This window comes from Diceros bicornis, chromosome 5, assembly GCF_020826845.1.
Source record: "Diceros bicornis minor isolate mBicDic1 chromosome 5, mDicBic1.mat.cur, whole genome shotgun sequence".
In the NCBI taxonomy this organism is placed as follows: Eukaryota; Metazoa; Chordata; class Mammalia; order Perissodactyla; family Rhinocerotidae; genus Diceros; species Diceros bicornis.
The window spans coordinates 20,920,059-20,992,147 of NC_080744.1; positions in this window are offsets into that span (position 1 = coordinate 20,920,059).

The following is a 72,089-nucleotide window of genomic DNA, read 5'->3' on the forward strand; positions in this document are numbered from 1 at the left end:
AAAAGATATTCTGTGCAAATAGAAACCAAAAGAAAGCTGGAGTAGCTATACTTAGACAAAATAGACTTTAAAACAAAGACTGTAATATGAAACAAAGATGGCATTACACAATAAAAAAGGGGTCAATTCAACAACAGGATATGATATTTGTAGATATTTATGCACCCAACATAGGAGTACCTAGATACATAAAGCAAATATTAATAGACCTAAAGGGACAAATAGACAACAATACAATAATAGTAGGGGACTTTAATACCCCACTTACCTCAATGAATGGATCATCCAGACAGAAAAATCAATAAGGAAACGTCAGTCTTAAAAGACACATTAGACCAGATGGACTTAACAGCTATATACAGAAAATTCCATCCAAAAGCAACAGAATACACATTCTTCTCAAGTGCACATAGATCATATATTAGGCCAAAAAACAAGTCTTAATAAATTTAAGAGGATTGAAATCACATCAAGCATATCTGCCAGCCACAATGGTATGAAACTAGAAATCAATTACAAGAAGAAAACTGGAAAATTCACAAATATGTAGAGATTAAACAACATGCTACTGAACAAACAATGGGTCAAAGAGAAATCAAAAGATAAATCAAAAAATATCTTGAGACAAACAAAAACAAAAATATAACATACCAAAATTTGTAGGATGCAGCAAAAGCAGTTCCAAGAGGGAAGTACATAGTGATAAATGCCTACCTCAAGAAATAAGAAAAGACTCAAATAAATAACTTAACTTTACACCTCAAAGAAGTAGAAAAAGGGAATAAAGCCCAAAGTTATTAGAAGGAAGGAAATAACAAAGATTAAAGCAGAAATAAATGAAATAGAGACTAAAAAGACAATAGAGATGATCAATGAAACTAACAACTGGTTCTTTGAAAAGATAAACAAAATTGATAAGCCTTTAGCTAGACTCACCAAGAAAAAGTGAGAGGAGACTTAAATAAATAAAATCAGAAATGAAAGAGGAGATATTACAACTGATCTCACAGAAATACAAAGGATCATAACAATTAAATGCCTTGACCTGAATTTTAATAAGCACCCAAGAAAACTAAACAAGGAAATTTGTCACCTAGACACCATTCCAGGGATTATCTAACCAGAAAAGATAAAATGTACTATTAACTACAAGAGGAAAATAGTGACCAGCCAGGATAGGAAAATTACTAGTTCACCGAATTGAAAGGCTCAAGTCAATAGGTTGTTGGATAAACAGAGCAAGAATACAATGGAGCAGTTGAGACTGGTTTTGAAGTGCATTTGGATTAAAGGTAAATGCAGGATAACATGAACGCAGGCTGTCTGCAGTTGTTTTTTGCTATGTGTGGCTTGGTTTGAATGCAGTTGCAACATGTTCTTACAGATGTCAAATCTTTGGCACACAAAACCAAACCTTACTCTTAAGGAGTGTGAATTCTCAAAGGAAAAGATATGATCTTTGTAATTCAGGGATCATTTAATGCCATAGCTCTCAAAATTCTGTAAGCCTTTTTAAAATAAAGAAATCTCATCCTATCCCCAAATTTCCGAATTAGAATGTCCCGAGGGTGGGAACCAGTCATACATACTTTCCAAAAGTTTCACAGATGGCCCAGAGGACTTCAAGTTTAGAAGAAAAATGTTATTAAGAAAAAATGCTGATCATGTCAAATCTATCTTTATTAGAGTATTTGCCTTGGGATTTTGTGTCAATGTCACTAATTGAAAAGAGTTATGAGAAAGAAATGTATATATTTAGGAAAGTCAATTCAAGTAACACTGGTTACTGTGCCTGGGGATATAAAAATCCAACCCACCACCCTTGCTCCAGGAGCTCTCAGTCTAGAATTTGCCCAAAGGAAAAGTGTAGTGTTCACCTTTGATTACTCTCCATTTTGAGGTCATATTCCCAGCTTTCCTTCATAGATTTTTCTATAGGAAGAATAATATTTTCTCCATATTTAAATGTTTCCATTTTTCCCATTCTTTGAAATTTCCTGCAATTGGTAACCAAAATTCTTATTTGATTTGACTAGGAGTTTTTTTTTTAGTTTCTGGAGTGTTATCAGCATGACCTCAGCATCTTAATATTTTATGGAAGGTCATTAACTCTCCTTCTCAGAGATGAAGTGTAATTTCACGTAGCCTCCAGATTTTCTGATTTGATGCTGATGTCTCCTAATGGTTTCCTAGTTTTCAGATTTGATTATACTAATGTATACAAAATATTTCATGCACTAATGATGTTATCTTTGAGAGTTGCGTTTAGATCACATAAATGAGAACTCCCCCCAAACTTGGTTGTTTGTAAAGGCATTTTGTGAAAATGCCACCCCTGTTTTCACTTGTGATGTTCTCTTCCTCATCGCCATCTTAAATCCTTAAGGAAACATTTAACAAAACTTCTCATAGGAAAGACTTTTGTCATGAACAAATAGTTAAATAGATGAGAACTCTTACAAAGCCAATGCTTGCTGATGCTTGCTCCCTGGCTGGCAAAAGAACCTCTTGCACAAATGCTAAGAGGTTTCTTGGCTCCACTATGTACTATAATTCACCCCATTATGGAGGAAAACAGCTGTTTTGTGATCATCGTCTGGACATTTGCCATATTGGCATACTGAGTTAAAATCCCAACTTGCTTCTCAGCACTACAGTTCAGTCTCAAGGCTATTGGATAGTGAATGGAGGTGAGAATCCTTGGACTTTTTCTTTTAATTCATTGACTTTGATTGTCCTCTCTAACTTACAGTATGTTTTTTTTAATCTATCATTAGCCAAATTTGAAGCAGTATATTGCAATAAAAATATCCCTTGAAATTTCATGTTTCCAAAGCAAGATATTCAAAGATAATCACAGCCATTGTAAGTGAACCCCCTTGACTGCTGTTCCTGGTGACATATAACTTCACTGTCTCATGATGACATCTTATTCCCAAACCATGTACATAGCTCTGTGGCTGGTGTCAGCACTTGGTTTATATGCAATTTGAAGTCCATAAATGGCCCTCAATACTAGTTATCATGTATTTGTAAAGTGCCCAAATACAGATTGCTGCAGGAGAAACATTATTGAGAATTCCCTCACCTCCACAAATGTAAAAGCCCATAAAATGAAACTACATTTTAAAATTTTAATCTTAAGGGGTTTTAACATCAAGTACACAAGACACTAGAGAATTTTGTATAATTATTCTCTAGAATTACATAAACACATATCCTGAGACAATTCACATGGAGCAGTCCATTTGAAATTCAGATAATAGGCTCATATCTTCTTATTAATGGTAGATACATTTAAAAAGAAAAGAACATAATGATATACATGGGGGAGAAATCATTTCCTTTTGTAGAGATGCATCAATTTCCAGATTCCTTTGGATACAGTTACTACACTGTTGTGAGATTTCACTAATCTAACCATTACACCATGGAACAATCCACTGATAACTCACTAAGGATCATTAAACTTCATTTAAGGCAGTTAGTGGTTTATCAAAGGGATAAAAACGTTAATTCCATCTCCAAATGGACTCACATGGCATGGAGATTCTCAAATCTGTAATCCACATGAGGAAGACATGTTTATGCATATGCATTTCCATCATTGAGCATAAGCAATAGCCATTGCATTTAAACAGCACAATTTACGTTCTGCCCTTGTTTCTTTAGTACTCCAAGCCTGGGTTTGTTTGTAGGAAGATAATATTACCAAACCTTTATCAATAAATCGTGATTCACTTAAGAATATCTAAAAATTTTAAGAATGTGAAATACTCCCCAAACTCTAGGATTACTTTCAGATAAGGACAAAGAAAGACTCTACATATTTCTTGCAACTTATGAATCATCATTTTTCCACATGAAATTGAAGCACAAGTCATAATACTAAATATTAGTAAAGAAAGAGTGGTAAAAGGACCTTTATCGAGTTTCCTGGAGATAACAGTCATCACAAAAGACTGGAGCAGATCACAGCTAACCTGGAACCAGAGTGGGTTCCATAGATGCCCTACAGTTGTAGGGACACAAGTATTTCCTTGTGTATGTGCACAACAGCCAATTCCAGGCACACACTCTAACTCCAATTTCCGGCACTTGGAAAAGAGGATTATCAATGAAGAGATGGGCATAAATCTGTAATAATGCCACTGATCCTTGAAGAAGGCATAGATGAGACACAGTTCATTAGATATTCATTTTTACATAATTTTCAGAAAATTTATTTTGTTAATATTTATTTTATGATAGAAGACTTTTCCTTTCTTTAAAAGTTTGCTGCATGTAAATATAATAAATATTAAAAGGATCATTATTTCATGAGAAATATTTATAAAATACTTCATATTTATTAATAAAACACTTTACAACAAGATAAATATTTTGTGTCATGGCAATGACAGCAGGAATAGGTCCACTAATTATATTATGTACAGTGGAAATTTTTTGTTTGTTTGTTTACTATGCTTTTGTTCTCCCAAATTCTCTATCTTTGCTAGAAAGGTCTGTGTGCCCTGTACCTGAAAACACATCATTCTAAAAGAAGAACTGAAAATGAGTTCATGTCTAATATCAAGTATTTACTGCTAAGGCAAAAAAAAAAAAAGGTACTTATACTTCTTCAGCTCCCAACATGAGCCAATGTTTGAGAAAAGAAATGTGTTTGCTTTATATAATACTATTCACAATCAAATTATCCCAAAGTGCTTTACAAAGTAATTAGTTGGAGACTAGTATGAGAGTATGTAGGCAAACATAGGAGCCATTAAGACACTCAGCAATAGCTCACACACTGCTTTGGACATTAGAACCTGTTTTATTGAGAGTGGAGATGTTAGTTCAATTACAGAGTAATTTAATAGAATAATTGGAATTCCTCTGGGTCTGGTAAGTTTTACAGATCATCAAAAATGATAAGCTAATTCCATATTTTTTGAATATCTAAAAATATCCAAGTGTGAATTAAAACATATATTTTCCCTCAGGTAATTTACTTACACAAATTATTGCTATGAGGTTGAATTACAACAGAAAACACTTATGTGATTCTTTTGAAAGATACTTTATGGATCTGATAAAGACGTATCATTTCACAAATTCTTTTACCTTCCTCATTTGACAAAGGTTTTACTTGTTTTACCCTGAGCTTTGTTTATGCAAAGATTCAACTAGAAATCCTTCTGTCTCTTCTCAGTGTATTTAATCCTTACCCTTCCTTTAAGTGACAGTTAGATCTAACCTCTTTCATGAAAAAAATACCCAAATGAAACACCTACTTTCCTGATTTTATATCACGTTTCTTATATTTCTCACTTGGCCTTGGCTCAGGTTATTTTTGATTATTTATATTTCTAGAACAAGACCCATGAGGACAGCAATAATGTCCATCGTTTCATTTATTCCCAATACTTTAAGGTGGGAAGTGACGTGATCAGATACGTGGTTTCCAAAGCTCATGCAGACAGCAGTCTGGAGGATGTACTGGCAGGAGCTTCGCTAAGAAAGCACTGCACCGTGATGGAGCAGTTAACAAACAGCCAAGCTTCTGGCTTCTACTCCTTCACTAGCCTGAGAATTCTTCCTTATCCACCCATGCTCTGAATTCCTTTGATCAAGCGTCCCTCTTTAGACACCATTTCACACAAAAATAACTACTTATAGGCAGATACGGTAACATAACTGCTGTCTTGAAGTTTTCACCATTTTGAATGTCAAAGGCAACTGGCTAGGATTAGCTTAACAGCTATCAAACCATTTCTTACCTTCCGCTGGTCCTCATGTCACAGTACTGACTGCCCCTAGCTGGCCCCTCTTTCTCTACAGAAGCAAGGAAAATTCAATAGGTGAAATAATAAAAGGAAAAATGAATTCGAAAATAAAAAGGGTAGTTGGATTTTTACCTAAAATACATCATAAAAAGCTAGTGTTTTGATCTAAAGCCTGTCTCTGTTTCTCACACAATTGTTGAATGTGCAGAGGGACGCTAGTTTGAGTATTCACTCAACAAAGGTCATAAAATCTATGGTTTCTGTTAAGCAGAATTATGCTTCATCAGTTTGAATTTTTCTGTCACTTTTTTTGTCTTGGGCAGGTGCTCACTTTGGAAGTTTCTTCGACCATGAGACATTTCTTAGGAACAGGTGCAGCCTATCAGCCAAACCTGACAAGTGCCACTGCATAGTCTGTAAGGCAGAGGCTAGCTGCATTTCTGTGGTTAAAGCCTATACTTCTTTAGCCTATCTGACTCATTAAGAAACTAGGCCAGAAGACAATCTATCACATTTCAAGGCTGAAGCCATTTGCCTGGGATGAACTGTTCCATCCCAGCCACCCAGGGAACATGGAAGCTACATGATACTCTAAGTATCAGTTTGGGCTCTCTTGTTTACTGGTGGCAGAAAACCAACTCAAACAAATTTATTCAAAAATGCCTTTACTACCTCACATTCAGACAGTCCTGGTACAGGCTTGCCTTGATCCTGGGGCTCACATAACGCCACCAGGACCTGATCTCTCTCAAACACTGAGCTCTGCATTCTTTATGTTGGCTCCATTCTTTGATAGGAATTCCCTTCATGGTGCCAAAATGGATGCAATGGCTTCAGCTTTATATCTTCTGCATTCAAGTTCTATAGTCCCAGTAGATATCTGATTACAATTCATTAGCTCTGACTGTGTTAGGTGCCCCTTTCTGAAATAATTACTCTGGCCAAAAGAATGCAATGCCTATTTCCAGAAATTGGAAAGGAGTCAACAACTATCAAATCGGCAAGGGCTGAAAGAAACAGAAGAGTGATTCACTGAGGGAAGTCAGGGTGCTAATGGGGAGAGAAAAGGAAAATATAACAAATGGCCAAAACTATAAATGACTGCTACACTATCGACAGGACTCCTTTCTTGTTTCACTAGAAACAGTGCCAATGACATTATTTGTGACATAATTTTCATCTATTTCCCTTTAGGTGGACTTTGGATAAAAATTTGCTTAAATATTTATGTAGAAAATATTGTCCTCAGAAACTTATCTATAAATTCACATATTTATCAAATAAGTGTATATGCTTAGGACACATTATGAGTTATTAATAGTATTTTATCAGGTAAGTTCTGGAAGCTTCTTTGTGTGATCAACACGCTCTAAAATGGGCAGAATAGTCTCTCTTAGTTGGATTAAAGTTTCAAGATATTTGAGAACTATTCCATCAAAATATTTCCCTCAACTTTACAATTCATTTATTTATTCATTGAAATTATTTATTGAGCATCTACTTTGTGTCTGACACAACAACAGCTGCTAGGGATATAATGAACTGCAGAGACAGAAACTCTGCCCTTGTGAAGTTTATGCAGAGTGATGATATGACCAGATTTGTGTTTTGAAAAGATCATTCTCAGTGAAGCATACGTAGGGAGACTAGTTAGGTGGCTACTACAATAGCGTAGGTGAGAGATGAACCTAATTTGAACTTGAATAGAAACACATGAGGTGACGTAAAGTCATAAGAATAGAAAGAAATTTTAAATATGAATTATGGACAACTTACCAATGGCTAGGAATTGAGGTTGAGGTGCAGTGGGACATTAATGTTCCTTCCTATATATCTGACATATGAAACTGAATGGATGGTTCCCATTCTCTCTAATAAGGAACACTGAAAGAGGACCAAGTTTGAGAGATGCTGAATATTTTTACCTCTCCTATGGCACTAATAATATATCTTGCATTTTACTTAGTTCTGGGCCTATATTATTCCCAGTCACAATATTATTGCTCCATTCAGTGAGAGATCAAATCCTAAGAGTTTCTTTTTTACCCTAGAGCCATCATCATGCCTAGCTCATACTGGTACTTATTTATTGTGCTCAACCCACTTTTGTAGACTGATTGAATAAATGAATAAGCAAAGAGCCATGTACTGCAGTCCTGTAAATATACTATCACACTATATTCCTTTCTATTCACCATTATCTTCTCTAGGAATCCTCCTTAAAAGACAAAATTATGAAACTTTTAAATAATAGATACCTTTTAAAATATGACCAAATTTATAATTGCAACGATTTATCCCCCTATTAGAGGTAGTTTTTGTTTGCTTGTTTTTTCCAGTTTTATTGAGATACAATTGACATACATCACTGTATGTTTGAGGTGCAGAGCATAATGATGAGACTTACATATATTGTGAAATGATTACCGCAATAAGTTCAGGTAGCATCTATCGTGTCATATAGATAGAGGAAGTTTTTAATCAAACAAGAAGGGGCAAAGAAATTGTGTTAGTAAATATAATAAATAGAGAGGCAACCATGCACATCTTTTCTCTTGTCTAAAGCCAGGGAAGGCTAGGTCAGAAAGGCCAGTTTCAACACTGAATGTCCTTTCTTTTCCCCACCTCCAGCATTAAGAGCCACATCAAGTGGGAAGGGCTGGATAATAAGACTGAAAAAGCGGGCAAGGGAAAGATAAATACGGACCTATATTCTCCATGTTAAGGTATTTAGATTTTATCTGAAAAATAGTCATTTGGGAACCTTTGTGCTCTTTGCCTCTGAATCCCCAAAAGTATTTATTTTCTAACCATTCATTTGACTATATAAGTGCCTTATAATTAACCATTTATTATTGCATTTGTTTGTAAATTATCTCTTCTCCTGGTATTTAACTTTTCAAACATTTGTCATATTTGTGTCGTATCTAAGCCTTTGAGTTCTGGGACTACCTTGATCTCTTTGTAGTGTGATCCCATCCCTTACACCGTCTTGATTATAGTAGGCACTTGCTCGATTGCTAGGCTTCCCATTAGTTGTATTAATTTATAAGTGGTTCCTATTCTTTCAGTGGTAAATGGTTAAGCCTTTAGAATGTGAATAAAGAATGTATTCTCTCTGACAATGTTCCTCCCGCCATATCTACTGAACTCTAATGTTCTTCCTGGGTTGGAGGTATTTCCAATCAAAAATGATTTCAACTCGGGGCCGGCCGGGTGGCGCAAGCAGTTAAGTGCGCGCGCTCCGCTGCGGCGGCCCGGGGTTTGCTGGTTCGGATCCCGGGCGTGCACCGAGGCACTGCTTGGTAAGCCATGCTGTGGCGGCGTCCCATATAAAGTGGAGGAAGATAGGCACAGATGTTAGCCCAGGGCCGTCTTCCTCAGCAAAAAAAGAGGAGAATTGGCGGATGTTAGCTCAGGGCTGATCTCCTCACACAAAAAAAAAACAAAACAAAACAAAACAAAAAAAAAAAAAAATGATTTCAACTCAATCATAAATCTCCCCTATGTCTTCAGAGGGAATGGTTCCTAAAGCACACCCTCTGGGTTATTTTTTAATCTTCTGATCTTGTAATCACTAGAGCTCAAATAGTTCCCAGGTTACTCTATAACCTTTAGACAAGCATTGATTTATTTTCTGAGTTTCATCTTGCCAGACCTCTCATTTTAAAGATTGCTTCAAAAATGAGGTCTACGTTACTTTACACTGGATTTTTCCTGGATACACATCCTGCTGTTAACTGAATACATCTCAGAAACACTGGAGGCATACACAGGGCACTTTCTATGCTAATCATTAAATGGACCCTGGTATGTTTTTCCTCTCAAAATTACCTTTGGGTAAAAAATCAGCTCTCTAGTTTTGAGCTGAGGGAACTGCAACATTTTCTAGTGGAATCTCCAAATGGCCCAGTGTTTCTCATTCTGTGCTCTGTGTTACATCACAGGAGAAGAGTTATAAAAATATGCATAGTGCCCCTCACCCCCAGAGATTCCGAATTTAATTGGCCTGAAGTAATGCCTAGACGTTAATAACACCAACAACCAGCCAGGCTTGAGAAGCATGCTACACTAGTCAATAAAATAAATCATTTTCGGTTTTGTTTTTAACAAACCAAGAATCTAAAAACCTAGGTTCAAGTCCTTTATAACTCTGCCAGTAATTACCGTGTGAATTTCAGCAAGTCATATCTTTCCAAGTCTCAAATTTTATACCTGTAAAATAAAAAATTTAGATGAGAGGATTTAATCCTTTATTGTACCAACAAATTTTATCTGCCAAATTTCAAACACATGAAGTCCCAGGTTGGATACAACCAATACGAACTGGTCTCTGATTCTGGTCCATGGACTTTTAAGACGTGGCTATCATAACCACCAGTATGTTTTCATTTACAATTAAATTCTGACCAAAATAAATTTTTAATTCAAGAAAAATTTTATTAACTACTACTTCAAACACTCTTTCTTTCACCTTTCTGCTTATAGTTAATTGCTTAATTAGGTAATTAAATTGTTTCATTACTCTGAAGGATTTTTGTAGATGGAGGCCAGGGTTGGTTTCTTACGTTTTAATCTCCCTATACTCTCACCATGTCTTGGCAGAATGAAGTGGATTGCAAGCTTTAATTTAGTTGCAGAAATGAATAATAAGGCAGAAACCATGGCCCAGGAAATAGGAGGTTAGGCAAGTGGGTGGATAATATTTAGGGCAAGATGTGGAACTACATTAGCGTGTCTGTTTCTAGTCCATGAAAAGCTACAAGTATGGTTACCCAAATCTTGAAAGTCAGGTCATTGGTCCCTTAATGGTCCATCATGGAAGATGATATCCTGCCCAAGATCTGATCATCCAGATCCAGTGGGCCTTCTTCATACACGTTACCCATCCTATCTCATTAAATGTACTCAGAAAAGGAATAGAAGCATTCACACTCCCATTGCCCCACTTTTCAAGAACTTTACTATCATTTTATCTCTAGCTCATCTCTCTTTCTCTTGATAGCATTCCCAGCAACCACTCAACCTTCTCTTATGTTTTAATGTCATCCAAAATAGACAATGTTTTACTATCCTCTTTCCTTTGCCTTTCTCTTCTATAGTATTTCTCCCAAACAGATAATGTGGAGTTCTGAGGTTTATTGCATAAAACGTTCCAAATGGCCTGACTTATGAGTAGGTTGTATATATGTACAGATATTTGGACACTATTGATTTGGATTGATTGCCCACTATGAGCCTCAGTAATCCTCCTCCACCCTGTCTTTTTTATTATTTAACTCTTTGGATTCAGTTTGGGGTCTGAGTACAATTTGAAGTAAAAGAAAATTAGCAATTTGGGGCAATCCTATATTTCACTTATTCTGCAGAGCAGACTGAATATATTTTTAGGCAGTGCATGTTTATAACCTAATTTTCTCTCATTACTTTACAGAGGTGACCTTGTTCTAATACCTTCAGCACCTGATGTTATAAAAGTGAAATTCTTTTCGAACTAGCTCTGTTAATGTGTTCCCGCTCAGAAACAAATGCAAGATAACATTAACACTCCTGCCACGAAATACCTGCTAATTTGCTTGCAGTGAAGATAGAAAGCTTTTCATTACATATCACAAACTTCATTTATGTAGAATGAGTCTCCAGGCTTGCTGAAAAGCCAATGAGCTTCTAATCTCCAGTGTTGCCTTCAGCTCTAACATCAATCCTCCTGGTTCAACTCATCTTTTATCAGCTATTCAGTCTTTCCTTTTTTTTCTTTTTTTAATTTCTATCCTCTTACAAAATTGTGTTGTTCATCTGTCAAAACAGCTTTGATTTATACTTTTTTTATATTACAGCTTCAGAGAAGAAAACACACACACAGAGGAATATGCTATTTTCTTATTAAGGTCAGAATAAAATCTATGCTACAGAAAATGAACAACTTGGTTTCAAACAAATGATGACATTATTAAGTTCATAAAAGTTGCATTCCTGATCCTAAATTCTGCTTGATATGGGTCCCTCCATGTTGAATTTCTCTTGAAAATGATCTGCAGAGACTTGTGCAGATTTATATGCCATCTCTAGGCACAAGTGAAAAATAAAAAGAAACAAGATTTCAATGTGTTGTTTTGTTCTAAACTTATTAAGACAATGACATTTCAATTATGGTTATTCTATTAAAGTTATATCCTATGGCGTACTATCATTGATGGAGTCCTCTGTTAGTCTCAGAACTTTCCTGAAGACTAACCCTGGAGAGCTACTTTGTGTCAATCTTGGATCATTTCCTTAGAAATGAAAAAAAAAATGTGCTTTATATATCATACTTAACTATAGACTTTAATTAAACATATTTAATGGATATTCTTACTTATTAGATATAAAATTCCCCAAGAGTTTTAGGGACTCAGAAAGCCTCACTAAGAATAAACTATTTTGTCGATGGTTTCCTTTGCTGTGCAGAAGCTTTTTAGTCTGCTATAGTCCCATTTGTTTATTATTTTTTTCTTTTGTTTCCTTTTCCTGAGTAGACATGATATTTGAAAAGATACTGCTAAGATAGATGTCAAAGAGTGTACCGCCTATATTTCCTTCTAAGAGTTTTATACTTTCAGGTCTTACATTCAAGTCTTTAAGCCATTTTGAGTTAATTTTTGTGTGTGGTGTGAGATAGTGGTCTACTTTCATTCTTTTGTGCATGGCTGTCCAGTTTTTCCAAAATCATTTATTGAAGAGACTTTCCTTTCTCCTTTGTGTGTTGTTGGCTCCTTTGTTAAATATTAGCTTTCCATAGATGTGTAGTTTTACTTCTGGGCTTTCAATTCTGTTCCATTGATCTATGTGTCTGTCTTTAAGAAGATATGGTGTATACACACACACACACACACACACACACACACACACACAATGGAATAGTACTCAGCCATAAAAAAGACAAAATTGTTCCATTTTCGACAACATGGATAGACTTTGAGGGTATTATGCTAAGCAAAATAAGTCAGACAGAAAAAGACAAACACTGAATGATTTCACTAAATGTGGAAGGTAAACAAACCCATGGATAAAGAGAAAAGATTAGTGGTTACCAGAGGAGGAGGGGGTGGGGGCGGGTGAAAGGGGTGAAGGGGCACTTATGCATGGTGATGGACAAAAAGTGGACTGTTGGTGGTGAATACAATGCAGTCTATACAGAAACTGAAATATAGTGACGTACAACTGAAATTTACACAATGTTGTAAGCCAATATGACCTTAATAAAATAATTAAAGAAAAAAAAATGAACTCTTTTGCACCGCAAGAATTACATAACAAGTTAAATTGAATTTAATAATCTTGAAGGTAAAAGTCAATAAAAGTCAGGCAAAGAACATGTATATAGAAGATTAGAGATATTCTATCACTTTGTGTTGGTGGCATATTATGCAAAATTAAAAGATTTTTTCTTTTCTTCTTTCTTTCTTTTCTTTTAAACGCCAAAGACATTTTATCCTTCCCAACAGGCTAACATAGAGGCATTTCCTTGCTGTAGGCAGCAGAGTCTGAGGTCATTACGTCCCATTTCTTGTACGGTAGGCCCTAACAGGTCTTCATATCATCCTGATGAAAAACACAAGGTTAAATGAAGCTCCAGAGAGAATTCTTCCTAGAACAAAGGCTAGTCTTATTTGTCTGCAGAAAAAGCACACACCTCTACATAGTGTGACTGTTCCATGTGATTAAAAGTGAGAGTTACTAGCTGGTTCCACCAAGTGAGGCAATACCAAAGGTTTTGAGATTTTAATCTAGACTTCTCCAGAAGTTTCACACCTCAAATTATGCCTTCTTTAACCCAGAATTCATGGATGTGTATGCACAAAGATTATAGGCAAATAATAACCTTAATGTAAAGGCTTCCTTCTTCTTAGCTGTCAGCTCCAGTAAGTGTATGGAAACCATCCTATCCTAATTTTTTCCAAATCTACGTTCTCCCTTAAGACCCCAAGTTTCCCCAACACTAAATTATGCATTTCTTCAACGTCACCAAGTTATTAGATAGAACAGAAAAAAACTTCTGAATCCTCAATTTTCTTGATTACTCGTTTACCTACATCAGATATTTTTATGCCTAAATGAATACTACTTCAGTACATTTGATGCTGACAAAAATAAGATTTATTCTTAAATAATCTACAAATGATTTTTGTGTTGAGTATTTTGCTATACCTTTCCTTATCAAACGCTTTCATTTCTTTCTGGAAAATTTTTCAACCCTAAGAAATTTACATTAATTAAAATTACCGTAATAATGGTATGCAACCTATATCACTAGATATTTAACAGTGTGTTTGTAAACATGCCTTTTATGATCCCTATAACAACGCTACGAAGAAGATATGTGGTCAATTGGTACATTGTCAGCACTGGGGTAAATTGGGAAGAATTTTGGCTCATAATTCAGAAAACCCGAGTACTAGCTGTAGCTGCAACAGTTTTAAACCTTAGTTTGGATAAGTCACATAACCCCTTTGAAGCTCAGTTTCCTTAGTCATTAATTTGACTAACTAATGAAAATAAACTATGAGCTATGGGTTGTCTGGAAATGAAGAAAACATAATCTATACCTTCAAGTTATGACATAATGGAGACTCAGATATATATTTAAGACTACCTGCATGATACTAGATATGTCAATTAAAGTCTGTAGTATCAGTATGAGGAAAATCATATGAGAAATACTCTTGCCAAATACTGTTTAGATCAAATAAAATAAGAAGTAAGAAAAGAATTTGAAAACATTGCGTATATTATGCAAACGTAAAGTATTAGCATCAACAGCATTCTAGTAAATCGTCCCAGGTGCAGTAGGCAGAATAATGGCCCCCAAAGATATCCACGTCCTAACCACTGGCACCTGTGCATATGTTACCTACATTACAAAAGGCGCTTTGCAGGTGTGTTTAAATTAAGGCGTTTGGGATGGGAAGAGTATCCTGGATTATCTGGGTGGGCCCAATGTAATCATAAGTATCCTTCATAGTAGAAGAGGGAGGCAGAAGAGGAGATCAGAGTGATGAGATATGAGAAGGATTCACCCATCAATGCTGGCTTTCAAGATGGAGAAAAGGAGCCATACGCCAAGGAGTGTGGAAGGCCTCTAGAAGCTACAAAAGGTACAGAAACAGACTCTTCCCTAGATCCTTCATGAGGGAATGTAGCCTTTCTGACACCTTCATTTTAGCCGACTGAGATCTGTGCTGGGCTTTTAGCCTACAGAACTATAAGATAATAAATTGTGTTGTTTTAAGTCACTAAGCTTGTAGTACTCTGTCACAGTAGCCATAGAAAACGAATACACCAGGCACCAAGCTTTTAACGTCAGACTGAAGTAGTTCCTAGGGAACTCAGCCTCCAAGAATGAAAGGTAGACCAGGTAGGTTACTAGTCTGGGAAGGCATTTTGTGGCTGGAAAACACAAGGGAGGGTATGGGGCAGGAAAAAGAGACAGGGTGGCTCTTGTCCTAAGTGAGGAAAGAACAGAAAACAGACAGAGCATAACTGATCTACTGTTCACATATTATTAAGGATCTTTTATGTACATAATTGTATGCTAGAACTTTTAAGGAATACAAGAAAGGTAAACCCAGTGCATATTCTTAAGTACAGAGTCCAGTTAAAGAAAGACAGCAGCGATACAGGACGGTAATGAGTAAATGTCATAAAATAGTAGAAATGTGAGCATAATTTAAATAGTATAAATTATACATAGAACTATGAGTTCTATGAGTCCACAGATGAGAATATTTGACAAAAGGAGAGTAGTGAGGATGGGGATGTGAAGAGGTACAAAGATCACAAGGCCTGAAGGCCAAGTATAAGGCCAAGAGGAGGTAAAATGTAGAGTAAATGGGAAGATTCCTACCCCACCCCCCACTGCAACTAGGGGATTTCAGTGTTTATAGTTTTGTATATTTTGGACTCCTGTGAAAGATTTCCTTTGTACAAAGATGTAAAGCTTTTTCAAATAATTTGACAACCACTGCAGCAATCAACAGGAAACCAGTGAACAGATGTAAGCCTGGAAATTCCATCAATACTTTGCCAGGAATGTAAAAGATGGAACAGAGACATCAACTGCAATTGCCCAAGTTCCAGATTAACGCGGGAAGAAGTGAAAAAGACAAATCTGATAGGTTAAAAATTGAAAAGCAAAAAGGAAAGGAAAAAAACCAGTACAACGTGATCATGATTAGATAACGGAGGGAGATACAATGACCCTGAGATTCCTGGTTTGAGGGACAAGGTGGATAGTGCTGCCTTTATTCACTGAGTAGCAACACTGGTTTGAATATGTAAACTAATTGAATCCTCATAACAACGCTAGGAGGTGGCTTGTGTTGTGATTCCGGGTTTATTGATGAGGAAACTGAGGTTGCAAGAAGCTAAGTCATTCGCCCAAGGTCACCTGGTTAGCTACTAGCAGGGCCAGGGTTCAAATTCAGGCAGAGTGGCTCTGGAGTCATGTTCTCAGCCACTGTGCTATAGAGGATGGAGTAGTTATTTAGAGAAAGAGAGCAACATTCACTTTGGACATGTGAGAATTGAGGCAAATGAAATAGAATAACTCTGCGGTACATTTTGCTATCATTATAGAAAGATCTTAGAGCACTGCTGCTATGTAGCGCAAAGTTGACCCTGACAAATGATAAATCTAGATACCACTAAATTATTGTTTGAGTCAATAGGACATCTTGACTTTGCTGAATGTGCTGAGAAGTGTAATATTATTTCATTATCACTAAACTATAGCTATTCATAAAGAAATTAGAGAGAGAAATACTTCCCTGGGGACAGTCATGCCATATGGTTGTTATAAAAATATAGTTTTAAACAACATCAAATCTAAGCAGTGTTGTTGAAATCTCTTCATATCACACTAAGTATAATTCCTAGGGGCTCAATGGAACACTAAATGAACCCCTGGAACAAGGAAATTAGCTGATTATACATTACTTGGCCTTTATAAATACAAAGAAAAATACTTTAACAATTGTATTTCATTGTTTTAAGTGTAGGTAAATTCCTCCTTAAGGGTTAGTTACCAAACAATCGCAGATAACAAGTACAATATCAGAAATTAGTTCCAATTTGGGTATGGAATTTGTGGCATATAATTAGAGATCTGCAAACTCACACGAAGTCAAGAGAAGCCTCATTACCCACAGGTAGTTGACAAAATGCTTTTGCCACCTGCATATTGCCTGTTAAATTTAGATCAAGATTGACAAAATACTTTTTCCTGTGGTGCTTATAACTCAAAAACCAAAACTTCTAAGACTCCCCTGCCCTAGATTCACTTTTTATTTATTTTTTTTTTTGAGAAATCTTTCTTCATAGAAGCCTTTAGAACTCTTGTGAAACTTTTTTTTCTATCCCTTTGCTGTTTGGAATTTCACTCCTGAGTTACAACTAGTGAAAGCTTTAAGATAACCACCACAACAAAAACAAAAGTGTGACACCAAATTGAATCTGACCTTCTGGCAAGCAGAAGGGAACAAAATCTCTCCTTTAAATCCCTCCAGTATTTGGTGAATCTTCTAATCCTAAAGAGCTGACTCTTATTGATTCCTTTTGTGTTATGAAAGAAATATCATATCTGAAGGACATGTTTTTTAAAATCTGGAGATTCTCAGCTACTTTGTTGAGAAGAATTCTAATGTTCAATAAAGAGTCAATAATAAGTACTAGAAGAAGGACTCTGACCATTTGGAGAAAAACATGAAGAGGAATCTTTCATTTCCTCCGAGTATTAAGTTGAAGCAACTTATGGCATTCTGACTTATGCTATATTTGGTTGTAGAATCTGAATATATATCATAAACAGATTGAGAGAATTCTCAAATATTGAGAATACACTGAGATTAATTAACTCAAAGGTAAATTGATATGGACACATTAGGACATATATATGGTTATATATATATGTTTGCTTTTCTTACTATACATTAATTTGTTTTAAATTTAAATTTTCAAACATATATATAAGTACATTCAGTATGCATATATTCCTTATGTGATTTGCCAACATTTCAGCATTTTCTGCACATATAAACTATGATTTTCTGAGTTTGAAGTCCCAGCTGCCATTCACTCAGGAAGTTAGAGAATTGTTTCAGGAGCTCTTAGGTCACTCTGCTGCATCTGGGTCACTGAGCTCAGATCCAGGCAGAACAGAATGTTGCTCTTCTCCCAATGGGCTTCTTTTTTAGTGCATGCTTTTAATATTCACTCTCTCCCTAGGGTCTAAACGGGTTACACTCAAAGTCCAGTTCAGCACAGTGGCCAGATTTCTGACACTCTTGAGGATATTATGGGCTACATTAATGTTTAACATATGGGTAAATTAACGAGCCACATATAGATCAAGGGAATAAATCCTGGACGTTCACAATAAAAAAAAGCCTTTCTATAGATATGTCCTCTAAGTAAACTATTAAAATAATCTGAGATAATTCAAGTGACTTAATTATTAGAATGTAGTTATTATTTTCCAGTCTTACCTACAAGGTAGCCAATGGCAGGGATCTCAAGGGTAGTGCAATAAAGAATCTGTAACGTATTCACTTAACGCTAAGTGAAATATTATTTAATAGTACTCACTTGGAAGACACAACGTCTTTATAAATTTTCTGCTAAACTCTGGCATTTACACTCAGCCTAGGGATATTTCCAAAGTATTAGTTACACCAAAAACACAATTAGTTTTAAAATAGCTAAGATCCACAGCAAAAAGAGAAAAGTCCCAGTTGTGATTGCACTTCATCAACAACAATAAATTTTTAAATCCCCTATTCAAAACTGAAATAATAAAAAAGTATTTGGGGGGGAGCGATGTTTAGGTATTTGTTTTAGAAATGATAGAATACAAAATGTCATGAACAACAGTAAGAATATGAGTTCTTTGGACTGCACCGAACAACCAAAAGTGCAGCAAGTCGTGACAATTCTTGGAGAGACGTTGAGAAATCAGAAAGCTCTATTTTCTGCCTTCGTATGAGACCACGCCTAAATTGACTTATGAGAAATTATTTTCTCTTAGGAGAGTGTTATGTGACTGCTTTTAAGAACTGTATGAAGAAAAACAGAAATCCATTTAGTTCTTTCATCCAGAAGAAATTTAACATAGAGAATTGATTAAGCAAGTGATGAAAAAGTGGAGGAGGCCAACTAAGTACTATGAAGTATAACAAACATTAACAACAGCAGGAAGACACCAACGATCTCTAGGACAAAAGGAACAATGAGAGGAAGTGGAGTAACCATAGCAAGAGAGCAGGATTGTGTAATGGGCATTAGAATCCCCTGCTTGGCAAGCAGGAGCAGGAACCATGGAACGGTGATTTTCTATCAGGAGCTGGAACCAATATGGACATGTGGTCACTGCCAGAAGTGCTACTGTAGGCAGAGCAAGAGGGGAAGAATTAGCGTGATGTGTCCCCTTCTTACACCCACTAATGCCTACAATTTGCTAAATGTAACCGAAGTCAATAGACAGGAAAATCTGCGATACAGAGCAAAGCAGGGGAATGAGAAAAATAGACTAGCAACCAAACATGCAAATGACCAGCACAGGAATTATGAGAAATGAAAAATTTAACAATCCCTACATGTCAGCTCATCCAACCTCTCACCTGTTCCAAAGCATTCATAGCCAGAGACGGTTCTGAAAAATGTCTGTGCTTATGATGAAACCAAATCCTTTATTTGTAGTCTGATCACATTCTCTATGTTCACTGATCTGGTTACCATCCTGTTTACAGTATCTCTTCAGTTGTAGAGTTCATTTGGTGGCCTTAATTATTATTTTATTTGATTGGCTATAGAAGCTAAATATTCCTGTAGTTCATTCTTGAGTGATTATCTCCAAGAATGAACAAGAAGACTGATATTGAGATGCCCTGTCAAAAACCTAGAGAACTTACAGTTTCATCCTCCTTTAGGTTTCTCAAGTGCTCTGTCTATAGACTTTTATATTTCTCCTTCGTGTGGAGGAATAAGGAATATTTAGTGAATCAAAGCTGTTCTCATACAGTAGCTTCAAGTCACAAAATCAAATCCATATCCATTCTGCTTAGGACACTACCTTCCATTTTGCATAAATATTTCCAGGATCCAACTATCTATCTCTGAAATCATGTTGAAAAGATTTATTACCTCCTTTCTTGGGAGATAATATCAAATCTTACTGATATAAAAATACCATTGACTTTCATTCTCTTTTCTGTTCTAAATGTTCTTCTAATGCTCTATGTCTAACTCATTAAGAATATATTTTGATTTTTTTTTTCCTGCTTTGAGTTATGGTCTTAAGCCAGTTTTTAGCACTGATAATGTGGTTGTTTTCATCCCAGCCAAATTCAATTAATTTTTCAAGTAAAATTTCAAGGCACATTATATCAAAGCTTTTACTCCAGTTAAAAACAAATTCAGGAATGGAAAACAGCTGTGTGCCTTTCCCCACTGTTGCTTTAATTCCATCTAAAGTTTTGTTGTTTGTTCTTATGCTAGCATGGTTTCCATAGAATTTAGTGTTTGTTGTGTTTTTTTGAGGGGTGGGGATGGGTGTTTTTTGTATTAGTCAGGGTTCTCCAATTAGAACCAGTAGGATGTATGTATATATGTACATAAATGTGTGTATGTATTTGTTTAAGGAATTGGCTTATGTGATTGTGGGGGGCTGGCAAGTTTCAAATTTGCAAGGCAGGCCCACAGACTAGAAATTCTGGTAAGAGTTGATGTCTCAGTCTTGAGTCTGAAGGCAGTCTGGAGGCAAAATTCCTACGTCTTTGGGGGACCTCAGTCTTTTAACTGACTAGATGAGGCCTATTCGCATTATGGAGGGTAATCTATTTTATTCAAAGTCTACTGATTTAAATGTTAGTCATGTCTAAATAATGACTTCACAGCAACATCTAAACTGGTCTTTGTCCAAACAACCGGGCACCATAACCTAGTCAAGTTGACACATACACTTAACCATCACATTTTCCTTTGTCACATTTCAAATCACCAGAAACCTATTTCATTTGAATTGTATCACATCATCTATTATAAAAAATATAGTGATAATAAAAATTTGGGGAAATGTGCATTCTGAATATATGAGTATCATTTCTAAAATATTATTTAAGAATATTAAATATTATCATTAAACTTTATTTTAAACAAATGTATCAAAATGAAAAATAACTAGTAATATTTTCCAAGAAGAAACTCTAACAAAACTCCTGTAGGAGAGGTAAATTAACTTATATTTATTATAAAATGCCCTCAAAAGCTAACTTAAATTTGTAAAAAAATTGTTTTCTTAATGCTGAACCTTTATTCTCTAATCTACTTTGCATTATCTTAATTTTTCACACACTTTTATAAAAGTAAATTTCAGTGGCTATATATGAAGTATCAATTTTGAATGTGTAGCTAAATCAGTTTTTTTGCAAAATACATATTTTAGTAAGCTTAAAAGCCAATGCTGTGCTTTAATTACTATTATTTTAAACCTTGTTAAGCAATACTTCAGTGAATGTATCCCTAGTACTTTACGTAGCATTCTAGTTTAGAAAACATTTTTCTTTTTTGTATAAATACAGCTTTATCACTTTTTTACAAATCTACTTATAATAAAGCAGAGTAATAATAAAATTAATGTTCCTAAGGAGACTAATTTATTAATCACTTTATAGTTTTTATTAATTAAATGTCATTTCTCATATATTAATGATCTTTCTTAATCTTACAACTTCTCCAGCTGAGATTAGAAATAAAATAGTTCTCTTTTAATTCTTTTGTTCAATGTTGTTTTAATTTTTCTTCCTGCTGTCTTTCATATTCTTTCAAAAGTTCAACTGCCACAGAGTTTAAGAACTTAGAGGTTCTTAATTTTTTTTAATCTCCTAATAGTAGGAAGGATGGTATACAAATTTGAACTCCATTGGAAAATGTGTTTGTCCTTCCTTTTTTTATTATAGAAGTTAAGTAATATTTAGATTATCAAATCACACACTACTTTTTAAATAATAGTAAGTTTCAAAGTTAGAATTAATCAGCCATGGATTTCTTTCACAAAGCCATATGCTAAACTTGTATATAAGAAAAATATGGATTATTAATAGTTCCTTTTCTGAAGATAAGGCTTTTCTCTATATAATTTAAGGATTTTTCATAAACACAGCCTCATTAATCATCTCAGTGTCCCCTAAGGTAATTGTGTATGCATGATTTCCATTTTACAGATTCTAAACTAACCTGAGGAAACTGAGTGTCATAGGATTCATTTTGTTTCTCATGCCATAGCTATGACCCACAAAGATTTCAAATTTATTATAGGCATAGACTTTATTTAACTCTTCTATTGTATTCCCCCAAGTCCAAAGAGAATGTAGTCTTGTGTGACTAAAGAAGAAAAAAAGTTTCAAAGTCAGAAAGCCAGGCTCTGAGACACAGCTTTCCCATTTGGGCAAATTACTTAACATCTCCAAGTTTACAACTGTGAAACACCTGATCTTTCCACAGCACAGTGTTGTTTGTGAGGCTCAAATGAAAGAAGTACGTAAATGTGTTTTGAAAACTGCAGTTCCTATATAAATGTTAGTTGTTATGTTACACTTATATGCCCACTTGAAACTTGGAAGCAAAGATTGAATCTTACCAATGGTTGCATCCTTTAAGCCATAGTGCAGGTATACCAGATATGTCCAGCACTCATTTACTGAATGCATTAATGAATGAATGCTATTGAACATTAACTGTGTGTCAGGCCCTGGTCTAGATCTTGGTGTTGATAGGTTGCATTTTTAAATGTTTTTATTAGACAGGCCTGAAGTCACTAAATGTCTGAAGGAAGTGAGTGTGCAAGCACGTGGCTAACTGGGGAAAAAACCTATCTAGGCAAAAGATACAGCAGTGCAAAGATACAGACGTGGAATGTGCCAAGAAGGTACAAGACGCAGATAGAGGATGCAGATGGCTGTTGCAGTGTCAGCAGGGAGAAGGTAGTAAGGCATGAGATCTGAGGAAGTAGGAATAAGGGTAGATCAAGAAAGACATTGTGGGTTCTTATAATTACTGGTTTTTACTTGGAACAATTTGACAAGCATTGGAGTGTTTTGTACAGGGAGAGACATGTCACTGTAGCTCCTGTGATGAGAATAGACTGTAGAGAACAACAGCAGAAGCAACAAGACCAGCCAAGGGGTCAATCAAACTGCCCCTGCAAAATATGATGGTGGACTCAACTGAGATGTACTAGCAGAGCAGGTTGTGATAAGAAGGCAGATTCTAGATACATTTTAAATGTAGAGCTGATAAAAATCTGTGATTGGGATTATAGTGAAACTATATACAACTTTTGGAAAAATGGACATCTTTATAAAATTGGGTCATCCAATATATGAACACAGAGTCTCTCTTCAATTATTTAGATCTTTAATTTCCCCTAATTAGTTTTGTAGCTTCCAGTGTAGAATTCTAGAACTGATTTTCCTGTATTTTCTCTAGATATTTAATGATTTTTGTTGCTATTATGAATTTATCTTTAATTTATTATTTTAGTCTACTTTATATAATTTTTATACATATAATCGTTATATACATACACAAATATATGTAATATTTTTAAGGTCTGTAGTAATCAGCAAGAGAATGATACTAGAGGTAAAATAAAAAAATAACAGGAGATAAAGAGGAATTTGAAAATACTTGAATAAAACCAAAGAAGGAAAGAAAGGAGCCACAGAGATGCAATGTAAATGGGTTTGTTTCCTTAATTTATCTGATGGTTCATTATTGGTGTTTAGAAATGCAACTGATTTTTGTCTATTGATTTTGTATCCTGCAACCTACTGAATTTGTTTATTAGTTCTAGCAGTTTTTTGGTGGAGTCTTTAGGATTTTATATATATAATAGCATGTCAGATGCAAATAGAGACAATTATACTTTATCTTATCTGATTTAGGTGCCTTTTATTTCTTTTTCTTGCCTAATTGCTTTGGCTAGGACTTTCAGTACTATGTTGAATAAAAGTGGCAAGAGTGGGCATTCTTGTCTTATTTCAGATCTTAGAGGAAAAGCTTTCAGCTTTTCAACTTTGAGTATGAAGTTAGCTGTGGGCTTGCCATGCATGGCCTTTATTATGTTGGGTACCTCTATAGAGGTAACGGTACCTCTATACCCAATTTGTTGAGAGTTTTTATTATGAATGGGTCTTGAATTTTGTTGAAGGCCTTTTCTGCATCTATTGAGTTGATCATAGAATTTTTATCCTTTATTTTGTTAGTGTGGTGTATCACACTGACTGATTTGCAGATGTAGAACCATCTTTGCATCCCTGGAGTAAATCCCTCTTCATCACGGTGTATGATCCCTTTAATGTATGGTTGAATTCAGTTTGTTAAGATTTTGTTGAGGATGTTTGCATCTATGTTCATCAGCAATATTGACCTGTAATTTTATTTTCTTATAATGTCCTTGTCTGGCTTTGGTATCAGGGTAATGCTGGCCTCATAAAATGAGTTTGGAAGTCTTCTCTCCTCTTCTATTCTTTTGGAAGGGTTTGATAAGGATTGGTATTAATTTTTCTTTAAATGTTTACTAGAATTCACCAGTGAAGCTATCTGGTCCTGGACTTTTCTTTGTTGGAAGATTTTTCATTACAAATACAATATTCTTACCAGTAATTGGTCTGTTCACATTTTCTATTTCTTCATGATTCAATCTTAGTAGGTTGCATGTTTCTAGGATTTTATCCATTTCTTTTAGGTCGTCCAATTTGTTGGCATATAATTGTTCATAGTAGTCTTTTACAACCCTTTATATTTCCGTGGTATCAGTCTTAACGTCTCCTGTTTGAGTTCTAATTTTATTCATTTTAGTCCTCTTTCTTTTTCTCGGTAAGTCTAGATAAAAGTTTGCCTGTTTTGTTTATCTTTTCAAAAAACCCACTCTTAGTTTCATTGCTCTTTCATATTATCTTTTTAGTCTATATTTCATTAACTTCTGCTCTGATCTTTGTGTCTGAATTTCCACAAATGGCCAGCAGGTACATAAAAAGATGCTCAATATCACTAATCATCAGGGACATGCAAATCAAAACCACAATGAGATATCACCTCACACCGATAGAATGACTATCATCAAAAAGACAAGAGATAGGGCCGACCCCGTGTCTTAGTGGTTGTGTGTGCAAGCTCCGCTACTGGCAGCCCGGGTTCGGATCCTGGGCGCGCACCTACGCACCGCTTCTCCAGCCATGCTGAGGTCGCGTCCCACATACAGCAACTAGAAGGATGTGCAACTATGCCATACAACTATCTACCGGGTCTTTGGGGGAAAAAAAAAAAAAAGGAGGAGGATTGGCAATAGATGTTAGTTCAGAGACGGTCTTCCTCAGCAAAAAAAAAAAACAGAAAAGAAGAGGATTAACACTGATGTTAGCTCAGGATTGAGCTACCTCACACACACAAAAAAACATTAAAAAAAAAAAAGATAAGAGATAACAAGTATTGGTTACAATGTGGAGACAAGGGAACCCTTGTACACTGTTGGTTGGAACGTAAATTGGTTCAGCCACTATGGAAAACAACAAGGTGGTTCCTCAAAAAATTAAAAATAGAACTACTATATGATCTACCAATTCCACCTCTGGGTATATACCCAAAAAAAATAAAAACAGGTTATTAAAGAGAAATACGAACTCTTGTGCTTATTGCAGCATTGTTCACGATAGTCAAGATATGGAAACGACCTAAATGTTCATCAATGGATGAATAGATAAAGAAGATTTGGTATATATACATATATGAATATATTATATATATATGAATAGTATTCAGCCATGAGAAAGAAGGACATCCTGCCATTTGTGACAAGATGGATTGACCTTGAGGACATTATGCTAAGTGAGATAAGTCAGACAAAGACAAATACAGTTTGATAACATATATGTGGAATCTAAAAAAGCCAACTCATAAAAATAGAAAGTAAAATGGTAGTTCCCAGGGGCTGGGGATGGAGGGATAGGAGAGATGTTATTGAAGGGTACAAACTTGCCATGAGTAGTAAATAAGTCCTACAGATCTAATGCACAGTATAGTGAATATAGATAATATTGTATCATAATTATCAAAATTGCTAAGAGACTAGATCTTAATTATTTCAATGACTAAAAAGAAATGATAATTATGTGACATGATAGAGGTGTTAATTATTGATTGCTACAGTGGCAATCATATTATAATATATAAATGTATCAAATCAACATGCTGTACACCTTAAATTTATGCAATGTTAAATGTCAAATATATTTCAATTAAAAATTTTAAAAAAATAAATAGAATCTTAGCAAGTTGAATCCCAGAAAATAAATAGGAAATTAAACAACAAAAAAGTCAAGTTTGTTCCAAGTATGCAAAACTGATTTCTGGTCATTCACACTAATGAAATAAAGAACAAAAATACAATTAATGCAATAGACTGAAAATAATGATAAAATTAAAAATGGTTCATGACTAAAACTCAGCAAATTAAGAATAGAGGTGAACATTTTTCTTGATCTGGTAAGTAGCATCTACAAATATCCCACAGCAAACATTTTAGTTAATGGTGAAATATTAAAAGTTCTACTTCTGTGATCAGGAATGAGACAACAATGTCTGCTCTTATCCCTTTTATTGAACATAGGACTGGATGTCCTAGTCACTGCAGAAGTACAGTTATAAACGATACAAGTACTTGAATGTAAGACTTAAAACTGTCATTTTATCAAACAACATCATTGTATACTTTAAAAATTAAAAGAATCTATAGTCAAATTATTAGAATTAATAAGTGCATTTAGCAAAATTTTTGAATATGGAGACTGGCCATAAATCTGAAAACATACACATAAATATGGGTAACAAATTATACATTAATATTACACTGCAAGACACAATAAGTTCAGTGACATTATATGATATACTCAATATACTGTCCCTTATACATAATTCCATAATGTTGTGTAAAATTGTAATGAAAACTTTAATGCAGCATTTCCATCAGTCCCTATACTGTGATGTGTTGCTTAATATGATTCTGTATAATTTTCACTGAAGAAACCTCTAATTTGGGCATATCTTACTTACTGTATGTTCAGTGCTTCATTTCAGTGGTGGCACTTAGAAGGCACTCAAACTATTTACTCATTGAACGACTGAATAATTGACTATAATGTTTTCCCAGTCTCTAAAATCTCTTAAATCTATGCTACTATTCAGATCACCTTTCATTGTAAGTTGGATGATTTTTCTTTTTGGAGAGATAAAGATATTAAATATCTCTTCTCTTTTAACAATATTGTCTATTCAAGTCCTTTCTCCAATCAAGTAAGTTAAGCCATATATATTTTTTGTACCCTCTTATTAGTGATGTGTAAGATGACTGCCCAGAGCAGAGACGGGCAATATGGTATTGCTGAACAAGATGCACAGATATATTGTAAAACAGATTACCTTCCAATTCCAGCCATTAGTTATGACACAACAATTCTATGATGTAAGACAAGTTACTTTACCTTTCTAAGCCTCAGTTTACATAGTTAACAATGGGAAAATAATACCTATCACTAAAGGTCACTGTAAAAATTTAAATGTGATCATATATGCTAGCTGCTTTGTATAATGCTTAGCACACGGTATTTAATTATTATTATTATTACAAGTCAGTGACTGCACAATCCCTCTACATACTTCTCATTGGAAACTCCAGAATTTCTAAGTAAGAAGAGCTTAGGCAGAGAGATCTAGTTGTAAGAGAGGTTCTAGAAAATTATGTTTTGAAACTGTAGTTGCATAGTCAGTGCACTCTATTTAGAGCACATTTTTTATTTTACATGTCTCGGGAATAGTGAGTAATGGAGAGAATGGGGACTGTTGATACTCCTATATTGACACTGCAATTATCCTCCTGGGTGCAATGAATTTCCCACTCAAATAAGAGTTTCAAGCAGAGGAAAAAAAATACATTGCCCCTTAAAACCCAAGTCATTAACTCTGAAGAGGAGCAAGTTAAAAGGCAGCTGCTGAGTTCTCCAAAGTTCTACCAAGAACATTGCAAGCATTTGTTAATTGCTGTGGTTTCATTACTGTACAAGATTTGGAATATGTTGGCCTTCATTGGTGAATATGTTGGCCTATCCTGGCATCATCTATAGCAGAGGTGTGAACAAAAAGGAAAGTAAAATTGGTGGAAGATTACACACTACAATGCAGGTATCTCAAAAGACAACTTTAACATTTAATATAAAATGTAAAATTAGGTTTGTATAAGATTCAAAATAATCTCAAAATCACATTATTTTAAAAAGTGCTAGTTGTTCAAAAACAACACCCAAGATTGGTAGAGAATTGAAGTAACAAATATTGCTGAGATCATCTTAAAGCAGGAGGGAATATGTGGTCATTCTCTCCCAAGATTCATTGGCTCTGTCTGTACCTAACGAAATCACCAAGTTGGAATATAACTGGAGTCTCAAATAAACATATTTATGAAACAATGTTTGCGTTGTTTCTGGGACCCTTTAAGCCCTGGAGATAGAGCAGTGTAAAACCTGAGAGCCCTGTCCTTCTAAAGTTTACATTCAGTCATCAAAACATGAAGTGTCAAAAATTTCTAACCTAGTGTTTATGAAGTTGAGTGGACCAGCCTTTATTCAGGGCTTCAGCTTTGTTCAGATACGATTATTTGCAATCAGAAAAACTGAATGAAAGAAATTATTTTATGTGAACTATCCTGGCACCAGGATTTTTAACTAGTAATGTAGTTCTATAGAATCTTCCAATTATAACGTGCAAAAGAAGAATTTGGAGGTTAAGAGTATTATCGTATTGAAGAGACTATAATTCCCCAAAATTACAGATGCTAATCTAGTGATGGAAATTTTAAGGCCATTCCATAGAATTGTTTAGAAAGTTTGTGCTGCTAACATTTTGCAGTTGGAATTTGGGTATGAAAGCCTGAAAAGATAGTGGTATTTTTTGTTTGTTTGCTTGTTAAAAACAGAAAACTACAAATAGAGATTGATAAATTCTATCCTCTAAATCCTAATTGCAGCTTGGTCTTAAGGAGTCCTAGAATCTGAATTCTGACAAGGAGTTTCTGAAACTCCAAGTGACACTAGTGCTCTCTATCTCGCAATATTTAACTGCAAAAATCAACAGTGGGACTCAGGAGAGCAGTTGATTGTGTGACCCAATCAACAGGGTTCATAAGCACCTATGACAATGTGCCTAACATTATGCTAGTTGCTGTGAATACAGGAGAATTATAAGACAGTCTTAGCTTTCAAAGAGTTTAAGAGTTTATTTGGAAATTCATATGAAATAAACACCTTAAGAGAACAACATAACACCTTGCATAATTAAGAGCTTACTAGCAGAATTTCAGGGGAGGAGAAAGTTAATAGATTCTTTGTTAATTAGAAAAGAACTCTAGGAGAGGATGAACTAGAGACTGGACTATTGGTCTGGGTGGGCTTTGTGCAGGCAAAAAGAAAATAGAAAGAACATTGCAGACAAGGATGGCATGAATGAAGACACAGTGAAAAGGAACATAACTGTGCAGTTGCCAAGTGTGCAGATATTTCCAAAGTACAAGTTGAGAATCCCCACCCTGTGTCATATCAGAATTTCTGTAACATAATCCTAGGCAGCATGTAGTTGTCTTTAAGACTGAGATTTTTGTAGTATTTTTCATTTAAGGATATAAATGTGGGTACATGTGAATAAATAAAATAAAACGTATTGTCTAAACACATTTTTCACTATTGATTGATCCTTTAGCGGGTTGTATTTTGCAAGAGTCTCATAATATAAGCCTGAAAATGGATATGTGGAAAGCAAGAGTGTATATGGGATGAGAAATAGTTGTATGACAGAGTTCGAACTCAGCTTCTTTAGCCATCAAAGTGTATACTCTTTTCAGGGAAAGTATGAGATTTTGTATCAATGGTAGTGGATAGATTTTTCTCCATTTCTAAGGACACACGAAAAATTAAAGAGAGAAAAGAACTGAAATTGCAGGCAAAGATGTTTAGAAAAAGTATCTCACCTATCAGAATTTTCACACAGAAGAAAAGATTACAGGTAAATCATGAACTCTTAAATTTTTAAGGAAATGTTATTAAGCCCTATTTCCAAAGCACTGACTTCAAACAAGGGGTGATTGAAGTGACTACTTGAAGTGAATTCCCTGTGAACTCAACCCTTTCCAAAGGAAATCTATAAGGGTGTTAAAAATGTGTTCCCTATTCAATAGTACAATACAACTTCCTTGAATGCTAAAATCAGCTAAAATACCGTGCATAGTAAGTTATACTAAATCGAAACAGCTTCAATTCAGTGGAATAGGGATTAACATCCCAATTATTTATGGTATTAACAAAGACAAGAAAGAAATGCCACTGACGAAAGGCCTCTAAATCATTCAGCTTATCACTTCACAGAGTTGTCAGGCACTGGGCAAACACATTTTTGTTTTACTTCTTGCTAAGCTAAAATTAAGAAAGCTCCAGGAGGAAATCAGTTCTACCTATGGTCAAATGTTTAAAATGGCCATTACTAGTAACCAGATAGGCACATATTTGATAAACTCAGTCTTAGAATGCATTGCTCTGCTATCAGATTTTTCTCTTGCCTTGATCTAGAGTTACAATAAAAAAGAAATGTGTTGAGCTCAGTATTTCTGCTGAAGACTTTCTTTTTTATAATATCCTATCACCACCCCACAAGTATGGTCTATTATTTAAAGTTAGTATCATTCATTACTTACCACCCAAAATCCGTATTGTTCACCTTATTTGGAAAGTACTATAATTATTTATAGTACTTGCTGTTTTGATTCAAATATTTGGACATCTTCTTGGCCTTCCAAGCTGATTTTTACCTGATTGGCAGCAAGCAGACAGATATTGTAAAATAATTCCAAACAAGAAATCACTAAAAGGAAATCTGTAATTCCCACTCCACTGTGCTGCAGAGTCACTCCAGAGCTCACACTACTTGCATCTTTAAGCACATCTGAACCTGGATGCAGAGAGCATGCTTTGTCAAGCTTTACTGAAGCCTGCAGAGCACGGTGGGATCCAAGCCATATCAGAGGCTCCAAGGTCCCTTTCCTAATGACCCCTCAGTATACCACCAGGATGCCACATTGTGAACATCAGACCCATCGCAGAAAGTGGTCCCTGCTCCAGCATCACATGGCTCTGGCCAGTGCACCGGCACTCTGCTCAGTTACACACTAAGTCCTCTACTATCTTGAGTTTCAGTTGCTCTGAATTATCCCTTCTCAAAGCTAGTGCTGATATCTTGTTAAATAAAACCAACAATATTGGGTGATACCCCCTCTGAATTATAAAAATAAATGAATAAGCATAAGTGTGAATAATTTCCATTAGTTCCATCAGTTTTCCATTAGTTTCAAAATCTTGCATCTGAATCTATGCTTATCTCATGGTAGATTCCATTAAAAAAAAAAAAAAAGGTAGATCCTTCCTGTAGCTATACGCAGAGTTATCTTGAGAAGTTAGGAGACATAAATCCACACAAAAATGCTGTATTTAATGATTCACGTTCTGAAAGCCCTATTAGATTCCAAGTTAAGATCATGGTGTCCTCTCAATACTGGTACTTCATAATTCTTGAACACCTAACACCATAACTTCATAGCAGCTTCACACAAGACAAAGGTGTTAAAATTATCCCCAATGATCATCTCAATCATGTACTGCTTCCCTCCCACAGACTCAGGCCATCTCTAAAAGAGGGCTATGTTCAAATTGTCGTGGGATTTCATCACTTCTCGTATATATTTAGTTCCTAGAATCTCATCATCTGCACTAAATGGGATTTCTTACTTTAAATGATATAATTTCAGCCAGTTCTCTTCCGCCCCAGTTCTCATGAAAATGCGTAAGATTTAATGAGCAGCTGATCTCTATGTCATATGTTTAAACTTGATATTAGCCTTTCCTCTGTCTTCTCTTCTATTCTTAGACACTGTAAGTGTCCAGATTGAGAGCATGGGCCAGCAGATCTTTTTCATATCTTTCCTTTGCCTTTTACAGCATGTCCTTGCTGGCTGTCCTCTTCAAATTTTGTTTTCCTTTGAATGGGCTATTGCACTGATGGCTTTCGGCAGCTGCCGAGTGCTAAACCTGCATATATAATCAATCTGTGGGGCCAGAGCCACAAAACAGGGCCTACTTGAAATGATTTTTTTTTTCAGCTTTCTGGTTGCTGTCATATTAGAGTTTTAGTGCAATGGGCAAGGACAATAATTCATTTTACTTTATGAGAATTCTTTATTTTCAAGGGCCACTGCTTGGTTGAATTCTTTTCAGATCATCCTCTTGAATTTATGCAGCACATATAGTAATTCAAGATCCTCTTCTCACTCTAAATAATGTGGAGGAGAGACCAGGCTAGAGTTTTCTGCACCAAAGTTGTCATTAATGTACAAAAAGTTATGAGGATACTATGGCACACTCATTATTTTCCCATACATGGGAAGTATTACCAGAAGCCATTTCACACTGTCTTCCTCTTGTGTATTTTTCTACTTTATCTCAAGAATAAAAGCCCTATTTCATTGCAGTTAAGACTATGGATTTTGATATCAACTCCTAGATTCACTCCCCAGCTCTCTCTCAATGGAAACAATGAATGTCCTTGGGCGAATTACTTACATAGCATTTAAACCTCATTATATTCATACATAAAATAAAATGACAGTTCCTAACTTAGAGGAATAAGGTGGAAATTAAAAAATATATTAATAATTCATATAATGCAGTTAGCACAATACCTGACACAAAAGACTCTCAAAATATATCATTACATTTATGATTAATTATAATAATTGCCACTTTTGTTGTCTACTAGTATGAGGAAGTTGTGCCTGAGTAATTCACCTTATTGCAATCACCTACTCCACTGAACCAGAAATTAAAAATGTATGGTATTTCCAGAATATACTTAAAGCAACTTAAATAGTGTTTGAGAGCAGACAATTTTTTGAAATATAATTCCTCAAAAAGCCTTCTGTTACCCTTATCTTTACTGTTTAACAAATCACTCCAAACTTAGTGGCAAAAAACACCACCATTTAATTAGGCTTACAAATTTGATAGGACAGATATCTGGAAAGGGACAATAGGGTTGACTCTTTTTGCTTCACAATGTCTGGGGACTCAGCTCAAAAGACTCAAATGACGGGAGGCTGTAACAGCTGTCTGGAGGTGACACTTCAAGATGCCTTCTTCATTCATAAGTGTTGCTCAGTTGAGACTGTTGCCATGAGCACTGAAACATGGCCTCTCCACCGGGTTTGGACTCCTCAAGCCTGGTGGCTGAGTTCTGATAGAGTCTCCTGAAACAGAACCTCCATGGAGGAGTGTTTCAAGAGAAGCAGGTAGAAGCTGCCTGACCTTTTCTGACCTAGCCTCAGAAGCCACATAGAGGTCAATTTGCTGTACTCCCTCTTGTCAAAGTAGTTACAAACCTGTCCAAGTTCAAGCAGAGGAGACATAAACTCCATCTTTCTTTGCAAGAAGAGTTAAAGAATTTGGAGGCCCTGTTGTAAAAAAATGCGTCTTTTCTCTATAAATAATCCCCACTTTGATCATTCCTTCATACTATACTTCCCTCTCCCTTAATTATTCAGCATTACTTAGTACATGTTATACATTGCTTTGTGGTTAATCCTGAGTCAATTAAACTTTGTAAGTGTTGTCAAGAATATTGTAAACTCAAGAATACAGGAATCATATCTCCCCTTCATTTGTGTCTTTAAATAATTTCTAGCATGGGATACTTCTTGCACTTTGCTGATTCACTCAATAAGCTTAAATATTTAGCAGTATCTTAAAACAAAAGTGCATAGGCATTGGCAACAATAGTTAACAACTTTACACATCAGTACCAGACTAGGAAATGCAGGATAGATACCAACGCACATTGCAAGACAGCCTGACTAAACCAAGACCTCCCCCAAAAAAGATTAAAAATAAGGAAAGAATTATCTTTTTATTTTCTAGGCCAGAAGTCCATAATTCACAAAGAAACTAAAATTTTCTTCAGTCTGGGAATCAGAAAATGTCTATTTCTTCCCATCAAAGGCCTAAAATGAATGCAGACTCAAAACACTGGAAGGGTGGAATCTATCATCCGTCATTAAAGGGAATATTTCCCTTGTATTTGATTTAAGACATTTATGGTTGATTTGAGGTATTAAAGCATCATTGAGTTGTTTTTGTATTTTTGAAATACTGAATCTGTTGTACCAAATTTGTAGAAGCAAGATTTTATTAAAGCAGTTAATTCTTTTATTCTTTCCTTCAAAAATTATCTCTTGAACACCTATTTCCTACAATTCCAGATATTATGACTATAAAGCTACATAGGACACAATTCTTGCCCACACAAAGATTACCTCCTAGTTGCGAAGATAAATAAGTAAGCCTATAATAAATCTTGAATGTGATAAGTGTTCTGAGAGAGGAATATTCAAGGTTCTATTGGGACATGCCTTAGAAATTAAGAGATAAGCAAGTCAATTGTAGTAGATGCTTTGATGTGTGATCCAGGTTTCCCGCCAGGACTGAGAGAATTATTCCTTCAGCTATAGGGACTAGTATTGTCAGACAGCATTCAGCTGTCAAGCTTTTTCAGATATCACCTCCACTGAAGAGTTACCTTGCCTGAGGCCATGGCCCCTTCCCAGGGCAGCCCATATTCAATAACTAGCTCACTTCTGAAGAGCCACACCAGCTTTAGAACTCCCTTTGTGGTCAACTGATATCTTTTTTGGAGACTTCTCTCTCTAGTCAATTATACTCCCTTCCCTTTCCTTCCACAGGTGCTGATCCCAAGAGCATTCCCTAATAAACCACTGTGAGCTAATCTTTATCTCCAAATCTGCTTCCCAGGAAACCCAGCACTCAACAGTCATTAAATGGAAAAGAATACCTTGTTAAACTACCAAGAGCTATTACAGCAGCCACTTTCAAACCATCCTACACATCATTGCCATATTAATCTTCATGAACCACAGAAATAATCTTCTCAAAAAAATTCAAGTTTCCCTTACCTAATAAATAAACTTTAAATTACTCAATGTAGCATTTAAAACTCTTCATTATCTGAATCTGACCTTACATCTTCATTTCCCATTCTTCCCACTTATTTAATATTCAACTAAATAAACTGAACTGCTGCAACTATTATATCTTTTCCCACTTCTGTGCCTTTGCTCATACAGTTCCTTTGCCCTGACATGCCCACATGGCCAAATTCTACCTGTACTTTAAGACGCAACTCAGAGAACCTCAATCCATCAAATTTTACTGATTTTTCCTTTCACCACCACCAAACTACAGTGAGTTGCTCTCTCTTCTGAACATGTATTGCATTCTATATGCTTTTCCTTTGTGATTTTATATTTACCAGTTCATATTGTAATTATTTAAAAACATGACATTTCCTTTTCTAGATCCTAAGTGGTACACAGTGAATATCACAGAGATGTAAAGAAGAAAAGGAAGATCACAGGGAGAGAAACTGGAGAGAAGGAAGGGTGAGGAGATAGAGGGAAGAAGAAAAAGGAGGGAGAATGGGGATAGAGAGAGAAGGACCAGAGGGTGAACAGCAGAAAAGAAGGGCAGCAGTTTATCTTTCAAAAGAGTGTATTGAAAAAAATGCAGGATTATCTATTTTTTTTTAAATAAAATAAAGTAACTCTTTATGGCAACTCCATTGGAATTAAATAATAAAGATCATCATCACTTTGTGCTTTGGCCAAGACGGTAATGAAATGGCAAGCTTCAGAAGTGAACTCTGAAATACATTCCTATATTCCTATACATTCCTTAATATACTTTTGTCCTTGAAGCTGAGATTGTACACATATAAACCATTTTTCTTCCTCTTAAAAGCTATTTCAAGCACTATTATTGAGCTCTGGTTGCTTATTAAGGAATTTAGAAAAAGGATCAAATGTCTTAAAGAAAGATTATTTTATGGATGCTCTAGAGAATTAGAATCACAGCCAGCTGAAGATGTTCAGCAGATCCAGACAAAATGAGTCTTCACTATGAAAGCTCCATACCGTGATCACCCAGCACTTCAATCTTTGTCGTGTTTGAATTCTTCCAGGAGCAACACCTGGAAAGGCAAATGAAAAATTTAATTTCAAATATTGTTGCAGCTTTAATTTAGAGAGAATTTATTCGGAATCAGCACAACGTCAGTTTGGGTGCCGATGGATCTTTGAATTCTGTAGTCCTATCCCAAGGCAAAGCAGAGGTCTAATAGTCACTTGGCACAGCATAGAATCCCTGGCCTGAGGCTGCCCTCACTGTGCCTCCAATAGACTCTTTTGGACCCAAACACAGAAACCCTCCGTGTCAGCAATATTGAACTCTGGCCAGGGATGACTCTGTTGTAAGTACCACAGACAGAACCACTGACAATTACTTTATACTGTTTATAAAGTTAGAAAAGATATATCCTGCAAGCAGTCATCAAGATCATGATAATACCACGGATTATCCCTTTCATCTGAACTGTTCTTTTGCCTACTCTTAATTTCATTTGGTTTCAGCCTCTTTTCTTTCAGAGGTGAAGTCTGATCATCCCCAATAACCGATGATGCTGAAAGAAGGTATCTCATCAAAATCCCGAGCAGCTGTGGTTTTTACATTTGCTGACTCTCGTGTCTGCCGTTATCCAGGCTATTGGTCAAACATTCCAAAATGGTTGGGCAATTGCCATCAAGTAGCCTCAGCACATTTCTATCTGGAGGCAGCCTGTGTAGCCATTATCCCTTCACCCTTCTTACCTGTACCCGAGGGCAGTGCACAAAGTGCTGTACAGACCATGGTTGTGGAGCAGTTGATGTTCTTACTCCAGCTCTGCATCCAAGTTACCCAAGGTCATATCTTTATGGGGTCCAGTAAAGCTCATGTCATGTTTCCTAGCCTGGAGACTGGAATAGAATGGAAGTAACATGGGATTGGCAGCCAGAAAATTTGAATTGGAGACTACCATTTGCCTACTATACCATCTTTTTAAAAACTGCAACATCTCTGCCTCTATTTCCTAATCTATAATATGAGTGGACAGAATGTTAAAGTTATTAACCCTCATCTCTGTTGGGAAAAGTAAAATAAGATAATGGGAATGGCTTTTCAAATAATTTTTAACAATCTGTATAAACTTTTGCGCTAAGTAACTAAATTAACACTGCAAACTTACAAGCTGTGTTTCTGAACCAGCGTAACCTAACCTCAGTAAATTACCAGGGCCAGTTATGAAGGAAAAAGTTATACTCTCTTTTCTATTTCAGGATATCATTATTTTTTTTCTTTTTCCTGTGGGAGACCTGACGAGCCCAAACAGATGGTGTTTGTTAAAAAAGAAAAGGTAATTTAATAAAGGCAACCTCACGTCGTTTATAACCCATTTTAAAAGCACAAAGCGTAGACCACTTTACTCTCACCCAGTGGCATCAGATCAGTGCTTCACCAAAAAGGTCAACTCAGAAGGACTTGTAGTTTCACAGCCTCTTCTCAAAAATTCTCTCTGGCTGTAGTCGATAAGGCTCTTTTGAATAGAGAAAAAGTTAAGCAAAGATTTCCAATTCTATTCTAATGCTTAAAATCAAGTGGTTTACTTGACATCAAGGATTAAATATATGTCAAATAGAAAGTCAAAACTTTAAAGGAATCCTGCGCTACAAAACTTTCCAAATTTCATGTCCTCTCAGTACTTTCTAACCAAGCAATGATGCTTCTTCCACTTGTCTCTGGCATATTGTGCCCCATTGAGTGGGACCAGGAGCGCTGTTTGACTTGAACGTCTGTGGTCCTCAGTCAGTGGTTGCATTGCCCCTCAGACTAATGTTTTGTTCCCAATGGAAATGACGACTTCCAGAATCTAGCTAGGAAAATAATGCCCCAAGGTACCAGTGAGAGCTGGGCAAGCTGTGTAGATGGGCATGTAAGGAGGAGATCATTGAAGCTAAGTGACTTAAGAGGCATCAAACTGTCTGCAAACAAGTCTTCTAACTTTCCTTCCACAGAGCAATGTAAGTAACAAACTGTCAGGTGCCCTTGATAGAACAGACCGCAACAGAGAAAACACTTAGAACACAATCTTGTTGTTGTTGTTTTGCTTTTAATATCAAGGCTATTTCTTCTTCAAATCTTTTTGAAAATGATACATTTTAGAGATGATTTCAACTTGAGGGAATTTGAATTGTTATCTTTCCTAAGACTCATTTCTCAGCGAAAAGTGACTAAAACTGATTTGCATAAAGGCATTTGACTTGTGGCAAGCAAAGATTAGGCTCTGAAATCTCTCTAGTGTGTGTTTGTGTGTGTGTATGTGTGTATATGTATATGCACAAAAATATATCACATATGTATGAATTATATGTGTAATACACATATATATTACTTGTGTGTGTGTAATATATGTACAATTTTACATCCCAGAAAGTATTCCTTGAAAGCAGTAACATTTCACCATATGTACTCAATGTCATTGCATAACCAGGATATGCAATAGCCATAGCCAATGTTCTCATGAACAGAGATGAACTTACGGTAGAGGAGACAAAAGAAAAGCTATACTGTAAAATATATATTAATCCCAGAACCTCGCTTAGTTATTTATAATTTGTATGCTGCTTTGATGTCCTAGGGCTTCAATCTTTAAAAAAAAAAAAAAAAAAACAAGTAAATCTGAATAAACCTTTTATAATTTGTTAAAGTACGGGATGAGTAATGTTAGCATGAGTTGAGAAAAACAAAACACTAGAAAGATATGTGGAGCTGTCAGTAATTCATCAGGGCCGGCCTATTTTAGCACCTAATAATTTCTTCTGTGCTCCCTCTTTAGAAGAGAACAAATCAGAACGCCAATGCAGTAAATTCTCACAGGGGAAACCATAATTCTATTGATGTGCTTCAAGATGGCTTTTTGTTTTCAATTCTGCAAAAGCAGATCGATAAAACTAATGCAGGGCTCTCTCCTAAGATTTTTCTTCTACATTCATAGATAGGAGACTTGATAACACTACTTTAACTGATTCAGCACTGGCGGGCATAATGGAGCAAGCTTTTGCAGGCAAGTAGAATATAAAACGTAAAAAAAGAAAAACAAACAAACAAAATACAGGGCTAGAGTGGGGCAGTTTCGTTTGTCGGTTAAGCATATGAACTCTTTAACTACCTAGGTTTGAATCCTAGTTTTACTTACTAGCTGAGTGACTTCAGCAAGAGATTTGACCATTCCTTATCTCATTTACTTCAAATATTAAATGAAGATAATAAGAGGTAAGAGAATTAAGTCAGATTATTGATGTTAAAAACTCTGAGATGTTCGAGCAAATTCTAAGTGTTCAATAAATGTTAACTTATCTTTGCTACTACGGCATGACTTTAATACTCTTGCTCCTTGACCATGGGTGCACCTCTGAGATCATTCAAAAGCTGTCAGAAGAGATGATGTCATTCAAGGAAACAAGAATTGATGCATTTGAATGTAGATTTGGACAGAGATTGGGATAGAGGTGAGGAAAGAGTCTATAAGGGAAGAGAAGGAGTTTGGAAAGACTTTTAACAATGCCTGTCCATCATTCTTTTTATTTGCTACACCCCTAAGAGCTGATAGAAAAAGAAATACATAACACACGTGCTAACCAGGCTGAAGAGGCCTAAGGGGAATGCTGAAGCAGTCATAGCTTTCAGAGCTAACATTGTCTTCTAATGCTCTTTAAGTTAGACTCGCTCTCCTTCAAAACAGTTCTTATCTCTATTCTCAAACAGTAATGTACTCAGTTCTTTGCATCTACTTTATTGAAATTGTAAGCTCATTCCTTTATGTTCTTTCCATGCACTCTCTGGAATGGCCCAAACCCTCCTCTTCGACAATACAGCAGTGAGGACTCTCCTGGGTACCAGCTCTGAGGCCATCACTTAGTAGCTGTGTGCCTTTGAGCAAAAAATTTAAGCTTTTGTGTGTGCCTGAAACTTCACACCTTGCCTATGTCCTCATCTCTAAAACAAGGTGACTGTTATCTACTCCATAGCATTGTGGGAGAATTCAAAAAGATAATGCATGTAAAGTGCTTAGCACATGAAAAGTGAATAATGAATGGTAACTGCTAAAAGTATGATTACCATTTTGTTTTTAATTTTATTTTGTATCATTATTGTTCATATGTCAAACTCTTGCTGGACTGTTGCTTTTTCTATGAAGTCTATACTGAAAAGCCTCAATGAATATTCATTTTTCTAAATTCCTAAAATCCTCACGTTCTGCACCACACAATCAAGCTCTTGAAAATTTCAAGAGAGTTACATCATTTTGTCATAGATATATTTGTGCAGGTTGCATTTGTCAGCTGGGTGTTTTCCTTCTTCTTATATATTCTTATAAGTATGAAATATGCTTATATTGAAATAATCTCTTTATAACATAAAATAGTATACTCTACAGGTTCATACCAATGTATGAAGTTTTTTAATAGGTCTGTTGGTGGAAGGAAGGTGTTGGAGGGAATTAGACTTATTTGCAGCCACAAGATTATTATAATTAGGTGGAAGTACACATGGGTTCATCAACATGGTTATAATAAAAATACCACTAGTGCACAATCTATGATTTCTAGATATATAACAAAGATTCTTCACCTTCACACAAGATAAGCATTATTCAAAAGCCTGTATGCCCTAAAAACTACATTTGCATTGTTATATATTTTCCCTGGAATTTATGATTTTGAGAGATGTGTAAAAGAGAGAAATAAAATTCCTTTAACTTTTGTTAATTTAAAAAAATTTCTCTGTAACAGAATATTTTCCTCAGCATTTCATATCCTAAAGTTTATATTTAATACATTCAGCCAAAGCCTCCACTTAAGACTCAATGATAGTTCTCAGATGAGTGGTTCATTGTGCAGTTGTGAAGTCAGTGAAATCTGAAGAGGAAATTGATAGTGGAAAAAAATTACTAATAAGAGTTGTCACTTTTTAAAAAATTAATAGACTGTTTTTTAGAAAAATTTTAAGATTATAGAGAAATTGAGCAGTAAGTACAGGGAGTTCCCATATACCCCCTCCCCCTACACACGTACACAGTTTCCTCTCTTATTGACATCTTGCATTAGTGTAACACATTTGTTGCAATTGATGAGATGATATTGATACATTATTATTAAATAAAGTCCGTAGTTTACATGAGGGTTCACTCTGTGTGTATTCTATGAGTTTTGACAGATAGATGACATGTATCCACCATTAAAGTATCATACAGAGTAGTTTCACTGCCCTAAAAAGTCCCCTGTGCCCCACCTTTTCATTTCTCCCTCCCTCCCCACAAACTCCTGGCAATCACTGATCTTTTTACTGTCTCCTCAGTTTTGCTTTTTGCCAGAATATTATATCGTTAGAATCATATAGTATGTAGCCTTAAAAAAAACAATCTTCTTTCACTTAGCAATACACATTTAAAGTCCCTTCATTTCTTTCTGTGGCTTGATAGCTCATTTCTTTTTATTGTTGAAAAATGTTTCATTGTATGACTGTGTCACAGTTTGTCTATTCACCCATCGAATGCTTCCAAACATTGGCAATTATGAGTAAAGCTGCCATTAAAATTTGTGTGCAGGTTTTTATGTGGACTAAAGTTGTCAACTCATTTGGGTTACTACCAAGGAGCTGTGCTATTTTGGATTCTCGTTAATAATGAGAGTTCCTATTGCTCTGCATCCTTGTCAGCATTTATATTGTCAGTTTTTTGGATTTTAGTCATTCTAATAACTAGTAGTGGCATCTCATTATTGTTTTAATGTTCAATTCCCTGATGAGAAATTATAATGAGCATTTTTTCATATGCATATTTGTCGTCTGTGTATCTTCTTTGATGAGATATCTGTTCAGATCTTTTGCTATTTTTTAATTGAGTTGTTTATTTTTATTGAGGTTTAATACTTCTATGTATATTTTAGATACCAGTCCTTTATATGTGTTTTACCTTCACTTTTTTGTAATAGACTTTATTTTTTAGAACAGTATTAGATTTACAAAATTTGAAAAGATAGTATGGAGAGGTCCCACCTACCCTAAACCCAGTTTTCCTATTTTTAATATCTTACATTAGTAACAAACATAACTTTTAATAATGCATCAACAGAAAATATGAAAGTTGAAACAAGATCCAAACACAATCAGTTTACTGAGTACGACAGGAACCAAGAATATCTGCATCCCATGATCCTGGACGCTGTTGTTCGGAGGCACTCAGACATTCTGCATCCATCGTCCACCTAACATCAATAGCAATAATCACATCTTAACTTTAGTTCTTGAAGGTTTTCAAGTGACTTTAATACGTGTTTCTTAGCAGGAATTTATGATTGGGTAAAAGAGTGAACAAAGTAAGTGGATCAAGCCCTTTCTATTCTATGATTCCTTTTCTTTTCAGCCTCCATGATTTAGATAGAATAGGACAACCTTATGATGTGCTACCTTTATCAAATGAGTTAAAAAAAAGGTCCCAAGAGTTATAATCAGGTCTTCATATTTTCTTTCCAAGTCTCATTCATCTTTACAGGATAGATTCACTCACAAAAGGATTCACTCTCCTCAAATTGATCAAAAAGACTAAATAACAACAATAAGGTCTAAAATTCCATATTGTTTACAATCTTTCTCTGTTCTTTGTTTGTTTTTAGCCCACAGGTGTTTCTTTGATAGTCCTACACAAGGTCAAAATTACTCAAAAAACTATCAACCTTTTCTGTAAATGCATAAAGTTTTGCTTATGCTGACAACTGCTTCTTATACAAAATAAAATGCAATGTTTTATCAAGTGTTGAAATCTACACCCGAGTACCATATCTATGTCGAAAACCAATATACGGGCGAGGTCATTTTTGTTGTCAGAAACATAGATATTAAAATTATACTGTCAAATCTCAGATCAGTACTACAATTAAGAAAAGTTTTGCCCATATTATATATATTTTTTCTGAATAACATCAACCTTCAAACCCTGAGGCAGTCTCTTTCTCTATTTTTTAAAAATTTTTTCCATAGATGGTATCAAACTATCTCATTACTGAGAAAAATCTTCTGAGACCTTGAATTTTCACATTGGTTTCACATTTGTCACAAAAGGTGTTTTTTAGTAAGTAAGGTATTGTGGCTTAAATTTCTTATATATGATAGATAATAACTCAGCGAGATGTGAATGCATTTTAAATCATCCTTGGAGATGTAGAACAACTGTGTCCATTTCAACATTCAAGGCATTTATTCAGGATATTTCTTCTCATGTCTCAGGTTAGGAACTTAACATTGCCCCTTGAATTTATATTTGTAGCTCAACTTGGGAACTTTCTATCTAACATTTATTTCCTTGGCATTTATTTCTTGATTTTTCCATAAGATATGGGTATGTAGTCTCTCAAGAATAATTCTAAATCTTTTTTGATATTGTATATAATGCTTTTGTTATTTTTATACCCCTGTGTGTGTGTGTGTGTGTGTGTGTAAGAGAGACTTGCAAGGGATGTAGGCATTTTAAATATATTCAAGTATTAAATAATCAAGCAACAAGCATGGTTTCTCTTCTAATATCTTATAAAATTCTGAACCCTAAAGTCTGCCTAATACAATGTTTATAAAGCCCATTTCTTTTCAAATATAGTTAACTGAATGACTTAAAATTTTATTAAAGTATGATATATGTACAGAAAGCACACATACATAAGAGCACATTTTAATGGATTTTTACAAACTGAAAACATCTATGTAACCATCCCACCAGAAGCACTCCTCATGGTCCCTTCCAGGTCCTGTAAAACCCATGCCGCCTGTGGTTATGACAGGATGTGTTCTGTAAGTGAAAATAGTAAACCCCAAACATGGTATTGGTCAGAGAATCTATCGAAAAACCCAGAAAATTGTTGGCGTGCTCTTCTGTATCACAAGACTGCACCAGAATACATCTGCCACATTCTGCCCCATCGGGCACAGAATATTATGAGAGAGGGACAATAATGCTTGGGAGTTGAAAACTGGAGTTTCTTTGAGCCTAAGTTCTGCAATTCAATATTCTTTGAAACAAATCAGTGAAATCAACTGCTGAACCTCAGTATGATAATGTCTTACCTCAGATTTTTAGGAGGTTCAGATGCAAAAACACAACAAAAGTGCCGTATATATTTTAAAGGACCCTGTAAACACACCATTATTTTTGTTTACAAAATATGGGATTTCCCCCAGTTCTGTCAGTGCTATAACTCTTAGATGGTCAACCATGGCTTCAAAACATCTTTAAATGTTACAGAACATATTTTGTCCATACTTGCGTAGTCTTGGGCTGAAATGAAATTGCTGTAATATTGACATCATCAGTAACAGATTTCTTAACTAGGCTTCTACCAAAATATTCCAAAATTGTTTTAGAAACAAACGTTCTGCTGCTTTTTTTAAAAAAAAAATCTCTTCATTATTACTTAATTACTTCCTACATAAGATGTGTTTTCAGTAATAAATCACACATTTTTCAAAATAAACAAAACATCAGGAGATTAAAATATTATTACTTAAATTTGCTGCAGAGTCATTGTTCCCTCACTACCTAAAGATGTCTTTATTAATAATTTAAATAAGGGCACATTTATTTCTGAAGCTCTTCTACTCGAGACTTATTTTAGCATCAATGATCCTTGCATATGGAAAAATAAATTCACTTCATCACCTATTGGATTTTATTCTATTGCTTCCAGTACATAGGCTTTCATGGATGAAAAAGGTGCTGAAATTATTGTCCATACTATTTGCTAAACATAAAGAATGAAAAAAGTCTGCCTTGTAGAAAACTAAATAAAATAATGATGCCATTTTCTGTGTTTAAGATGAAAATACAGATATCGTATTACAGGATAAACATAATAGAAAAGAGAAATTAAAAATAATATTGGCTGGTTTAATTTAAGATTCTAAAAATGTAAGCACGTATCATCAATCATCAAGTGCTTACCACATGTTCAGAGAAGCTCTGATTATTATGCAGAAACTGTATAAAGAAGACATTGTTCCTGGTGATTTAAATTAGTTTTTCTACTATAAACTCAGCATTGAAGGTGCTGTGTCTGAGTCCTGGGTTTCTTTTTGTCCCTGTATCTGCGGCTCCTTTAATATCTCTGCCTCTCTTCCCTAGTCCAAATCTATGGCCTGCTCTGACTACTGGTTTGGACTTGCCCTCTTCTGGGCTAAAACCTTGTTAGTGTTTAGAGACCTAGACATTTGCCTGGCCCTTGCCAACTTCCTATTCTTAGGGTCTCAACCATGTCCTCCAGACTTTTTCTGTGGATATTGTCTCCATCCTCTCTCTTTCTGACTTCAGAGCCCTGACATCAGCTAGATATTCCCATTCTTAGGATCCATCCATCAAATCTGATTAGCTTGATGTTAGCACTATCTTCAATCAAATTATGTCCCTTTGACAACATGATTTGGACACCCAGATTTTCTCTAAAATTGGGTATAATGTGTGCAAATTGTGAAGGAAACTGGAATATCCCTATAGGCTTAGGAATTCCATAGGTTAGCCCACATTCCAGAAGGAAGTAAAAAATAGGGCATTAAAGGCAAAAGATAACGTGAACAGTGCCGAAGCAAATATTTCTAAATCATGCCGTGGTCTTCATGCTTGGGGCCAGTTGGAAAACCTTTGAAAAGCAATATTATTCAAAATGGAAGCACCATCAAGCCTTGAGCACTATGTAAACGGGCAGTTCTAAAGGGTTTTGATTATGCAGACAAATTTGTTAAAAGAGGATAGGAAAAATTAGGGTTTTTCTCATGTTGATTATACATGGCCATCAAGAGAATAGTTTGGGGGTCAAAAGAGCTATACATAAAATAATAGCAAGTAAGACAATGCAATATATGATTTAGTGCTTAATTTACTAAGACTTTAGATACAATAGAGTTGGAAGAATTCAGTCAAGAAGAGACTGATACTTCATCCTGGAAAAGAATTAGTAAGAGAATGGAGATGACATTCATGAAACAATGGATCATCTGATCAGATGTATTATGGCAGGAATCAGTGGCTAGTTCTTAAGGCACAGAAAATCAGTCTAAATATTTCATCACTGTACCGAGGAGTAGTAGAAAATTTGATTAACCAGGAGAAAGTAAAGCTAAATTAAGGACCACCTTGAAGGGCAGGAAAAGAAGATGCAAACAGATGTAGTCAAAGTATGAAAACACTGATAGATTTGGACCAAGGGAAAGATGTATGTCTTTACATATTACATCTACTTCATTTGCTCTTTTTTTCTCTCTTAAACTAATATTGATGAGTATAGTCTAGGTCAGTCAAGTTTGTATTAAATTGTAATTGATTATACCTTAGAGTTCTTTGGGAGTATGTAGGAGGAAGTATGGAGGGATTGTCAAGGAAGTGGAGAATGAGTCCTCCACCCCTGACTCACTGCTTTGATCTGGTTTATGTATTGTGATTGTGTCACATTTGTTTGAAACACACCTTCAGCAGATTAGAATATTGCAAACCATATTTATAGGTAGTAAAATCATAAAATCTAGATATGGAACGGGATTTTTAAGGCTGAAAAACATTTCTAGTTGCTGGCTACTTGCCTGGAATAAATTTGGAGCTCAATAAATCTTTTCAAATTGTTAAATTAGAGATGGATCTAAACCCCCCCTCCCCGACTAAAGATGATTTGCCTAAAAGCTCAAAACACTTGGTAATAGAGAGAAAACTAGTCTCTGAGTCTCTTGTCTTTGGAGATTCTTCTTATTTTTTAACTCTGACCCTGTATTTCCACTTTTGATATCATGTTGCGGTATCATTGCTTGGAATAAAAAATACATTTCACTAAATCCATTGTCTAATCCCAGAAGAATAGGAATAAAAAACCAAACCTAGAATCAAATAGTTAACTATATTAATTATAATCTCAGAACTAATATTTTTCAACAATAGATATATTTATGTTGTACTAAATTTTTACGGTTATTCTTCTTTGCTCAAAATTGATTTATTGACCAACTCTATTACCTTTACCCAATCACATTTGAGAAGATATGTCATCAACATTTGCATGTCTCATTAGTAGAACTGTCTTAATCCATCATAAAGATGAATTATTTCTCCCAATTTATTCTAAACTGAATGGCAACACTTTTTTAAATCACATGGTTTATTATAGGCTTTGGCTATTGTCAAACCAATTCTTTCACATCTACATGACTACTTAGGGTGCTTTGTAAGACTTTTTAGTACTTTACAATGAAAATCACTGAAATCATCCAGCCACCATAATTTCTTGTACATAGTCTATGTGCAAGGCACTGGCCAAATGCTGCAGGGGAAATACCAAAGAAGGTACCATTGTTGTGCTTTTGGAAGGAGTATCTTAGAATGTGAGATAAAGATATTCCAATGAGGAAAAGTCTTTGGAGCACTTACAATGCAACCTACAAATGAGGGCAAATCAAATTCAAAATTAAAATAGTGGATGGTGTAGAAGGGACAGCGTATATAGGAGAGTTTGGATACTATTGCATTCTTATCTCTCCTAATCCCACCACCATCAAAGTCTTCTATTACCATAACAGTTGTCTATGTTTTATTAGATACTGTTGTGTGTTGCATGTTTACCCTGCTGTAAGCCCTATGGACTGCTTGATGGTACTGCTTCTACGTTCTCTGAAAATCTTGACTTTAGCCTGGAAGATGATCCCCTGAATTGTCCTTCTCAATATAGCAAGCTTTCATTCCTTTGTCATTGTTTTGTTGTAAGTCCCAAGTTGTTGACGGGTATCACAAGCAGATCCGGCTCGCTCACTAACCCCTATCTTAGTCAAAGAGAAAAATATGACAACTCAGACCGGTATCAAATTGGCTGAAATCCTCTGCCATCATGGATTGAAAGAGCAAAACAAACATGGCCTCTCACATATTTGTTTTGAAATTCACTGGCATTTAGTGCCAATGATAGGTTAGATCAGAAGAGTAAAGATACTGCCTCCAGAGAGTCATTGTTAAAATATTCCTGCTTTTGCTGATCTAAGAAATGTCTTTTGTTTTTAGATTTAGACACAGATAGTTGTATGTCATAGTTGTACATCCTTTTAGTTGCTCTAGCTGGGACGCCACCTCAGCATGGCTTGATGAGTGGTGTATAGGTTGGCACCCAGCATCCAAACCAGCAAACCCCGGGGCAACCGATGTGGAGAGCGCAAATTTAAACACTACACCACTGGGCAGGCCGCAAGAGATGCCTCTTAACACTAATATATTATCATGACTCTAATATTTATTCCATCTAGCACCAATTTGTTAATCAGAGGGAGCAAGGCCTTAAAGAAATGTAATATAGGCAAAGGCCATTTCAAAGGTGATACAAAGCAGCTCCCACAGGAAGCCTGGGGGTAGGAACTGCACATTCAGGGCAACTTCAACACGTATGTGAGGCAGGGCAACTCAGAGTCCAGCCATGGCCTTTGGGATATCAAGGAAGAAAAGGAAGGAGAAAAGAAAGTTATCACCATGAAGTATAAGTTTGACATGAGGAGGGCATGCCTCAAAGGAAAAATATATCTTTCTTATCAACTCTGCCCTTGGGTGATGGAAGATAATTTTGGTTACTATTGAATTGGAACACACTGGAAAAAAGAAGGAAAGCAAAAAAGAAAAACCAATATCCTTAATCTTTTCTAGTTTAGGTAATACTGATTACCTAGATGAATCTGCTATTAGTCTGCTCATGGACTAATTAGAACGTCACAAACCTTTATGGTCATTCGCTCTTGGAGTGTCAACTTCCTCCTCTAAGTTGATGTGACCCTGAGCTAAACTTCTAGGCCTCTTTTGTTCTGAACTTCTTTCTGAGTGCCCAAACACTAGCCTTTCAAAGGTACTACACCAAAAATTGACCTCATTATCTTCTCCACAATATTGGCTTTCCTTAACATCCTGAGCTAATCCAATAAAGGGCACTTACATTCCTGAGACTAATTGGCAGATAACTGTATCTGATTAGCCTTTAATGACAATTTTTTTAAAAGTTTTGAGACATTACTTTCCATTTATAATTTACAGCAAGAAGTACTAATTTTCTTTTTATGGGACTAATATAGGATTTTTAAAATAAGTTCATGCAATTAAAAAATTCGGTTGACTCAAAGAAAATATCAAAGCAAACAGTCCATGGACTATGCTTTTAAGTTATAAAAATTCATACACAAGTGACTGGTTTAAAAACTCTGTCACAAGCCTTAGAATACCCTCTACGCGTTGGTGCCTGCTATCTTTTCATCTTGAGTACTTGCTGTCCCTGCTTCTGCTTGAATCTTATGTACCAGGCATTGCTATAATTCCTTGGACATAAGTGTATTGCAAACTCACCCCCTGTCTTTCCCAATGTCAGTTACTCTGCTTGGAATGGACCCCTCCAATCATGGGTGGATGGATCATCTCAGCCTGACAAATGTCTCCTCAGGTTTTGAAGTTCATCAAAACACATCTCACTACAATGATGTTTTAGATTTCCACATTTATCCTCCCAAGTTCTTAACCTTTAAAAACATATTTTAGTCTTTTTTGTACTTCTGGGCACTTGCCACAAAGTCTGAATCAGACTAGGAACCTAAAAAAGGTTTTTTGAATGAATGACTATTTCTTTGATATTAGAAATTAATGTTTAATGTATTAGAGCTATAAATAACCTGTCTTTTGGCTCTGGATAGCAATTTCACCAAAGATTTCTGTTGGCCATATTTACTTCTCAAATTCTAAACAGAAGCATATACAATCCTGAGCACTGACAGTCTCCAGATGTTGCTTCCAGAAGCCAACAGCTCATCTTTATGGCCTATTCTCAACTGTAACTACTTTCCATTACACATTCTCTCCTTTCAAAGAATCTTTTAAATATAAAAGTCAAGCATATCAAGCCTTCTGTCCTGCATCACAGGATGTGGGGACATTTATTCCAAGCCTGTGGCTTAATAGGTAGATGAACAAATGTCCCTTCTCCCTCAATGTACTGTATCAATGATTCTAAGGATAATTTAGTCTAACACTCCACAGGAGGTTGGAGTATCTGCCAAAGGTTCTATTTCCTAGAAGAGAACTGTAAGTTTTACAGCACAGCATTGCATCAATTACTTATAATTAGTCTTTGGCCTTAAAAAATAGACCATTCCAGCCTGAATATGACTTTGAGTAGCCTCCTGATATCTGTAATCTTTCCTCAAAAATCCTTTATACTATATATATGTCAAAAAGAGAAGACCCTTAACAGAGGATTGATCAGACTACATTTAGGAATTGTTTGTTTTTGCTTTGTCAGAAGTCACTCAGCCCATTCTGGGTATGGGGGTGGGGGATGATGACTTCCCCAGGACAGAATCAGAATGACAATGTCCTCCCCCTATTTATTCCTTTACAAGTTGTGGACACCCAAATCATTGGGTTTCAAAACACAGAGCCCTCCCTGGTTTCAAGAAAGAGGAACACAGTTTTTCTCATCATTTAGATACCATGTAGTCTGATTCATAATCTGTGGAGATTGCAAAAAAGGCCAAGAATACTTGTGGAGTAACATAGAGGGACTGGAAGTTCTGAGCGTAGTGGAGTGGAAGAGTAGGGTCTCCATTTAGGAGAGTGTATTGAGGAGGAGTTTGCTATTGAGAAGTGGTAGACGAGGGATCCAAAAGGTTCTGCAATTGTTGCCATTTAAATGCCCAGAAATAGTGGATCAGAGTCTGGGATAGCTGACTAGCCTGTCTTCATAGCATCTGTGTCAGGAGACCTCACTAAGGGAACAGTGCAGTTTGAATCTAAAGTCTCGGTCAATCTACTATTATGTTACTGTGATAGGTAGAACAATCCCCACTGCCATCCTCCAAAAATGTGTTCAAATATTAACCCCCAGAACCTGTGAATAAGTTATGTCACGTGGAAAAGGTGAATTAAGGTTGCAGAAACAATTAAGTTTACCCATCATCTGAATTAAAATAGGGAAATTATCCTGATTTACTCAGATGGGCCCAAAGTAATCACAGGAGTCCTTAAAAGTGGATGAGACAATTAGAAGAAAGAGCCAGAGAGATAGATGGCAGCATTAGAAGGACCCAAGTCAATATTGCTGGTTTTTAAAGATAGAGAAAGGGAGCCATGAGCCGAGTAGAGCAGGCAGTCTCTAAAAGCTGAAAAAGGCAGGAAATGGATTCTTCCCTAGAGCCTCCAGAAAGAAATGCAACCCACCAACACCTTCATCTTAGCCTAGTGAGATATGTGTTAGTCTCCTAATCAGCAGAATAGTAAAATAATAAATTTGTCTTGTGTAAGCCACTAAATATATCGTAAATTATTAGAACAGCAATAGAAAACTAAAACATTACAAAGCCAGGAAGTTTTCCTTTGCCACCATGACTACTTCATGGGGAATCTTTTTCCCAGCTCCACACGAGATTACTCTAAGACCAAAGGAAGCCCCTGGTCACTTAGTAGAATGTTATACAGAAGCTCCCATACTTGTGCTTGGGCTGAAACTGAGCTTACTCACTACACAATCAGAGGACAGTGATAGTGAGCAAAGGACACCTCTGATGTTATGGTGGAAATTTGCTCTCTTGTCTCTGCACTAACCGTCACACAAATCACCTATATTTGCACCTATCCTATCTTTCTCTGTGTCATAGCTGGGGATTTACTACCTCTCCACCTACACACAGATGATGATTTGAAACCCATTCCCTACTACTTTCACAGGCAGTTGACTGAATTGATTATTTTCCCTTTCTACTGTATATTTAATCCCTCCCGCTGGAATGAAAATTTTCTGTTGTGGTTTTTAAACATTATCAAGTCTCTTTCATCAGCAAACAATCAACAACAAAAAGGCTTCCTTCTCGCCCCTATCCTATCTCTATCTAGAACTTGGGGAAAAAATGCTCTCTATAAAGTACTGCTAGTTCATGTGTCCATTTATCATCTCCCTTTCTTTCTTCATTTAAGTCAAACCTAGAGTCATACCTCTCACTAAAGTGATCAGTGACCTCTATGCCACTAAATCCAATGCACATTCTTAGAGCAATTGACATTGTTGACCTCTCCCAATGTCTTCAAACACTCCTTTATCCAACCATTTGCAAAGAACCATTCCCTGTCTAGGAAATTCCATTTCACCTGATTATTAGTATACCTATCTCAGATTGGCACTTACGCAGGGAAACATTGCCTGATTAAGTATAATCTTTCTGTTATATACTTACCATAATTGTGTTTTTAAATGTCAGTTTGTGATTATTTGATTAGTGTCTATCTTTCCCATGGGACTATGAGCTCCTTGGTGTCAAGGGGCCATGCCTGTTTTTGCTTACCGTTATAGTTATAATTCCAAAAACATTCCTGAGGACAATCCCAAGAACATTGATAGGCACTCAAAAAATAGTTGTTCCATGAATGAGAAATTTCAAAAGGGAAAAATATATGCCTAGAAAAAAGAGTCAGAAATCGATAACACTTAATCAGTTGTAATATGTTGTAAGAATATGCTAAACACTTTGATGGTTCATCTTATTTAACCTTTTAAATGACCCAATGAAAATAGTAGTTCTGGGGCTGGCCCAATGGTGCAGCGGTTAAGTGTGCACACTCCACTTCGGCAGCCCCAGGTTCCCAGGTTCGGATCCCGGGCACGCACCGACGCACTGCTTGTCAAGCCATGCTGTGGCAGCGTCCCATATACAGTAGAGGAAGATGGGCATGGATGTTAACCTAGGGCCAATCTTCCTCAGAGGAGGATTGGCATCAGATGTTAGCTCAGGGCTGATCTTACACACACACAAAAAAAGGAAATAGTAGTTCCATTATATAGATGAGAAAACTGAGATTTAAAGAGAATAAATAAATCCTCCAAGGCCTCACAAGTAAAAGTGGCAAAATCAAGACATGGAAGTTAGATATACTTAGCCCAATGTCTATGTTATGTAGTCTCATACTCACCCTGTCTTCATTAAAAATTTTGATATTTTGTTCATCATGAACTTTTGCATGAATTTTAATTTTTTAAAATATTTCATTCAACTATTATTTCTCTTGGTAAATGTGTTTTCAGTGCCCCCTTAAATTTTGTACCTGAGACAAGTGCCTCACTTGTCTTAACTTACGCCATCCTAGTCCTGCACAAAATTATTAAGAGTTTTGTCAAAATGTTTATGCTAAAAGTAAGCTATATCTAGAATTACTCAGTAGAAATAAATCTCTTTGAGGGAAGATGGGAGAAACGAGTATCTTAACCTGGATCAGAAGGATGAGAATGGGTTTAATAACAGACTCCACCCATCAGTGGGGTAATCACTAGGATCTGAGGAGCAGTGACAGGTGATCCTCTACCACTCCAAGGGCAGAAGAAGAAAGAGAGAGAGGCCTTCCAGGATTTTCTGTGCAGACATAAAAATATGTTATGTTGGCACAAGCATCACTTCTACCATATTCTGTTCTTCTGTTGTTGGTCAAGGCAAGTCACAAAGCCAGCCCAGATTCAAGAGGAGGCAAATGTACTCCACCTCTTGATGAGAGGAATTACAAAGTTACATGGCCAGGAGTGTATATCCAGATAGGAGAATAACTCCTACCATTTTTTGCCAATAGTCTACTACAAGTAGCAATGCTAGTACCATCACGGCATTACTAGCAGTGGATAAATTAGATATTCACTTCTAAGTCTTTGGCAATTTGGTTGGCAAATAACAGTAAGTTGCTGTTTTAATTTGCTTGTTGATGCTTAGTAGTGAACCTCATTTTAATAACTGTGGACATTACTTCCTATAACATTCTAATTATCTTTGGGGGAGAATGGATGATTCTCAAATAAGAGACCGTCCAGTTTTTGTTCGTTGGTTTTGGGGTTATTTTCCTGATAGCAGGAAAATCCACAACTATCTCTAATCCCCTGTTGCCTATTTAACAGATTTCGCTCAATTTACTCTTGGAGACATGATCATTTGGTTTGGGCACACTGCCTGTGTTACAAAAGGCCACAGACAGGGCAGAAATCATGAGATACCAAGCAGACAGAATCTACTGAAGCCCTCTCTAACAATGCACCCGCTGACCAACAGTTAATGTCTCCAAGAGTAAGTAAAAATATTAGAACCACCTGAGAATGGACTAAACAGATGATCTTCTGGTTTCAGCCTCCTGGAGACAGTTTTCCTGTCCACATCCAAACTGAAGAAATGAATCAGGGAAACAAGTTCTCTCAGTTTACTTTACTGCCTCAAACAAGGTTTCATTATTAATGGAAATTGTTATAGAAAAACTTGGGTTTTATTTTCCCATGTACTGTTTATATGCCTGTTTAAATTCAAATTTGAGCCAGCAGCTAGGGAAATAAGAATATTTAAAGTGTATGGCAAAAATCTCACATGCGGAAGCCTGATTTATCCAGAAGCGTAAATGCTGAATTATACACCTCCCACTTACTCTAAATTGAACTGCCCACATCTTTGTGGGGCTGCCCACAAGGTGTCTAATGAGTTATATGCCAGCGCTTATTTAACAAGAAAAGAAACCAAATAGAGCGTAACTGAAACCTGGGTACATTTTGTTTTTGTTTTGTTTCAGAGAGCTGTCAGATATTTCAGTCCAATCTCAAAGTTGCTGCTTCCCTTTATTGCAGGTCGACTTCAGAATTTTAGTTACCTCTTGCTACAAAAGGTTTCACTTTACAGGGTGGCAGGAAGAATGAAGATCGATGGGTGCTGGGTCTGGTTGGTCATACCAATTTGTACTGCAGTCTAGGTGCTGCAGTCTCTAAGATTTGAGTTTAAATGTGTGCCTTGCAGCTTGAGAAGAAAGATATGGTCTGCATACTGCTGTAGATCAATGCTGCCAGTTTATTCACAGGATGAGGCGTCCATCATGCTTGTGCACATGGGCATTTCATGGGATGGAGAAGGGAAAGGAAAAGGAAAGGAGAGAGATGGAATGAGAGAAGGAAAGAAGGAGGAAATGGGAGAAGGAGGAAGAAGGAAATGAAAGGAGGAGGGAAGAAGGTGTGGAGGGACGCGGGGAGGGGATCTCGTTTGTTTTCTTAAAATAGCACACTTACAGTAATCTTTCAGATAGCAAATTATGGTTCATTCATAGAAAATAGCATCAGTCAAACATAAAAAATAATATTATTAATAAATACATGCTTAATAAAAATAAATAATAACTAACCTCCAATGCACACTGAATAATAAACATGGGTCCAATATTTTTGCTGGCATATATTTCTAATTAATCCAAATTAATTGCTTTTTTAAAATCTTGCCTTTGAGGCATTGACTTTCTGATTTGCCACACAAAGTGCCCTCCAATATTGCAATTTTGAAATATTTGTATTTGAAAGATTTCATATGATTCATAATTTAAAATTTTTATGTCCAAATAATCACACTAAATTTGTAATGAAGGCCAAGCTTCTTATTTTATGAATTTAAAAAATGAGCAACACAATGGATTAAGAAGTTCTAATTTTACAATGCAACCACATTCTAACTTTTAACGATTTAGTTTCCTGCTCAACCTTTGAGACAGCTCATACAACATGCTACTTTACACATGCTATTGTTTTTAGATCCTTGTTTTCTTGTCCTATGAAACCCCGAGGAAAGGCAGTAAGGAATAACATCTTTTTTTTTGGAGTGGAGGAATAATATCTATAGCTCATATTACAAATACAAAGCTTGACTCTTTGGTATCATGTACGCGTTTGAACTGGGGGTGCCTATTAGAGGGAGAACGGAGTCTGCAGGCCAGGATTTTCTCTGTTTTTTGTTTGTTTGCTTGCTTCTTCAAGACACACTTTGCAAAGAAAAATATTTTCTTTTAGTTGGGGATGGGTTTAGGTTCAGGTAGTGAAATTGAATGCTAAAGTAATAAACTATTATGATCTTCTTGAAAGAAATAGATATCTCGTTTATTTTATTGAAAAAATTGGAGCAGATGTTGTATACTATACACAGTCTAGCCATCTTTCAGATGGGAAAAATTTAGTTTTTGCATATCTTAGGTTATACTTAATGCATTTATTAAATAAAGAAGAATGCTCTTTGTTTAAAGTATGCAATTAAGAAAGTTACTCTTTTCTCTAGAACAATCTAAGACAACCCCCTTAGGCTCTATCTTCCAGGTTAGATTATTCTCTGATGGTAAAGAAGAGAGGTTATAGGACAGCTTAAAATGGTAACTGAATAGTAAAATAACTTTAACCCAGATGAGCAATGTCTTCCCTCTTCATTCAGTTCTGAATGAGAGAAACTTTAAGCTTTATTCAGACACATTTAAAAAATCGTACTTTCAGATCCCATCAGAGTTATCTTTCCCATTCCAGAGATGAGGATAGTAAGGCCCATTCAGAAAGACCATTTATCTTTGGTAAAGAGTTGCATGCAGTGATCAATAATCAGTGATTCATGTTTAAGTAAACATCATAGCCATTAGCTTAGAAATATTTGCATAAGCCCATATTCTGCTCATTCAGTCATTATTCTGTATTGTGTTTCCAAAGAATAAGATTAATCATATGATTTGATGATGCTAAGGGCTAGTTTAAGACCTTTAGAGACCCTAAACACTGTACAGAGAATGCACCCCACACACATTCAAACCATGACCGGTACTAAACCATAAAATGAGTAGTATTAGGAATTGCAACATTTCTGATTTTTCCCACAGACTGATTTTGTTTTAACATCACATATAAAATCATTTTCAAAAAAGATTTAGTGCTCTTGTTTGCTGGGCCCTAAGCATAGCCTTGACTTGCCTCTTGGGTGTTCCAGAGCGACAAAGCCTCAGAGGCCAACATTGCAGTAGCAGCAGACTTGAACATTTAATCTCTGTTTCCTTTCTCCCCATCTTCTTGAATATTTTAATTAGGAATCATTTTATTAGAAACATTTGAAGTACCTAATACAGTCTTTAAACAACAGCCCAAATAAAGAAAAAAAAATGTTCCCCTTAAGTGGTATTGTCAGCTTTGCTGAGCAGTCAGAGTAGCTGAGTATATGGTGCTACTCTGAATTAGCTCTTTAGTTTTCATTAAAGCATTATATTGAATAAGTTAAATATCTCTGCTCCTAATTTAAAATGATAACGAGAAGCTGAAAATAAAAGACATTGCAGTAAGGACTATCAGGGACATGCACGTCAAGTTTCCTAAGAGGATTCTTTATCCCTGCTTTAGCTTTGGCTTTATTCTTTTGACCAAAACAAGAACATTGAACTCTTGATATAAAAGAGAAGGCGATAAAATGAAGTGTAATGACTTTAGAGATGAATGTATTGGTTCATGTATTACTTGGTATTGAAATTTAGAATCTCTTAGAAAACCAAATTTCCAAAACCTATTAAAAAGACATAATTAATAATTCTACCTGAAACAATTTCTTTTTGCCGTTATTATCGTATTACATGAGGATATGCTTTACTCAAATCACTTGATCAAAAATTTACCTGATGGCTCTTGTAGAGTATTTTTACAACTTTACACATTTTGATATATGGTAACTGATGTTTATTTCTATATTTTAACATTATCTGCTTATATAAAATGGCTTATCCAGACTCCAGATGAGAAAGTGAAAAGGCATTACTTCCAAATTTCCCCAGAAGACATAATCACTCCATGATGTATTAAGGTATGCCGTCTTTAAAATGATCACTAACATTACATAATTTTTACATATTTTGGAGCCAAATTGCATTAGAAGACAATGGTGTATATAGGGCTGTAAAAAGGAGGTTAGTTTTAGTTTGAGATGTCAGTTTCATTTGACTGACAAAACCATTTCAACTGACAAAAGCCACTTAGGGCTTAGGTGGGTGGGTTATATGGCCACAAGAGGGCAGCAGATGGTCTAAAACTAATGAACTAGGCTGATGCATGTGGAAGGATTACAGTACTGAAGGTTTTTCAGTTGAGGAAGAGTAGTTTCCAGCCTAAATATAAAAAAGAAAGGAAGGAAGAAAGAAAAAAGGAAGGAAAAGAGGGAGGGAGGGAGGAAAATGTGCTAAGAAGGGACAAAAGATAGAGAAACACTGGCACTTTTTAATATGTTTGTTTCAGGTTTTTGTTTTTTATTTTGAGGTAAGGATGCCGTGTGTGTGTGTGTGTGTGTGTGTGTGTGTGTGTGTGTTACTAGTAGCTAAACTACTCAGCTGCCCAAGGCCAAAATACATAAAAACTCCTAGTTCTGCCTAAATCTTCCTCCAAAAAGTGCAATTGATGGCAAACTCCCTCCCCTTCAAAAAAGAAGCTTTTATCTGTATGGTTTTCTCTTCTCACACAGCACCATGTTTCCTTTCCTGAATAATTAACCTTCATCAAAACACTAGTTTTTGAAAAATCAAAGAGCATAATCCACCTGGTTGTGCCCCTATGCCTCCATAGTCCTAAATCAGGGGCTAGAAATTGCACTTTTCTAAATTTTATATTTGATTTTCTTTTTTTTTTTTCATCATTTCCAATTATTTCTTGTCACAGGTTATGTTTCTTAGCTATGGCCAATATACCACTAGGGAACTCAAGGTCTACATGTTAATTAATCTTTCACAGTTCTTCCCAAAGAACACGAGAACACAAAAAAGACGTAATTTACTAGGTTGCTTTCCTTATACAATTCATCTACCATTAAACCACCTTATCCTGTTTACTAGGTTTTGCCTTAGTAATACTGAATTAGATTTAAACCATATCCAGTTTAGATGGATACATAACATCTCATATAGTGAGTGGAGACCATTGCAGCTTTCTCCAATGGAGGTGCCATTCATTCATCTTTAGATCTTGGCACATCCTCGTTAAATAGGTATCAAATAAATAAATCCTTGGGAAGTCAGGCAAGAAGCATCAGTCCTGATTCAGCACAGAGATTGATTATGAATCACAGAGCACGTGTACCTCTCTAGTTATTTTTACAATTACGTCAGACATCCAACTCTAGGAATAGTGAATTTTTGCCCAAGTCTCAATTAGTTGGACTCAAAATTCCAAGAAAAATTAAAGAAAATGTGTCTTAAATATATTGACTAATATACACCAACAATCACACCAATACAACAAAATTCATTTGGGATATATTCAATTTATCCTGCTTCCTTGGTCAGTCATTTACAAAGCTTTAAAAAGGGACATAAGTAATCATAGCAAATACGGTTTTACTCCTTCTTGTTTATACCTGTTTTCTATCAGATAGTCTTGGCTATGAGCAGGAAAATGATGAAAGAGTGGGCATCGAAGTGCTAAAAAGGTTTTGTGAAGAAGCTGTATAATATATAAAGCTATAAATAAATAGCGCATAGTTAGTTCACTATGAGAGGAGAGCCATGCTTTGTTCAAGTCAGAACACTTGCTAACTTTGAGAAAAATAATGAACACATTATATGCCAAGTGTTCTTCTAAGTACTTTATATATATTATTCATTTTAGTCTTAAATTTGGTCTTATTTACCATATCAGTTTTATAATTGAAGAAGTTTTATAACTGAAGCGTCAAGTAACTTCCTAAGGTCATACAACTAGAAAGTGAAAGCTAGCCTTTTATAGTGTTGGTCTCCCAGGTGGGAAGCATGAGAACACACAAGCTAGTTTGACTACAGCAGTGCCTCATTTTCACCCCCTTTCAATTAGGGGAATAGGAAGTTTAGCAAAAATAACCAGGGACTACTAGAATAAGAAAATGAAAGCGTAGCTTGAACCACATAAAAGGGAGAGGATTATATGTCTCGCAATGTAGCTTGAGAAATTAGTTCACAAGTAGCTAACATAATTTCTCAATCCTATTATAGACCTTTCATGTGTTTTTTAAATTTCATATAATTTTTCTTTACAATTTTGTCTTTGGTGTGTTTCTAGCCAAAATCCTTAAAGCAATGGAAAGAAAAATGGGACTGAGTCAGGACACATGGATTCTAGAACAAGTCTTTTCACCCTATAGACCAACTAGTCAAGCTCAGTTGTTTTATATAAAATGTATATGTTTATTTGTATTGCTTCCTATTATATAAAATATAAGGGTGGGGGCCGGCCCCATGGCTAAGCGGTTAAGTGCGCGCGTTCCGCTGCGGGCGGCCTGGGTTCAATCCCGGGCGCGCACCGACGCACCGCCTCTCCAGCCATGCTGAGGCCACGTCCCACATACAGCAACTAGAAGGATGTGCAGCTATGACATACGACTATCTACTGGGGCTTTGGGGGAAAAAAATAAATAAAATTATATTAAAAAATATATATATAAGGGTGGGCCAAGGGGGTCTCTTTCTGCTCTAATTTTTGAAATAATTATAGCCCAGCACATTGGAATACATCCCAGGTTCTTTTTTACTCATTTTTTATATGCTATACCCTGGGAAAGAGAGATAGGCTTTCATCCACTGAGTGCCTGACTTGTCATCTGATACATCTCCATCACACAGCTGGCCCATTTGGGTGATGGCTCCAGAGGAATTATTTCCATGTCCCAAATTCTAGCTGTCTAGCTGATCCAGCTCTTTGAGAGATGCTTTCCCCATAATAGAAATAAAGCTTTTCAGAGTGACTGTGTGTTGATGATTCTTATTAGGTCAGTGGATTGGCCTATTTCCGTTAATAATGCTGCCCTACTCCAGATCACCATGACTCCAAATTTCCAAGTCGTTGTCCATTGGTCCTTCACTCTGGCAGCCCTCACTCAGTTAGACAATAAATCCAGCCACTTCTACCCTAAGTGTCTTAGTCAGCTTGGGCTGCTATAACAAATTACCACAGACTAGGGGGCTTAAACAACAAGCATTTATTTCTTACAGTCTGGAGCCTAGGAAATCCAAGATCAAGGTGCCTGCAAATTTGGTGTCTAGTGAGGGCCCTCTTCCTAATTCCAGACAGCAGCCTTCTTCTATATCCTCACATAGCAGAGAGAGAGAGAAAACATCTCTCTCATGTCTCGTCTTATAAGGTCACTAACCTTATTCATGAGGGCTTCACTTTTGTGACCTAATTATCTCCCAAGGACCTCACCTCCAAACGCCATCACGTTAGAGATTAAGGCTCCAACATAAGAATTTTAGAGGGACACAAACATTCAATTGACAGCACTAAGCAAAGTACGTGTGTGTGTATATATATATATTCCCATCTCCTCTTTCTTATTACTGTAGTCATCATTATAGTGTAGAATCTTATTACTCTTTTGGGCTGTTAAGTCAACTCATGACATATTTCCCATCCTCAGGCTCTCTCCACACTAATCTATCTTCCAGAGAGCTGTCAGAGGAATCTTCCTCAATGTGACTCTGATCATGTTACTTCTCTCTTCAGAAACCTCCAGTGATGACCATTTTTTACCAAATCAAATGTGAACACATGGCAAAGCGATTAGGAATCTCTGGAGTATGACCCTCTAGACAGCACACTCAGAAGAGGAAAAATGGAATTCAAGAAAATCTGAGCTATGCACTGGACACCAAACAATTGTGTCCCTCATTTTCCTCACCTATAAAATTAGATTAGACTATAATATCTTGCGGTCACCTTCTGAAAACAATATTTTGTGAATATAGTTTTTTAGCCTTAACCCTTACTTCTCTACTTCAGAAACCTAATAGCATTAACAAGAATGAAACTACTAGCCATTGCTAGAATATGAGCTGTATTTCTACCAGCAAGCTTGTATTCCATAATTCCATAACACATAAACTGTCCTTCCAGCGAAGGTGTCAGCCAAAACCCTGCCCGTCATTAGGATTCTGCTCAAACTATCATCTAAAAGTTCTCTCTCAGGCCTCCAAATCTCTCATGAAAATGTTACATTCTCCATATTTAGGTCTTAGCTCCTGTCTTAGTCAGTTCTGGCTGCTATAATAAATACCATAGACTGGGTGGCTTAAACAACAAATATCTATTTCTCACAGTTCTGAAGCCTGGGAAGTCCAAGATCAAGGTGCTAGCAGATCTAATGTCTGGTGAGAGCTCACGTCCTAGCTTATAGATGACCACCTTCTCACGGTATCGCCACATGGTCAAAGAGAGAGAAAGAGAGAGAGAGAGAGCAGCACTGTCTTGGGTCTCTTGCTCTCATGTGTGTCTTCTTCCACTCTCATGACCTAATTGCTTCCCAACGGCACCATCTCCAAATATCATCGTATCGGGGATGACAATTTCAATATGAATATTGGGAGGACATAAGCATTCAGTCTATAGCAGTTCCCCTGTTCAAATTAAGCATCAAGTGGGCATCAACCATGTTTCTTTCATCCTTTTATCTCCCTTGGATCTTGTTCATTATAGATTTTCAATAAATTTTAATGATTTACTAAATTATAGGATATAAAAGTCAAACAATACAAGATTTAAATTTCTGATAAATATTTGAAATGAAATTAATATGCCTTGATGAAGTTCCAAAAGAAAGCCTACCTACCCCTCATGTGGTGATTCACTGAGACCTAGAGTTTTAAAGGGTCACTGGAAGCTTACAGTTATAGAAAGGAAAGAAATTTCTACGTGACTTGATCTGTTTCATTACAAGAACTCTTCTGCAGCAAATAAAAACTCTATAGAAATGGTATTGAATACAGCCATCAATAAAACCTTGAATGACCGATATTTCTGAGTCAAATTCATTTCCTAGAATGTTAAAAAGAACTTCTCATTATGATAATTCTGTTTTAAATCATCCCATTTTCAACAACATGGATGGACCTTGAGGTTATGATGTTAAGCAAAATAAGCCAGACAAAGAAAGACAAATACTGAATGATTTCACTCATATGTGGAAGATAAACACATGGATAAAAAGCACAGATTAGTGGTTACCAGAGGGGAAGGGAGCTGGGGGGGTGGGGGGGTGAAAGGAGTAAAAGGGCACATATGTACAGTGATGGACCAAAATTAGACTACTGGTGGTGAGTACAATGAAGTCTATTCAGAAACTGATAAATAATAATGTACACCCAAAATTACACAATGTTATAAACCATTATGATGGTGGAAAAAAAACTGAAAAAAATATAATGGCATTTATTAAACCACACATATTTAATAAAAAAATAATAAATTGATAAGAACATATCGTTAAAGAATTTAGGGCAAAAATTGATGTTTTGACTTCTGTAACAGAGAAGAATTGAATATCAAAAGAAATTATTTAGATATGTCATTTAATAAATATATGTCACCTTTCCTCTTCTAACGGTAGAAATAACTGATGATCATAACTCTTGGAAATTATATCTTAGCTCATAATTTGTGAAAGTTAACCAAAACAAGTTTGGAAATAATGTTTTTTTCCCATTTGCCTACCCAAAAAGTTTAACATTAAAAATAAAACAACCAATCAACAAAAGAACAAGGCAGGATTCACAAAATTGTATCAAAAATAGGATATAACTTTGAAAAAAAATAACATTTTGGATAAAAAAATACATAGATACACAGTACAAGACAATTTTCTTCAGAATATTTTAATTCATCTTTTTGCCTTTGGAATTTCTCCTACCTCCGAACCTTGTCCTCACACTCCAGCCCTCCTCATTAGCCATGGCTTTCCTGAGCCTCAGGATAAAGCCAAAACAGAGATAGAGACCACTCAGACTTACCATGCCTTCCAAAAATTCTTCAGGGTCATGATGCCTTCCAGCATCAAAGGAGAATAAATAATCCAAGTTCAAAGGAGCATATTTGATAGTTTTATGCAAAAAGATTTTAAAAGCCTTTACACAACAAGTTTAACATTCCTTCTCATAAAAATATTCTTAGATATATGAAATTATTTAAATGAAATTATAATGTCTGATGACCCTGCCCAAAAGATGTAGCAAAGGCAAGCTGGACATTTTAATGGTGTACTAGAGCTCTTAGCTGTTTGTCCATGTTATGCTGGCCATTCTTTAAGTCATATATTCACCTTTAGATTACTAAGAACTTCAGAAGAACCTGATCTGACCCTGTGCCGTGCTCTGTGGATAAATGGATATATAACACACAACCCCCATGTTCTTACTTTATTGTCTAATTGTCTTCTGTTCCTTGAAATCTCAATGTCAGTACGCCCTTACTGTCTTGTCCCAGTATCCTTGTGACCAAGAGCTTTTGTCTTTGAGATAGCAATAATGTATTTCTTATGAAAAATAGGCCAGCACCAATAAGCTGAGATGTGGATTTCAGATCAGATATATTCTGGACTTGTCCCACAAAATTTGAATGTCACCTTACATTGAAATTTTCTTATGTGAATGGCAACTCGCTTGAATTAGAAAATAATACTGTTCTTATATATAAAGCAGTATAATATCATTTGAAAGTAGACTGTTATAAGTTAAAGATGCATGCTGTAAAATGTAGAGGAACTCCTAAAATAATAAAACAAAGATATATGGTGAATAAACCAAACAGTGCATTAGAATGGGAAATCAAAATTTCCTCAGTTAATGCAGAATAAGGCAGGAAAAAAGGTAAAAGAACAGATGGGAAAATTTTTTTAAACAAATAGCATAGTATAGATATGAACCCAACAGATTTGATACTTATATTAAATATAAATGATCTAAGTGCCTCAATGAAAGGGGAAAGATTGACACTGGATAAAAAAGCAAGACTTATTTGCTATCTAAGAGAAACTCATTTTTAATATAAAAAAATAGATAGTTTAAAAGTAAGATCTAGAAAAGAGATAGTCCTTGCAAACATTATTAATAAGAAAGTCAGAGGGATTTTGTAAATATCACACAAAGCAGACTTCAACAAGGGATACTATACGGGATAAAAAAAGATAACTCAAAATGATTGAAGGATCAACTCATTAAGAGAAACTAAAAGTTCTAAATGCATATATACCCAGTAACAAATCTTCAAAATACTTGAAGCAAAGTATGACAGAAAGGAGAAATAAACATCTATATTGCAGTTGGAGACTAACACTCTTCACAGAAAATAAGGAACCATATAGAAGACCAAAATAACATTACCTACCAACTAGATCTAATTGACATTATAGAATACTGCACCTTAGGTCGTCAGAATGCACATTACTTCCAAGAATATATGAAACATTCATATAGAGAGACCATAAAACAAGTCTCAATAAACTTAAAAAAATTGAAATCATAAGAGCATATTTTCTGACCAAATTGAAATTAATATAGAAGTCAATAACAGAAAAATATATAGAAAATACCTAATATATGGAAAATTTCAAACAAGTTTAAATTTGAAGTTTAAATAACTTATGGTTAAAAGAACAAATTACAAAGAAATTAGAAAATATTTTGTACTGAAAACAAAAACAATAAGTCAAAATGTGTGGGATGATGGTAAAGCAGTGTGCATAGGAAAAATGTCATTTTAATTCTAAATGCTTAGATTAGAAAAGAAGCGTCTCAGACTAATGATCTAAGTTTTCACACGAATAAAATGAAAAAGAAGGGCAAATTGAACACACAGTAAGCAAAAGGTAGGAAATATTAAAGATACAAGAGGAAACAAATATAATAGAAAACAGGCAAAGAATAGAGAAAATCAATAAAACCTTTCAAAGACCAATAAAACTGGTAAAATCTCTTACTAGATGTATCAAAAAAAAGAGAGAAAGAAAGAAGACAAAATAGCAATATTGGGAATAAAAGATAAGATATTACACATCTTACAGATACTAAAATGATAGTAAAAGTATTATATATAATCTATGTCAAAAAATTTGAAAACTCAGATGAAATAGACTAATTCCTTAAAAGACATATTACCAAACTCATTCAGAAAGAAACAAAAAACCTGTGTATCCCCATATCTACTAAAGAAATTGAATTTTAGTTAAAAACTTTCCCACAAAGAAAAGACAAGGACCAGTTGTCTATACCATCCAATTTCATCAAACGTTTAAGGAAGAATTAATCACAATCTTCCACAAACTCTATTAGATAATTGAGGAGAAAGAAAACCTCTTCAGTGAACTTTATAAGGAAAGCATTACCCTGACACCAAAAGCAGACAAAGACATTACAAGAAAATAAAACTTCCCGTCAATACTTTGATGGACATAGATTCAAAAAGCCTTCACAAAATATTAGGAAATGAAAATCAGTAATGTATAAAAAGGGTGTTACATCATGAGGTTTATTTCAAGAATGCAAATTTGGTTTGAGTAAAAATATCATTCAAGAACTAATAAATGATGTTTCAAATGGCAGAATTTGCTTTTTTAACACCAAATAATATTCCATTGTATGTTTATACCACATATTTTGGCTATTGTGAATAGTGCTACAATGAACATGAGAGTGTAGATCTCTTTTCGAGATCCTGATTTCAATTACTTTGGATATACACCAAGAAGTGGGATTGCAGGATCATATGGTAGCTCTATTTTTAATTTTTTGAGGAACATCCATACTGTTTTCCATAGCTGCTGCACCATTTTACATTCCCACCAACAGTGTACTAGGGTTCCAATTTCTCCACAACCTCACCAACACTTCTTATGCTAAGTGAAATAAGCCAGTCACAGAAGGACAAAAAACTGCATTATTCCACTTATATGAGGTATCTTAAATAGTCAAACTTATAGAAGCAGAGAATACAATATTGGTTTCCAGGGTCTGGCGGGTGGGGGAAATGGGAAGGCGTTATTCAGTGGATATAAAGTTTTAGTTATGCTAGATGAATAAGTTCTAGAGATCTGCTCTACCACATAGCAGTGCCTAGAGTTAACAGTACACTTTAAAATTTGTTGAAAGTGTAGCTCTCATATTGTGTTCTTACCCTTTTCCCCCAAAAAATGAAATACAAGGAAACTCGGAGAGGTGTTGGGTATGTCTATTATCTTGATTGTGGTGATGGTATCACGAGTGTTTGCACATGTACAAACTCATCAAATTGTATGCATTAAATATCTTAAAGATAGAGACACAGATCAGTGGAACATAAAAAAGACTCTAGAAATAAACCAATGAATATACTTTTACTTGATTTTTGATAAGTCGCTAAGGCAATTCAATGGTGAACATGTAGCGTTTTTCAAAATATAATGATAGAATAACTGAATATTGATATAAGAATAAAACCACTCAAATTTTACCTTACAATACACACAAAAATTAACTTGAAATGGATCTAGACCTAAACATAAAAGTTAAAACTATAAAATTTCTAGGAGAAAATCTTTGTGACCTTGGGGAAGACAGATATTTATTAGAGTTCACAAAAAAGCAATAACATAAAAGAAACAATTAATAGATTGAGCTTCATGAAATTTAAAAAAAAATTGTTTTTGAAAGACATGATAAGGAAAATTAAAAGGCATGATACCAACTAGGATAAAATATTTGCAATACATATTTCTGAAAATGAGCTTGTATCCTGAATATTTAAAGAACTCTTACGTATCAATAAGCAGAATACAAAATATTAAAAACAGGCAAAAATATTAAAAACAGGAACAAGGTTTGACAAAAGAAGATATATGAAAGCCCAATGTACACAGGAAAAGATGCTCAATATCATTAATTCCCAGGGAAATGCAAATTTAAATTACGGTGAAATACCACCTTACAACTATTAGAAGGGCTAAAATTAAAAAGACTGTCAATATCAAATGTTGCCTGGAATGTGGAACAACCGGAACTCTTATACATTGCCAATGGGACTACAAAATGGTACAGCCACATTAGCGAACATTCTGGCAATTTCTAATAAAGTTCGGCGCAGCCTTATCATACAAACCAGCATTACACCTTCAGGTATTTACTCAAAAGAAATGAAAACACGACTCCAAACAGAGAATTGTGCTCAAATATTTATGGCAACTTTGTTTCTTATAGTCAGAAAGTAGAACCAAAAGAACATCAACAGGTAAATAAATGAACAAATTGTGGTGTATCCATATGAATATTACTCAGTAACAACAAGGAAAACGCTACAAATACATATAGTGATGTGGACAGATATTTAAAATATTATACTGAGAAAAAAAGTAAAATACAAAAGAATACATGTGATGCCATTTATTTAAAACTGCAGGAAAGGCAAACCTAATATATTGATCGAAAGCAGATCAATGGTCGTCAAAGGCTGGGGGGTGGGGGACGGCTGACTGGGAGGGGGCACAAGGAAATCTGTTGGGGTCATAGGGTATTCTATATCTTGATTATTGTGTATGGATTTGGCAAATTCTTCACTGCACTTAAAATCCATGCATTTTATAGTTTATAAATTAATCCTCAATGAAGTTATTAAAACTGCTCCCCTAAAAATTTTTGAGCAGAAATTAATATGGTAACTATTCCTATTATATGATATTATATTGGTCTTATTACTTCCGAGCCCACAAAGTAGCACTATCCAAAACCAGGCACCTATGAACTCCGTCTAAAATAAATGGACTATAGCTGAGAGTACACCAGTTCAATTAATAAATTAACTGATTATGGATGAAAATTCCCTAGAAATATTCCAAATTAATGATGCTTCAGGATTTCATTAAGCAAATATTGAGAACATCTTGCATCCTTATATCTCACAAAAGAGACTGTTCTCCCTAGCAGTAAGTTCTGAATCATAAAATCAAAACCCAGGGAGTTTTAGAGGTCCAGTTCAACCACTATAGAAAGAGCAGCCAGCCAAGTTCTTTGTTTATTCAGTGATACCCTTGTTCAACACAAGGGCCATTGTCCTGTCCGCTTTTAATAAATGGCAAACCACAAAAACACTAACCTTGATCATTGCCGGGTAAATTTGAGGAAGTTTGATTTTACTCGGAAATATAAAAGGATATGTTTCCAGTCTGCAGTCTATAAGAATAGGGAAAAAAGGACAAATATGTTAACAGTCCACTGCCCTCACTTCTTTGTGTTCTCAAACTATCCCTTTTCTCAACAGCTTGGCAGAAAGGAGAAATATACCACTTATTTTCTGAACAGGAAACACACAGCAAGAAAGCAGCCCACGAAGCCGAGACTCTGTAAGCGCCTTGTACAGTTCATCAGTGCACACAGATCTGGCCTCTAATGAAGCCATTTACATGCAGATGCAGGCCTGAGTGTGTGGACACCAGTCCCAACTCTGGGAATTGTTGTTTCATCTAATCAAAAGAAATTTGCACATGAAAGCCACATCCGTGTTCATTAACCCCACATCTCTCTCAATATTGCTTCTCTATTATTCCTAACAAAATCGCAAACCATCATATGATTAGGTACCCCACTTCAGAGGTTTATTTTCCTCCCACTCCTAACTCAGGCCTGCATCTGAATGTAAAACGGAATGCGGGTCTGTAAGACAGAATAATTTGTAAATTTTCTGAAAACTGAAAACCAACCCCATGCACCTTTTTCACGTTGATTGGCCTACACAGACACACTCTTACTCTTCTCCAACCGAGGAGAATTCTATGCTTACAATCTTGCCATCACCAAAAATATAAAAATGCTCTTCAGGATGGGAATCCCAAGACAATGAGTTTAATTGCCAACTTTATTTTCATGTGCAAACAAGATATAAGTCACAGATGGGTCTGGTGGCAAGTTTTCCTCATGTATTACATTGAAACACAAAGGCCGTAACAAAGGTATTTGCAGCAAGTCCTAAAGTAAAATTCATGGTTATCAGTTGATACAGGTCCATCACTCACTTAATAAGAATTACCTCTCCTGTCAATCGTGTGGATGTTAACTGTGCAGAACTTGTGCCAGTGATCCGGCTACATTATCTTCTCATAGAGGACAAACAGGGTGCATAATATTTGCACCCATTCTTATTATCAAAGACGATCCTGAGCCTGGACCTTCCAATATACATAATAAATGTATAGTAATAAATGTGCTGGAATTGTTTATTTTGCTAGTAATAGCAAATTGAGTTTCTCTTTCTACAGAATTAGAAGAGCAAGAATAACGTAGCTTTGTTAATGCAATTCAGCATGACCTGCCTGGAAGTCTGGGGCTGAGAGGCCAGGCGGATCTTCCTGCCCACTCAGTGTCTGGCCTTTTTGCTGAAGCTGCCAACAACGCTCTTAATTAGTGCCAATTATGATTTTTTTAATGTGGACACCTGCATAATGTGACCTAGATGGAGAGTCCTACCACATTTTCTATCAACTATCAAACAGCTGTCAGAGGTTGACAATTTTTAGTTGTTATTGTTCTGGGAAAGATTCAGATTTCTAGCCTGGAGAAATATTTTTTTTTATGTCTTATTTGTATTAATGCTCTAAATTTTCTAGACCCCTATTATTTCCTCTTCTAAATCTATATATTTATTTTCAGACAAAAACACAGCTCATAGATCCTCCATCAAACAGGTAAACAAGCCAAAGTATGATACTGCGTTTTCAGGTTATTGAATGACTTTAAAAATTGTCACCTGATTATTAGTACTGAGGAGCTGGGTATAAATATGGGGCCCAGCAAGTCCCGCTACAGAAGGGCAGACTTTGGATTAAAATATCAACTACAGAGTCCTGCATTCTTTAGGGAAAAGATAAACTTTCAGCCCATGGTTTTGCGATGGTGTTCCGTGGATACATTGCAGAGGCCACTGTAGAGGCTTAACACAAGAAGGTGGGCGTTCACTCCCCACTACAGTTCCTCAGTTGCCATTCAGAGTTCTACTTATCTACAAACATACATAAAATATTTTTTAAGAAAGTTTCTGCAGCTAAAAAAATTGGAAATCATTGGCATATGCAGAAGAAGACAAGAAAGAGAACAGGCAGAAACAACAAAAAATCATCTATTATCACTTATGAACATAAAAGGAAATGGAAAACGGCACAATCACATTTTCTAGTGGCAGAAATGCTCCCGTGGAATGGTTTTATCGCTCCAGTTGATGGGAGAGCAGTAAAACAACTGTTGGATTTCATTTTCAATTGTTGCTTAGTCTGTAAGAATGTTCAGCAAGTAGATTTGCAAAAACTTTGGAACAGCCCATCTGTTCATTTTAAAGGATGAAGGAAAGGAAAGTAATTAGGAAAAAGAAGGAAGGGAGATGAAGTATTGGGAGAAATTTCTTGTTTTATATTTGCAAATTATAGCTTTAAATAAAACTCCTTGAATTCTGGAACACTTATTAATGTAGAGAAAATTCCAGAGGAAATGGTTCAAGAAGTAAAAAATGCATACCGTATTTCTGAATCATTTCAGCTTTCTTATAACCAAACACTTTATATGGAGTTTCAGAATTCAAAAATGTTTAAAAAACCATTCATTCATTTACTCAACAATTATTAAGCAATGACTAGATCCTAGACACTATGTATGTAGTGGTTCAAAACATTCAGTACAGAGAAAGACCTGAGAGCAGACAACTACAATGCAGAGTGGTAAATGATTTGACAGCAGCAATCTCAGAGTACTATGGGAGTTTTCAGCCTAGAAGTCATAGAGGTCATTTTGATGAAATTATGCCTAGGTAATAAAAGTCAGTAAGTGGAGAAAGAGGAGAGAATTAATCCAATTCAGGCATATGACTCAAAAACAGCCCATATTTGTGGGATATGGGAAAACGAATATTGAATATGAGGTTAATCATTTAGTCTTGAATTTTCCTCAAATTATTGTTAAAATATTTACCATAGCCAAATGATAGCTCTTCTTAAAAGAAAGCATTGAAATGCTAAATATAGTAAAAGATCATGTTTTATTTTCTAAAAAAAGAGCAGCATCTATTTGGTCTTAATGTTGGCTGCAGGTACCTTCTGAAGAATATTTTGCTAAACAATTCCAAATAAAAACTGTGAAAGAGGTGAGGAGGACATCCCATAAATGCACAGCAAGTTAGCATCTCTGTTGTTCCGAGCTTAAAGGGATCAAAACCAAAGTAGTAGAATAGGGCATACTTGGTTGTGGGGCGAGGCGAAACCTCTCATTATAGTGGTCTGTCATCACTTCCCACTACCAAGTCCATAGGAAACTAGTCGGGGAGGTGCTCCATGAAAAATGAGTTCTATGCTCAATTAATTTTGGAAATCATTTTCTTCCAAAGTCTCTCTTTGAAAATCCACAGTGCATATAAACATAGTAAAAGTTACATGAAGTCTTTCTTTAAAGAAACCTCCTTAACTTTGTATAACTCAGTATTTCCCCAAATCACTTTACGCCAGAACATTTTATTTGTGTAACTCTCACACTGGTAATATCCCATGGCACTGGAGTTTTTTGGAAATCACTTTCTTAAATTCTTGATTA